The following is a 60948-nucleotide window of genomic DNA, read 5'->3' as shown; positions in this document are numbered from 1 at the left end:
ACAGCCAACATAACAGTAACAGAGGAACACTTACTAGGGCTCAAGTGACAGCTTCGTGCTCAACAAGCACAGCTAAATACAAAATCCACTTGTGGAAGAATAACCCAAGCAAATGTTCAAATATGCTAGATTAAATTTATCCTGCGATTGTACACAAACTTCAATTTAGGCAAGAACTCCTGTATCTTTCTTTTTAAACAGAAAAAGGAACCCCTTTGCTTCACAGCTAAAGCTGTAAGTCTTTAAGATTACTTACAATTCCCCTTCCCCCCCTTTTTTTTGTAAAATTTTAAGTATCATTAATCAGAGTGAAATATGAATACAAATTGGATGTCAAAAGACAATTATGACTGAAACTGTCACTGACACTATAAAACCTGGGGTTTTTTTGCCTTGGAGTGAGTGAACTCCCAAATATAATATCAGGGCTGGGAAAGGCTCTATTTTTATACTGATCTTCAGCACTAATTCCAAAGCTTTTTGCTCCTATTCACTCCACTAATCTTTTAAATGACAGTGAGATTCAACCTTTTAGCACATTGACAAAAATGAAAAATGTTGGTAATAAAAATCTAGGTAGCTCATTCTCTCATAGCTACAATAATCTGCCAGCTCACAAAAATAAGCATTTCAGAAGTGAAACATGCATTCCAGTGCTACCTGTTCAATGTGATTAAACCCCAGTGGCTGTATGAAATGTACACTCACTGTTTTAAGACATAAAAAGAGACAACACCCAATAGTATTGCAAAAACATTTAGGTTTAGTGAGGTAAAATGGGAGCAGCCAGGAATAATCTTTGGTATTTGTTTCAATTTAAAGAGTCCATGTTCAAAAATAATGTTGAGCTTAAAAAAGTTACCTGCAGTTTTAATTTCTGTTCTTAACATATAACTGTCATTTTGCTAAAGATTGAAAAATGGTTGCACCAAATTCATTCTTAGTTATTCTGTGTGTGTCAATAGCAATAATTTCTTGATTATCAATAAGCTTTAATTGGTTAAACCACACATCTATATATACAAAAGTTATTTCATGTCCACTAGAATACTTCTGTTCAGGAGTCCATGAACTGAAAAAGTGAGATCCATTAGCTTAAAGTGACAAAATAGATAATGTTTATAATTGTTCTGTTCACCTTGTTTGTTTGCAAAGCATGCAAAAACTCTTCTCTGCAGTAGGCCCTAAAAAACTCAAAGTAGCAGTAACTACCCCCCCAAAATCACAATGAAAATCTGAAGTGAAATTTACTGTAGCAGTATTTTATTTCCTCTATCACCCCAGTAAGTTACTATTTATATGACATCAAAACCTTCATGGAAAAGCATAACTTCACTCTTGTCTGAGTGCTCTCCACTCATTTAATAACACAGTCAACATAAATTTAAGCTAAAGCTTTCAAACTAGCCTAAATCTAGTAAGTATGATAACTCTGGTTTATCAAGTGTCTCAGAATCCACATGGACAGCTTTTACAGAGCTGTTGGCACAGTAACATGTTCAAAGCAAATGTTACAGATCTATATTCAAAAGAAATTAACTGTGTCCAGAAGGGCCAGCTTCTTCCCATTCAGATAAAAAAAGGATTTCTAAATGACATGCTAGGGTAGAGAGGTCACCTCAAGTCAAGTGAGATGACTCCTGCCCAGAGATACAAGTGCAACTTACCTAATCTTAAATCTTACTCAGGTTGTGTTTCATGTTCTTCTTATAGCTCCATACTTCTTGATTGCACCATATGTAATTTTACAATGTTTTTTTCTTCCCTCCCCATAAAAAAGGCATACGCTACCAAGTCAACAATACTTCCTCTGCAAGTTGTTAATATTTACATCTTAAAAAATACTTTAGGAATACCTTACCTATGGTTGAGAAAGCCAATTTTATTACGATGATTACCATCACAATAACTAGCTTTTAAATCTGCAGCTCAGCACTGATCCTTGCTACTTCATTGTTCAATATCCTTTAATAAATTCTTTGCTTGTATCTGAATTAGCCTTTGGCCTAATTTGGGCCCTTTTTAGTGTCACTACCCTCAGCTATCCCAACAGACTGTGGCTGATATTAGCCAGCATCAACAAAATTATACTGTTTTGAATAAAGATTAATGCCTTTAATTATAACGGACCTTCCACACAGTTAAACCAAATACATGATGCTCATTTGCCAGTTTTTAATTTTTTAGATATCAAAATATTTTTTGTAGCTAGGAAAATGAGGGATAATATGACTCAAGGTTATAACAGGAATAAACTGACATCTCCTTGTCCAGAATTCCAGAATTCTCTTTAGACTTCCTGTCTTCTCCATTCTATCCAAGAATGACATCTATACTTAAAAATAGGGCAAGTTAGATTATAAAAACCTCATTTACTTTAAATTTCCAACTGACAAACAGATTTACAAAAATATATACAAACAAATTAGAGCAACAATAAGATTAATACACATAAACTTTTACTTTATGGACTTCTCTGTCTTCACATTCTCTTTGCTTATTGTAATAATAGAAAGTATTGTCCCTTCTCTGCAGTTTCTTAACAAATCCAGTTTCTGGCCAACACTCTACCTATGAATAGAATAAAAAGGATATACATTTACCTGAACATGCTCACACTGAATTACATTTGTGCATTGTATTGTAACGAATATAGCATATACTTTCATGGAAAAACTTCATTTGCATCTGAACACTGCTTTATTAAAAGTTAATTAAATTAATAGTAGACATTACGAGCATGATGTCAAAAACAAGTTTACTTGTCTATTATAAAACATTATGATCAGAAAAGTCTAGAAATAAGGATCTAAGACTGTCTGATAGACTTGAGTCATTTAGAACTAGTCAAAACTTTTGAAATATTTTCATTGGAATAAAACATCAGTTATTCAGTAATTTGAGAAGTTCAAAGGTTCCACTTATAAAAGACTGACTGACACTTAAAGGTTTCTTCAGGAATCTCTCATCATGAAAATTGTGTACGTCACACATCATTAGCAACCTGAGAAAAATAAAGCAATGCTGGGAAGTCTGAACACAACTCAAGCTAATTTTTAACTGGAGTAAGTGATGTTGTTTAACTAGTAGCAGGGTTTGATTGATCATAGTTTATAGCCTGCCATAAATCTTAACCAGGCTGATTCTATCACTCTAATTACCAGATTTCCTTCCACTGTTAAAGAACTTAAGCCCAAGACAATAGAATTAACTACATCTTATTTTACACACATCTACTTTTTACTGCTTTAAGTTAATTAGATGAGGAGTGACTTTCTTGGGAACATTCGGCACCCATGTGCACAAGATACTAAGATCTTTTAAAGCTGGACTTGTGAGACAAAATGCTGCTTTGTGAAATGAACTACAGAGCAACTACAGAGCAGAACCAGCAAATGTTTCTGTTGTGGACATTTTCGATAGAAGCCAAATCCTGAGGGTGCATAAAGTCAAATTATGCTACCATGCAAATCAGATGATGCAGGACTGAGTCCCTGGACATTGAACCACCTTCTTATTAGGCCTGTTGGGAAACTTTACAGAGAACTACTTCCGATATATTCCTTTTCTCAACACTGATTTATTCTTTCAGATGGCAGCTACGTCTAGTCAAAGAAAAATATAATACTTCTAAATGCAGAGGTGGGGGGAGACAAGAAAATACAGGTGGCCTAGTGTTTGCATTTCATTTCTGTGAAATAAGTTGCTCTGTACAGTTAATAATAGCTAAAGAATTCAAGTCAAATTTGGGGAGAAAAATGTATCAGAAACCAATTTAAAAGAAAGGAAATAAGAGGTACTTCCATATTTATTTAATCATTCAGTACAAAACAAAGAAGTTTAAAGTAACAGCCCTTACAGAGTTCTAAATCTTACCGTATCAACTTGCTTTACTTGTTTATATTCAACTTCATCTCTGTATCCAGCTTGCTGGAATCTGTATAAGTTCTCTACCTCATCTGACCATTTTTTGGCATGACATATAGATTTTGGTTTGATGTCAGCTCTAGCCATGACTCCAGAAATTTCAGACTTTTTCCTAAAATTAAATTTTTTTGAAATGAAATAGAGAAGACTCAAGCATATCATTTTGTTTGGGTCAAATACAAATATGTAGATCAAAATTTAAAAATAAAGTAAGAAAAATGCAGATAGCAGAATAATATCTTCCCTCAAAGTCCGAGATAAAACCACAAAACACATTATAAACAGTCAGAATCAGATTAAATGCACTAGTTGATCTCAAATAAACCCAAACCACCTACACTTCTATTTGTAGGAACTTTTATCATATTTTTGCTGCTTTAAGTTAGTGGTGCCATTTATGCATTAAAAAAAATGGGTTTTTTTGTTTTTTTTGTTTTACTTCACAACTTCCTATTTTCTTTCTCTTCTCCTGCCTCTTTGGGGCAGGCAGCTCTCCAGGTTTCTTTTCCTTTCTACCAACGGGACACCAAATTGGGCTGCTACTGAAGAACAGCCAACCCTCAGGACAGGAAAGGAAAGGTGGAAATGTACTGCCAGGCACATGCCCACGGCAACAGCAGAGATGGCAAGGAAGAGCCCCTAAGAATTATGTTGGGTGGAGTTAAGGAGGAAAGGCACATAATCTACCAAAACTCATCCTAGTCTATCTTTGCCCATTCAAGAATCTGTACTGACTTCCTCTATACTCCTTCTCCCTCCACAAAACCCCATATGAACTTGTTCAAATATGCTAAAAATGGTAAATAGCTTAATCAACTACTAAACCTGAACCAGAGCAGAACTAGGACTAGTTCAGCCACAGATAAAACTCAAACTGCAAAAGAATAAAATACACAATTAAAAAAACTTTCTGAGAAGTCAGTGGAAATACACCAGGGATGGATCTGAACTTCGAAAAAACAAAAACAAAAAACACCCACAAAAAACAACAAAAAACATGAATCATTTGCGTTCTACCTCATATCTGAATTTCAGGACATTAGCTTTCTTGAGCATATCTTACTCTGTTACTAAAAGTCAAACTCTGAATTGCTTCAGCAAGGAAGATGTAAAAAATGCTGTAATATCTTGCAGATATAATCAGAAATGAGTCCTCTCCTAGTTATGTATTGTCATCAAGCTTCATTTCAGTAATCAGAAAGGGTATTTGCCAGAAAGGAGAAGGCGGGGGGGGGGGGGGGGAGGGCAGAAATTCTGGATTTTGTATTGAGAGGATGAACAATCTTCCTCCCCACACTTAGTAAGTTGGCTCCAAAACCTGTGCTCAAGGTCAAACTCCTTACTTAGCAATTTTCTACATCAACTGAGAGCCTTAAAAGTCAAATGCTGATGTATTATCAAATACATAAATGCTTTTAGTGTGTTACAAGGGCAGAAAATAAATTGCACTCTAGCAAACAATGCATTGGGAAAATAGTATCAGGAATTACTTTTATCATAACATGGAAACAGCAGAGGTCTGCATCTTTCATCTAACAGTATGAGGGCCATTAGCAAACAGAGAAAGAGCCCTTCCTCTCTTTCTGCATATGTTTTATTAGAGATCAATAAAAAATACACATGAACGCTCTCTTCTGGCAACACTAAACTGTTTCTTGCAGTTCAGTACTCCAAAACTTCTTTTACTAGGCTCTGCAGTCTTAGTGGCATTTTGTAATTGAAAGTAGACATTTGCTAAGAAAGGTCATTTTCCCATCCAGTTATGAGCTGCCATGTGCAACTAGCATACTCAGCATATATCTGCATTATAAGGAGCGCAGTCTTGAAGGGATCTGTCTCAACATTATTTTTTTCCTTCCCTTTCCTTCCCTTTTTGTAACTATTACAGAATTCTTCATATGCTGTAGACTTGTTTTACATGAAGACTGCTGTCAAACTGGGACTCAAGACAGACTGAAAAAGTACTAGTAAACTAATAATATTAGTAGTAATAATATTAGCTCTTAAATGCTAAACTACTCTGACTTTATAAGTATCTTATAGCAACTTACATGTTACTAGGGTTATGTACTTCTGAATAGGTTGTACTCAATTCATATGAATGTGCTTCTTCAGAACATCTAGATATGCCTGGCACTTCCTGACTGACCATTAATTCAGAGGGCCTGTACACAGGCATTCCTGCCCCAAATGTGTGTAAAATAAAGATCAGATATTTAAAATGACTGCTTAATGCATTCAAGTATTAAAATAGCCACCCTGATATTTTCATGCCACTATTTAGACCACATTATATATATAAACCTCCTACCTATATTCTCTACAAGGGTGTTCTCTATTCTGTGTGCATAGGTGTAGACAGGTGTAATTCACTAGCAAACTTCAGGCTAGACTAGCCCAGCGAGTAGGAAAAACCAGCATCTGGAATGACCCAAGGTCTGAAGTGGTGTATGGATAAGGGATCTGGGCATAGGTATTAGCCAGGCTTAGAGCCCATGCTAAAATTCAACAGATGCATAGATGTGAAGATCTTTGTGAATCAAGAGAGTGAGGGGGAACATTTCACTAGGGAACCTCAATCCTGATCAGCTGGAGACAGGTAAGAGACAAGCATAACACAAACAGTTGGCTCTGTGTTATGCACGTTTACGTGAGCACTGGTAAAGGCACTGTTTCCAGTCTGCTGGTCTGTGTGGCTGGTTGTGTGTGTGTGTGTGTGCTCAGTGAGTGTGTGTGTGCTCAGTGAGTGCCCAACAGGAGTGCATTGGGAGCCTGGCTACATACTGGAATGGGAAAAGCAGCAGCCTGTACCTATGGGACTGGGACAGAAGAACTCCCTGGGTCCTTAAGAGCTCTAGATTTAGCTTCCCTCAACAATTTTAAGCACCTCTAAGAGTTGAGTAAGTAGAAACAGCTCACTACTTACTTATTTCAAGTTCTTGAAATGGTGCAACATTCCTCTCTCACCAAACCATTTGTTCCACAATGCTGCTTCTTTCTATCTTCTTTCCCCACTCCTGTTCCCTTTGTTTCCTTAAAGTTCACAAAGAAACAAAACATGTCTACTAATAAGACTACTTAAGCACTCACCACTACCCTTAGCAGAGAGAAAAAAAATAAATTGCTCAGGATACAGTGTCTTGTGTTCACAGCCATCAGTTGCTTTCAAATAGAGACTAGCAGTGCCTATAGACCAAGAAGGGGCAGGGCTCCCACTATCCCAGTAATGACATTTTAGAGAGAGCAACCTCTGCCCTGAAGAGCCTGCAGTTTAAGGGCAGGCAAGTTTATTAGCCAGCCCAAACCCAACAAAGGCTCAGCCCCATAAAAAGGAGGGTTGTTTTAAAGATCAATGAATGAAATAATGTATAATGTGAATGTTTTCCTCTTTCTGTCTTCAGAATAGGAAGACAGGGAGAAGGTGACACCAGGGCCTTGGCACGACAAACAGAGGGTGAACGGAGGTAGAGCAAAGAGCAGCAGGAGTCTCCACGGCCCTACCAGCCACAGGCTGGAGCTGTGAGAGAAGGCACTTATCCCAGCGCAAATACTATCATGATCATGACCCCAAGCCACTACACCTCAGCTTTGATTACAATCATAATCCCCAGCCCCACCACAAGACCAACAGCCAGCCCACCAACGTGACTGTGACCATGAGCCCACCCTCCCCACTGTGACTGCCAGCCCCTGTACTACTTCAATAACCCCCAGCTTCAGTCCTACCACCACAATCACATCCCCAACCCCTATCTCAACGGCCCCTGCCCTACCCCATGGCAACTCCTAGCCCTGCTACCATCACAACTACGATCCCAACATCCAGACCACCATCATGACCATGACCCCCAGACCTTGCCTCAACCCCCAGGACCATCACCAGGACCTCAGGATCACCACGACAATCACTGCAATCCTACCACCAGGACCATGACCCACAGCCCCCGTCCCACTCCAGTGATGCCAACCCCGGCCTCACCAACGCAGCCGTGACCCCCTCAGCCCCCGCCCTGCCGAGGCGACGCCAACCCCGGCCTCACCAACGCAGCCGTGACCCCCTCAGCCCCCGCCCTGCCGAGGCGACGCCAACCCCGGCCTCACCAACGCAGCCGTGACCCCCTCAGCCCCCGCCCGGCCAAGGCGACGCCAACCCCGGCCTCACCAACGCAGCCGTGACCCCCTCAGCCCCCGCCCGGCCGAGGCGACGCCAACCCCGGCCTCACCAACGCAGCCGTGACCCCCAGCCCCAGCGTGGTGGCCCCAAACCCGGCCCCATCCACCACACGGCTCCCGGAGCAGGGGCGCCCCGCAGGGCCCCTCGCCACCCGAGCGGGGGCCAGCAGACCCCTGCCACCACCGCCGCTCACCAGCGGCTCCCGGCCCCGCAGAGAGCAGCGGCGCGGGGCCGCGGCCGGCGGGCAATGGCTCGCTGTGGCGGCCGCGGGGGCGCCTCGCAGGAGCCCGCGCTCCGCCTGAGGCCGCCGCGCGGGCCCGCCCCGGCGCGCAGCCGCCCGCGCCGCGCAGCGACCAACGGCCGCCGCCGCGGCCCGGCGTCGCCAAGCAACCGTCACCCCCCCCCCCCGCACACCCCGCGCGCTTGCCACCGCCGGCACCTTACGAAGCCCCGCCCTCCCCTGCCGGCGCCGCGACGCACGGGCGGGGCCGCCCCGCGATTGGCTGTGGGCGGAGGGGGCGGGGCCAGCGGGCGCGCGGCGGCGACGGCGGCGGCGGCGGCGGCGCCATGAGCCGGTTCGGCGGGCGGCTGCGCGAGTACCCGTGGGTGTCCATCGACCGCTTCGACCGGCACAACCTGCGCGCGCGCGCCTACTTCCTGTCGCACTGCCACAAAGGTGAGCCGCGCCCCGTCGCCCTGGCGACCGCGCCCCGTCGCCGTGGCGACCGCGCGGCCTGACGGCCGTGCCGCTTCCCTCCTAGATCACATGAAGGGGCTGCGGGCGCCCGCCCTGAAGAGGAGGCTGGAGTGCAGGTACCGGCGGCCCGGGCGCGGCGGGGCCGGGGGGGACTGCGCGCTCGCCGCGGCCCGGCCCGGCCCGGCAGGGCCCTGTCTGAGCGGGGCCGCGGGAGCAGGTGACCTCCTGGAGCCTTAAACGTTACCCGTCGTTAGGAGTATCCTCACGGCCGGAGGAAGCCGGGCAGCGGCCGCGTCCCTGCGGCTCCTGCCCGCTCTCTGCGCCGCCTCGGTGGGCGCCTGGGCCTCCCCGGGGCGGCCCCTCGCCTCCTCTGCCCGGGTTCTCCGCTTCGGGCACCTCTGGGCAAAGCTCGCGGAGCAGCGGCCGCAGGCAGGCCAGCGGCGGTGGTCACGGCGCGCACAGCCACGCAGGCGTCGGGCCCCTAACGTCCCCGCCGTCAGCCGGACGCGGGTGAGAAGCCGAGCGCAGCGCTGGACCGGGGATCCCGATTCCTCATAAATTCGGCGCAGCGGGCGCACAGCTCTCCTCTGGCCGGAGCTGGCTTGCTTTTCCTGTGGCCGAGCGGAGCGGCCCGTGTTCACAGGTGCAAACGTGAAGCCCTGTGGTGGAACAGCAACCATAGACCAACCATCTCGCCCAACTTCAAACATCCTGTTTCTTTTACTGCTTCAAAAAAGCCAAACCCTTTTAAGTTTTTTTTCTCAGATCCAGCTGAAAGCCCTCAGCATCTTCTGTCACTGAAAACAGTTTGACTCATGCTGAGGTTCATACCTAGAAAACTTGACACTGGAAACCATGAAGGACTACGTCACACGGGAGAGGCAGTAGGTGCTTGAGCAATGCTGATGGCAGTGTCCCATGTGCTTGCTAGCCCTGACTGCCCCGCTAGGATGAGGAGGTGTCCAGTGCTTTACTCGTTGCACAAGGGGGACTTAAACTCTCTTGGCCTTTAAGACAGGTGTCTGCGTGCTCATGTCTGTTGGGACTGGCCCATGGGATGATCCCATCCATGAAACGATGAGTTCTTGGGAAGGGCATCAGTTGGTATGGACCAAAAGTGCCTTGGGAATGGTGTACCAACTCAGCAGGGAGGAAAATTGAGTGCCTGGGTGTTTTTTTAGGCACTATTTAACTTACTAGAATAGATGTTTTATTTTCTCAACTGCAAGCAGGCAATATCTCTGCTCATCCAACTTCCTTGCGCACTGCAAAGGCTGGAGCTTCGTAGTTGGCCATCAGCAGAGCACCTCTTCTCCCAAACGCCTGCTCTGGGGAAAATGTGCACATCTGAAAGGCAAAAAAATGAGCAAAGATATATATGCACACGACAACCTATCGCATACTTTATTTCTGTACAAAAACATACATTCACGGGTACACATAGGTAAGTCTTTGGACTATGTGTTGAAGAAAATCCTGCAGATGGTGGAGTAACTCACCTTGACCTTCAAGGCTTTAGGTTGGGGGCAAAACAGTTCCTGTGGACTTTGTGTCTTGCAGGTTTCTTCCGATGAGAGAGGGGTCTGGAGTACCTGTACTGATTGCTCCCCACTACTGATTGCTCTGTGCCTCTACTCTAAAAAATACTCACCTATTTTCTTGTCTTCTCACAGCTTGAAAGTTAACTTATACTGCTCACCAGTAACCAAGGAATTGTTGTTGACTAGCTCAAAATACAAATTTTGGGAGAATCACATTGTAAGTATTAAGAGTTTTTTCTTTTTTTTTTTTTTTTTAATAAAATTTCCCAGGTCATAATTCTAGAGAGGAGGAAACTTTCTGCTCCTAGAAACATTTAAATGTTGTTGCTGGTATTGACATGGTGTTTCAGAGGTTAAATTGAGACATCAGTATGTCTTCCCTTGCTGTGTGCTATGTGAGATTGGTTTACTCATTTACCATCTAGTCTTACTTTTCCTTCTACAAAATTAATCCTCCTCTCAGCTTGAGCTTTAAATGTCTTATACCCATATAACTCTGCCCTGATTCATTTGTATTGCTCTTTCCTTACCTTGCTCATTTCTTGTGGTACTGTCTAAAATGTAGGCACATTTAACAGCACACTGAGCATGCAGAGTTAAGATCAGCCTCATGAGTTCATTCGGCTTCCAAAAAATAATTTGCGGATGATAAAACTAGTATTGACATTTAAAAAAAGAAAAAAGACATTTGCTCTTAGTTTGAATTCTTAGTATAAAATACTTTTTGACATGAGTATTGCATTTGGAGTGAGGAAGGAATTTGGTAGTTGTCTGACTGATGTTGTGGTTTCTGGCAGACATGCCAGATGTTACAGGCTTGTGTGTGTACAGGCTGAAAGAAATGCTTATTGCTGCCCAGAAATTTGAGACATGGTATCTTGTGAATTCATCTAATGCAGTAAAACCCCAAATGCTGAGCAGACTGCTCAGATGAGAAGCTAGAGGTTACAGGTAGACAGGTAATGACAGGAGTCTCCTTCAGTTTGGCTTTTTTGGCAGGAAAATTACATGTAAATAAAGAAAATAAATAAATAAAGGCCAGGAAGATGGGAGAGGAGCCTGCTGAGCAGCATTAACTTTGCAGAGGGCCACAGAGCATCTATGTTTGAGGTTCCTGGATTTTAGTAGAGGATGAAGCAAAACAGGGGGTTAATTACTGTCCATAGCTTTTCTACCAAAAAACAAAACAAAACAAAAAATCCCCCAGAAATTTCTGCTACATTTGACTTGTCATTAACAGAAGCAGAAGCCACAAGCTCGCAGCAGTAATTGGGAACAGTGAGGGTAAGTGGTGTAGCAGCAGAGACCTGTCTATCTTAGCAAATCCATTGGTGTGCCCTAGGATATCCTAGGATTTGCACTCTTCCAAAAGTAAAGTATGTGATCCAGCCAGAGAAAGCCAACCTGAGCTGTGTTAAGGTCCAATGCTTGCCTTTTTTAAGCATGCACACCTTAATCAGGATTTTTCCATTTCATTTTTAGACATCATTTTTTTTTCAATGAAAATGCATAACTTACTACAGGGAAATAGGCTTAATTTTACAGGCTTACATTAGCCACAGTGGGTGCTAAAGATGTCTATGTAGTGAATATATGTTTAGTACATCTTGTGATGCATTTATTCATTTTGTTACAGGTTACATTGGAAGTTGAAACTCCCACTCAGATTTCTTTAGTGGATGAAACATCTGGTGAGGTAATCAGTTACCAGCAATATTCATATTTTTAGTGGACAAGTAACAGTGTTTAAAAAGCCATGGGAAACTGAATTTATATATGTTTTCCCCCTTCTTTTCTTCAGTGTGTGTAGCCACAGGAATTTCTCATCTTCCTCACTCTTTCCTCACTCTGTTTTTTTTTTTTTATGATCACAGTCTTTTTTTTTTTTTGGTCATATTTTTCTGCTGTATTAGTTAGCTTCCACAAACCTATTTCTCTTGTGTATTCTCTTGTGTTTTTTTTCATCTGTGTATTTCCTGACTTATCTTAATAAGCTTTAAGTGCAGGAGTTTGCCTGGAGATGCTCTGCAGGACAAAATATATTCAAGATTTTTCTGTGATGCTTATTTACCCAGGAAGTGGGGAAATAAGACTGTCTTCTGGCTGAATGGCCACCATTTGTGAGCACCATACAATATTCAGTCAGCTTTTCTGGAATGATAGGATGGTCGCTGATCTTCAGCACTTGCTGGAATGTGAAGAGATCATCTCTTCCTTCCAGAAGCAGTGCCAAAGGTGGCAGGAGGCTGTGGGGGGAAATGCATTGCTCTGATTATATCAGTGAAGGTACCAGGAGTGCTCATTATAATGTGAAAATTATGCTAACCTGTCTCTTTCAGAAAGAAGATATAGAGGTGACACTTCTACCGGCTGGTCACTGCCCAGGATCAGTCATGTATGTCCCTTCGATGCTCCAAATGTCTCTGCTGGGAAATCCTTCCTGTAACAGTCTCAATAAGTATAGTTTTTTTCTAACTAGAAAAAGCTAGTGAATTTAAAGTTCTTAGAAATGTAGTAGTATCCTCCAGCTTTGGTTAGTATTGGAAAACCACTGTGCTGGCTGGAATCTGTCCAGACAGAAGATATTTGTTACCCTGGTGGGGCAGATTATCATTCCCCATGCCTTTGAGTAGCAACTTTCTTGACTGGAGCTGTACTTAAAAATGACCTGCAAACCTGTGGTTAAAATTAAACTCTTCCATTTTTAAATATGTTGTCCACTTTCATAGTACAGATGCCTGTTAAGCTCTCTTGGCTGCAATAGCTCGGCTGCCCTTGTAGAACCTGTGAGATTTTTCTGCGTAGGCTGGTCAGAGTTGAAGACTGGTCATGTCCCAGACATACTGTGTCTTAATCATTGCATTTATCTGAAATTACTCTAGGACAAAATCGAGCCTAGTATTTCTACTGTCATGTGCTTTCTCTGAAATCTGCTATTCAAATAGATTTCTCTAAGTAAAGTAATAACTGCCAGGTGTGAGTCTATGTTTTACATTGCTGAGTTTGACTTGAGCATTTCTGTTTGTAGGTTTTTGTTTCAAGGTGAAAATGGCACAGTGCTGTATACAGGGGATTTCAGACTTGCAAAAGGAGAAGCAGCCAGAATGGAGCTTTTGCATTCAGGGACCAGGTATCAGAAAAATGTTTACATTTTAATGCAGATTCTGGTGAGGCTTTGGCTGTAGATGGGATTTAGAAAGACTCAGATTAATTCAAAAAGATGAAGCAGGCATGGAGAATTTGGGTATGGTGTCTTCTTTTTCCTCATTTTTTTCATTGTGGACTAAATAAACTTGCAGTTAAGGTGATACTGCAGTTACAAGCCCCTTTGACTTGCTTGGTGTAGATAAAGAAGAAGAATTCTCTCCTTTTGAAGAGAGAAGGGGTATAACTTAGTGGTGTGATACACTGCTTGCTCTGATATTATTTTTCTCTCTTTCAGAGTAAAAGACATCCAGAGTGTGTATTTGGACACCACTTTTTGTGATCCCAAATTTTATCATATACCAAGCAGGGTAAGTCAAATCACCTGTGAGAGAGAAGCTCCTAAAGCCAACCTGCTGTTATGTAAATTTTGCATGTAAGGCCATTTTACATTACTGAATTCCAGCACTGTAGATGTATCTTCAGTGACAAATTCACAATGCTTTCTTATCCCTTTAGGAAGAGTGTTTAAATGGGATCTTAGAGTTAGTGCGAAACTGGACCACGCTGAGTCGCTATCATGTTGTGTGGTTGAATTGTAAAGCTGCCTACGGATATGAATATTTATTCACAAACCTCAGTGAGGAACTTGGAATCAAGGTAGCGTTTCCATAATTGTTGCTTTAAAGCAGACCTTGAATAATGATTGTGTCCATTCCAATCATTGAACTGGAAATGCCTGTTTAGAGGACTGTGGTATGTGAAAGGTGTGCACAGTTTCATTAATTATTCTTAAAAAGCTGCAGTTATGCTCAAGAATTAGTTAACTAGTTGGTTTTGGTCCCTGTCATCTGCTAGACTAGCTGGGTTCTACAGGCAGAAGTTAATTCTCATTTTTCAAGGTTGGTGTTTCTCTCTCTCCCTTACCTCCTGGGAGCCATGAGAAGAGTCTTCTAATTTACAAGTGACATTAATAGTTGGAAGATAACTTTTGACTATGTTTGATTCTTCATCTTCCTGTAGCATAGGAGGTATGTTCTACTCGTTAAAAATATCAAAGACACTGTTGGCTAACGTTTTTGTAATTGGGCATTAGTGGGTAGTAATTCTTTAAATGTTTGCCAATATTTTTTGAGGGTAAAACCACATCTTGATGGTTCAGTTTGGTGAACACATTAAGCTAATTAAGAATAAACATTGCCTTTTTCTAGGTGCATGTGAACAAACTTGACATGTTCAAAAATATGCCAGAAATCCTCTACCATATTACTACAGATCAAAACACTCAAATTCATGCCTGTCGACATCCTCGGGTGGGTATTGTTTTGCAAAGCCTCTGCTATGAGAGACTGGCTATAGATGCTAACATTCCAGTGCTGTTGTTCCTGAAGCCCCTCTGCCCAAGCAGACTTCGGCCAAATGGTGGCTTAATGCAAAAGAGAGTGGGCTAAAGTAAAAGAAAGCTACTTCCTAGAAATAATTCTATTGCAAAAAAAAAAAATTCAGGTTTCAAATGTGAAGTGAGATAATGAAAAGCAGATTAGATAGGTCAGATGTTTTCCATTTAAATGCATCTAACGCAGCCTGCATGATGCCTCCTGCAGCCATGCAGATAGTGTGCTGGTAGTTCATGGCCTTCCCTTCCTAGGATACTTAAAAAGCTGAACGCTTCAATCTGGAGGAACACAGGGAGAAAGTACCTGAAGGGAGGGTGTCAAGGGGACAGGGACAAACTCTTTTCAGTTGTCCCGTGTGACAGGACAAGAGGCAATGGGCAGAAATTGAAGCACAGGAAGTTCTGCCTGACCGTGAGGGGGAATTTCTTCCCTGTGAGAGTGACAGAGCACTGGCAGAGGTTGCCCAGAGAGGTTGTGGAGTCTCCTTCTCTAGAGATATTCAAAGCCTGCCTGGATGCAAGCCTGTCTACCATACTCTAGGTGACCCTGCTTGAGCGGGGAGGTTGAACTAGATGATCTCAGGAGGTCCCTTCCAACCTTACTGGTTCTATGATTCTATGAAAGGGAGGTGGCACACAGGGATGCAGCTCTTGATGACTGATTTGCTCTGTCAGCTACACTGTGGAAGCAAGAGGTATCAGCAAAGAGGTGGTGTTCCAAGACAGTTAGAAGATGGATGAAAAATTGGTCTGGATTGATATAGTGCTTAATTGCTGACATTTGCCCCCTCCCCTTCTCTCCCGCCCCCCCCCCCCCAAAAAAAAAAAGGGAAAGGAAAAAAGGTCAGAATTGCACTAGTTTTCCTTTTTCACTTGACAGGATGATGACTATTTTCGAGGGAACCGACTGCCATGTGGAATGACTTCCCAAAACGGAACTCCCTTGCACATAATTACCATCAAACCTTCCACTATGTGGTTTGGAGAAAGGAACAAAAAAACCAATGTAATAGTGAGGTGAGTATTTGGGCCACATGGAAACCTGTTACTTCAGGTGTGAATCTTGCCTCAGCTTTTTATTATTGAGACTCAAAATAGACTATTTAAGAGTAGTCCATGCTTGCCTATTAACTGAGCCTGAAAACAGACTACCTAATTTTGTGTATCCTCTCTTTTTAGGACTGGAGAGAGTTCATACAGAGCTTGTTTTTCTTTCCACTCATCATACAGTGAGGTTTGTAAGCCTGTATTATTGAGCAGACTGACAGACAAAAAATTTAAAGTAGTTCTGACCACTTTGGACTGAGTGACGTGACTTGTCACACAAACACAAAAAAAATCTTTTCACTAATGAGACATAAGGGAATAGGAAGTTCTGGATGCTGAAGACAGGAATGTTTCAAAACTGGCAGTGTTTTAGTATAGCTGCAAAAGAACATGTTAAGGTACAGCAGGATTACAAACCTATTATTTTGCTTGTTCTCTTTGCTGGAAGTATAGGTTACTGCTAGAATTGTTTGAATGACTATGTATAACAGTAGTAAACTTGAAAATTTGGGAGTTTGGGCTTTCATTACTTTATCTGCTGTGACTCAGTTTTGAGTTGGTTTGACCTCTTTCCTGTGCCCATGCATTCCAGTAAAAGTTTCTGCATCTTAGCAGGCACTTACTTCTCTTACTGCATTGAAGACTAAAATTAAATGGGTCATTGCAGTGCACTCTTCGGAATCACACTTCTTTAATCCAGTTCTTAAAGCACTTCTTTCTTGTCAGAAACTTAACCTGAAATGAAACTGGATCAGAGCTAACAGTCAGCCTGTCACAAACCATTGTACATATAAAATGGACACTATTCAGCGCCCTAGGAAGATGCTCTTGCTATTAAGAAACCCACTTAATGATTTTGGTTTCCTCTGCCTTGCCTTGCAGAATTTTAAATGGAAGTCCTAAGAAGTAGTATCTACCATATGGCAGCTGTGCTGGCAGAATATGGGGGCTATAGTATATCATATCATGAGTAAGAGAGTTATACCTCCTCATGCAAAAAACTGGTCAGGTCTTACTGGTGTGAATAGATAAGAAATACAGCCTGCAAACATGTAAGTATTTTCAACTTGCAGCACTCATAAAGCTTCATTTGGAGTGGAGTGACAAAAACTGGACACAGTTCTGCAATAAATTTGTGGTTTGGAGAGCATCCAAACGACAACAGTTAGAGTAAGGAAGGCTTGGACAAGTAATATGTGTTTTGTGATACGGCCTTTTATAGAGGACTGAAGGGAGACTTAAAAAAATAAAAAAAGTCTTTGAATAGGTCAGGCTAGAACAAAGAGGAAAGGAATATTCCAATCTGCCCAGCTAGTGACTAGTCCAGGAAGAAAAATGCAGATCTAATGTTAAGGAAGAGATCTATAGCAGCAAGGACTGGCTCATGTTCCCTAGGATCGTGGTGGAGTCACCATCATGGGTTTGTCTGAGCTTTTCTTTCAAAGGTATTGATGGTCTGTGTAGTTGATATTGTCACAGGGCAGTTAGTGAGACTGAGCATCCTTTTCTGACCTGTTCTTTTATTACAAAGCTGTTTGCTCTGAGAGTAGTGTTTGGCTCCCGGGTTGTATTGGTCTTTACATGAGACATCTGCAGTACTCATTCTGTGCTTTTAGCAGTGTAATTTGTTAAACTTGTTTCTCCTTCTCTTCAATATAGATTAAGGATTTCTTGAGCTATATCTGTCCTGTGAACGTGTATCCCAATGTATTGCCACTGGGTCTGACAGAAGACAAAGTTGTTGAAATGTAAGTGGCTGCTGGCTGGTGAATGGAGGTGATTGTCAAGACAACTTCTCTCCTGAGTTTCAGTCTCTCAAACAGGCCCATGCTTTTTGGTTTAACTTTCTTCTGCTGATTCATTCAGCTCTATTTTTTTTCTATATTCGGTCCTTCTGCAAACTTCAGCTTTCTTGAAGAGCATTTGTATGTTGTGCTAAGTCTGAGAATTTCTATTCCACACACATGTTTAGAGGCTTTTCTGATAATTATATCTAGGTAGCATCTGAACATGTATCATATTCTCTTTATCCTATGACCTGCTGCTGTGTCATTGTTACCTCTGGGAAGCTTCTCTTAAACAGTTTCTCTGGGGCTTGAACTCCTAGCCTCTGTACAAGCACCTTGGTATGATACCACAAAGCCTGTATTCTTGTCCTGCTACAGAAGTTGAGTGCTTAGAAATTGCCCTTACAGAGGGCAGATGAGTAGTACTCACACAGGGTCCAAACAAAATGAGGACTTGATTCTTTGCCTTTTTTTTTCCCTCTTAATAAGAAAAGAAATACCTCATTATTGTTGATTAAAAGCAAATATTTGGATCTCTGTCACCTTGTCTCCCCTAAGCAAGGGTCTAAGATAGTTTTGAAACAGTGCTTGCTTTAAGGTAAATGACAGATTACTGCCTTTAAACTGGCTAAACTCACCAAAGAATTAAGAGCTGTTCCCCAGCTCTTGCTTCATTTGCAGCAGAGCTGCAAATTTGCAGCTTGCTGTAGTGCTTGTGAAAGGTGTGAAGCAGAGAACCTGGATCAAGTTGAAAGTGTTACTTTTGCTCCTGAAAATGTATCTATTGAGCTCTAAATACTGACTTTCATACTCTCATCAGATTAAAGCCATTATGCCGATCATACAGAAGAAACACAGAACCCAAGTACAAGCCCTTAGGAACACTGAAGAGAGTCCACAAAACACACTTTTCTGACACAGGTAAAAGTTCTTTAAAAGCCAAGTTTTATGACTAAACCTTTCATAGACTTTCTGGTGCCCCTGTGCCTTAACTGAATGTCCTGAGACTAAGAGAGCAGGCAAACCACACATCAAAAATACATGCCAAAAGCAGGGGTGCTCACTAGTATGCCTGTGCACAAAGCAACAGACGAATTACAGTTAGAAAGGAGAAACAGAAATGAAATCAATGTACTTTTTCATAAGGACGACGGAAGACTAATTGTGTAAAAGTGAACTTTTAATTCACATAAAACCTGAAACAGTAGCAGACTTGCCCTGAAGTTGTTTGTGACTATTCTGAGGTGGCTGGGCCTGATGATGTGGTTTGCTTTAAAAACAATCCCAGTGATAACTCATACAGTTCACTTAGTAGTGAACGACAACTATGCTGTCGACTTGCAGTGAATGCAGTCTTTATTACTACTGCATAACTGCTACTATGGCAAGTGTAAGGTGGTACAAATTGTTCTGTGTGCACTTCCCTGCCCTCGAGGGCCTCTTTCATCATTATCACTATGGCTTCTGAGTGACTTTTGCTAGTACAGTAAGGAACGTAAGACGACCAATGTCTGTTGTGCACGTTGACCTTGGACTGCAGCCTAACAAGTTTGTAATCTTAAAATGTGCTTAAAGCTTGATATCCCTTTAAGTTTCTAGAGCAACTCCGTTCCACAGTCCTAAACCATCCCTAGCAAAGCTGTTCCTGATAACTAACTTCTATATCACATAACGCATGGTGGGGGGACAGAGTGGTATGCCAGTGGAATTGCTCTACTTCATTATCCCAAACAATTGACTTTTTAGCACTTTTTTTTTTCCCTCCATCTACAATGGTAAATAAACTCTATAGCCTCTGGAAAGCTACTTGTGAAACAGAAGGTAACTTTGGGCCTGCTGCATTCTCTGCAGCTGTTCCTAAAGCACCAAGTATGTGAGGCTGATGCAGTCCAGGCAAAACACGACAGGTCTGATTAACTTAAGCTACATCACCGTCTGCCAGGGCTACATCTGATCTGCACCATGCATATAAAGGCCAGAGGTAGGGATGCCTGCCTTGACTGCTTAAAACTGTTCCATCTGACTGCTTGCTTTGTTTGAGTCAACCTTTCTTCAAAACATTGAAAAAGCTCACCTAACTCTTTTCTGTAATAAGACCCCCCCCATGTTATTTGACACCTCCAGAGACTCCATTACTGCTTTGATTAAACTTAATACAAGTCCTAATACAAGTAACATTTGACGTTATGATGAGGGCCGCAGACAAGAGAAAAGAAACTGTTTATTTTGCTAACACGCAACCCACTTCCTTTAAACAGATCTGAAACTCATTTTTTAAATCTCTGTGTAGGGTATAATCCTACAAATAATTACTGAATAATCAAGATGGTTCTGAAGGTCATTATGTAGAAGGATGCTCTTTATCAGTCTGTCTGCTCCAGTAAAACGCTAAAACTTCAAAACTCCGTTATGCCTCTGATCAATGAAGAAGCTCTGACAGGTACTCAGACGACGTTCTCTGAGTAATGCAAAACAAAACAGTAGGATTGATTGCTGTGGCTTATATGGAAGTTGACAACTAGTAGTTTCCCTTGTAAGGCACTATCCTGGACAAATGAAGGTAAATGCTACTAAAAGTGATCTTTTGTATGGTAAACTGTAGTGTCCTGCTAAGCCTCAAACTGAATTAAAGAACTTTCTATTTTTTAATAAAAGTTCTCAAATCTGCGCTGTTAGTTGGAATAAGTGTTCTTAATGTGATTGATTCACTTGATTCTTCTCTTGACAGATGAAGATGATCTCTTTGATACAGAACTAACTTCGGTAAGGCCTAAGATTCCAAAGCAGCAGACAAAGAGCAGGCCATTTAAGACACTACCATGTGGAAATGCAGAAAGAACCAATGAAAACACAGAAAGTTACAAAGTAACCACAACATATACATCTCACAAAATAGACTTCATGGACTGTGAGGAATCGAACGATGATGATGATGAAGAAGAAGAAGAATCTGAACAAAATACAGTTGAAGTACTTTCCCATGATCCAGATGCCACATCAAATTCCAGTGGAAAAAAACACTCTGTCTTGAGCTCTGGAGTTGCTAGTGACCAAGAAGAGTCTAACGCACACTTACCCCGCTGGGATGCATTTTTTAAGTGTAATAGAATAGACGAAAGCTCTGAAAACGAGGACAACTTCCCATCTTCAGCAGAGGCTGGTGGGTCACAGTCACTCTTCAGTGATTCAGATGGAGTAAGTGACTCAACACACATCTCCTCCCAGAATTCTTCTCAGTCAACACACATATCAGAGCAGGGGAGCCAGGGCTGGGATAGCCAAATGGACACAGTTCTCATTACCTCCCAAGAGAGAAATGCCTTTGAGTTCAGCTGCTTCAACAAAGGTGGGAGCAGAACAGGAGTTTCTATATTGCACGAAACCACCAAAGATAATCAGGCTGAAAACAGTAGGTGGAAGGCAATGGGGCAAAACCAATCTTATGCATATGATGCTGTCCATGACTTGAAAAGCAAAGACACCGAGGAAGATACAGAAACTGACAACACGCAGATTCAAGATGTACTACTTGAAGTAAATGACAATTCCAGGACTCCTGATCTAGAACTGAAGAAAGACTCTCAGAGCTCTTCTGACTTTGAAATTCCATTGACTCCTGATGCTGAACTACCTCAGCCAGATAAACTGCACTTTTTATATAAGAAGTTGGCAGCAGGTGAAAACATACTGAATGAGAAAATCTCTCCTGAAAACAGCTTTAAGTGATTGCACTGTGAAAATAATACTGAAATTTATTTTTTAAACATCTCAAATATTCTTTAGTGCTAAGTATTTTCTTGCACACTAATCTATACAATTCTTGAGACATGTATTACTATCATAGATAGCTGCAGCCTAACTTTATTTTTCCTTCCATGAAATATGACATGAAAGTATTCTTAAAAGGGACTATAGAAGCCTTCTACCTCATACAGTTCAGTTCTCTAGGAGCCTAAGTGGACAGAAATTAGACTGGACAGAACTAAGACTGATTTTTCCTTTTTAAAATCATAAGCTCTAAAAGTTTGCCTTTGATACCAATGAATGTGATCTCAAGCTTTAATGCAATGTTTTTTTAACTGTGGGAAAGAATGTGCCCCTTTTCGTGAACAATCATGCAAATATAGTAGTTACACTTCAGCTGTATGAGATCTGAGTTTTTACTTTTTATAAAAAATAACTGTGGAATAGATTAAAGAATAACTGAGCAAAGGTTTGGGGGTTTATTTTTTAATCAATTTGTTCTTTTCAAGCAGTCTCTCTTAATTGGAGCAGGTGTTGTCACCCAGTTTAACACCTTAACAAGATTAAAAAAAAAAAGTCTAAGATTTTAAATCTGACTCATTATAAAGAACTAGTCATCACTTCCTTGGTGTTTTCATTTGTTCCAAATTGTCTTTTGAAACTATTTAAAAATAAAATCTCATGGGATTTTGGTTCAAAAGCTACCACAAGTAGCCTGTTAAGTCATAATAACAGAAATTAGCCTGTTATCCTGGACAGATTCTGTTATGTTACTTAAGGATCTCATACATTACCCAGTTTTGCCTCCTCTGCAGCATTCCGTTGACTTCATTGAACTAAGCCACATTCAGGTTTTCTTTTTTTTGAAATCAAGACAATAGATTTTCCATCCACATTTACCTTGATAACTAACTTTTTGGAAAGCCCCTAGCTTCTGAAGTGAAAATTTAACTTCAGATTTTTGTTAAGTTTCAGTAGCTGTGACAATAGCCAAACAACAGAAGTCATCTCTAAAAATTCATGTCATCTCCCACCATGAGGTTTTAAGTCCCAAAGAATTAAGACAATTTTTGGTTTTACAGCTCATCTCTGTGTACGTTTTAGTTTTTATACCATCTTTCTTGAAATATGAATGTTAAACCAGCCAAGATTCTGCAACTGGGAACAGTGTCAAAAAAACAACAAATAAATTGCAGTGATTTTTCATATATGTGCTGTTTTCAAGGATATTCAAGTCTACTTGTTTTTCCTTTGTCACCTGGCCCACTCTTTTCCCGGATTCTGGCAATTTTTTAAAAATCATAATTTGCATCTATCAACATTTTGGGGTATTTTAAGCAAGCTTAAGTGATTGTAATTGCTGTTGTAACTACTTCTGATGCATAAGGACGTGAAGAGCAGAGTATCTTTTGTTGGCTAGTTTCCTTAGCTTCATAATACATTTAAGTTTATGGCTGAGTTTACCGAGTGGTTAAATTTAACAGAAGCCAGTGTTTTAGACAAATCAATTTATACCAGTTCTCATCAGCATAAACTGAAAGGAAACACATGATTACTCAGGCCAGTTGCTAAACTACAGGCTTGACAGCGCTAGAGAACTTGGGTACAGGAACCTAGTACCAGGGTGCAGTTTTTCAAACAAGTTCTACTGCTTCAACTACAGTTAATTGACAGATTTTTAAGAATGACAACAACAGAAGAAAAACTATATTTAATTTATTTTATCAAAAACTATAGGAAGATAGCAATACTAGAGATCACACAATATGAAAAGAAAATGTTCCTGAGCTTACAAACTGCATATTCTAATGTACACAGTCCTAAAACATACATTAGAAATAACCAAAGGATTGACTTAACTTTGAGATTAAATAAATACATAATAGCTTTTCTTACAGATGATCTTGCAGCATTAGTTCTGCTATCTAAAAAAAAACAGCCAGAGGACAGATCACAGGTTCCCAATCACTAAAATGTGCATTTACACAGCTGAACTGGTGGCCACGATGAAGCTAACAGACCACAAAGCAAAACAAAGGCAGAAGCAAGGCTGGTTTAGGCTCCTTAAGAAATTTAAAATAGCTTTTTCTCCTTTTCCAATTTGGCAATTTCCCCCCTAAACTCATGAAAACAGCAAAAGGAGTTTTAAAAGTGACAAAGTCCCATTCAGCTAATTCACAGATGGCAAACTGAAATGTACTGTAAATATAAAATACTGCTTAAGGTTTTAACTTAGCAACTAGATCCATGGGTTTACTTCAAATAAATACAAAATACTGTTACCTCCCAAAGTCTAAGTTAAAGGTCCTTTATTTATCACACAAAGAGGTAACATACATATCCTTAAAGAATAGCAGTGTTATTTCAATGCTGGTGATAACATACTGCCTTGAGAAAAGGCAGATATTAAACTCAAGTACAATTAGTAAAACTGTCTTTAAAAAATGCTTTTTCTTGTGATTTTTAAGCCAAACTGGCTGTGGGCATAAACAAAAGAAGAGTCAAATCACCCCTATGTCATCTTGTCCAGGAGAGGCCAGAGAAACTGATCTGGCAAGGAATCTGCTTCTTGCCACAGCCACTCTTGCAATCCTAAACCAACAGGAAAGGCTGCAGATCTGCAACAGATTAAGGAGCTGGAGATCACAGATTCCATCCATGTGGAATGCATCACCGAATCGGGCTACATGCAAGAGAAAACCTAATGATTCCAAATGATACAAGTTCCTCTAGAGTTTGTTAACATTAAAGCTCCACGTTCCACTTTAGCTTTATAAAAGATTGTTAGAGACATGATATGATAAAAATTGTTTAGATTCAGCATTTATCCAAGTGTGGATACAGGCAAACCTGGTAATGTCAGATCTTTAAATCTAAGCAAGCTTTCTCCTACTCATTAAACAATCTAAAGTAGCTATTTCAAGGTGTATCTCTCTAGATTACAAAACTTACAAAGCACTTCTAAGGGCCCTCAATCTTCATCCCCACTACGAAACTGATTTTGTCTAGTAGCATATAAAATTTCGCTTTCTGCCAAAGAGCCAGATCTTCAGTGCAAATGCAACTGTGCTTCTTAATCAACAAACAACCTGTATGATTCTTTTAAACACTCTTGTTAGAGTGTTTAACATAGAATTTAAGGCATTTTCTAACAAATTAAGTAAATTGTTATATGCTGGGTACTCGACTTCATTCACCTGAGCCAACAGCTGTGTACCTTATAAAGGTAACTAGCTGACCTATGATACATAGCTAGCATCCATTTATGGAGCAACATTATTCTGCCTGACCCTATCAACATTTACATGATTTGTAAGCGGAATGCATGTTTTAAAAGCTTTTAATCTATGAGCGTAAAGCACTTAAATCATCCCTGGAGTATGGACCATGGCTGTAATTCTACTTGCAACCTAACTCAATTGCTCTTCAGAGTTTTTGAAGCCAAGCAAAACTTAGCATACGTTATCAATAAAACAACACAACTTTAAGATGATCAGAAAAAAAAGATTCAAGCAGCTGAAGCAAAGTGTATTTCTCAGCCTTTACATTCAAAAACATCTTACAAATGTCTACAACAAGTAGGTAAACTCACCCCTAGTCTAACTTCACTGAAGTTAACATTTTTGCAACAAGAAAAAAGGCCTAATATCTTAAAAATCTGTTATTAGATAAAAAAAAGTCACAGTATGTAAAAACTGAATCAAAACCAGTTGTGAATACAAATCATTTCCAAGAATATTTCTGTACCTAAACAGATAACCAAGTACATCTCCATAATGTATCAGCTTTGTTAAACAACGGGGTTGTTTTCCCTATTCCTTTGTTATCTATTTTCAAATTTTAACCAGTAATTTGTTTCAGCAATGACTGCCAAATTACTGCAATGAAAACAAACAGCATATGTTGCTACCAATAATCTGATATTTACAAATTCTCTGAAGAATTGCAGACCTATAGCATCCTAACTAAAAATTAGAACATAAACATTTAAAATTTCTATTTGTTAAACTTCTAAATAACATAACATCAACTAAAAATGTTTGTTTTGCAACTCTGATCTTACATCCAGAATCTGCTAATGCCGATGATTTTACTTGTGTGGAGTTCTATGGACATTTAAAAAACTTTATTCCTGTGAACCTTCATCTAGACAAAGTCTGATGGCTTTCCTTAATCCTCTACCATGGTGCCATAAATGTCATTGCTAATCTCTTGAAACTTTTCTTTTAAACAGCAAAAAAAGCAAGAGGACTGTTAGCTATGATTTAGGACTTAAATACAATGTCTTAGTTTTGTCTTTTCAAGGTACACGAAATATATAACCTCCTTTCATCCCACTGAAATCAGCTCCTAACAAGCCTAGTGCTGTAAGCTCACACTCAATATTCAAATCAGGGTACATCTTAGAGTTCTCTTAGCATGTATTTTACTGCTTCTTCAATAACTGTGCTAGAAAAAAAAAAAGAAAAGAAAACAACTTTTAATCCATGTTAATGGTTTCATATTTGCCTGTAACACTAGATCTCTTTCTTTGGCCAGTGCCATTTCAAATACGAATGTAATGCCTTTCTTCCATTGTACTTGTTTATATTAGATGTAAAAATACTCTAAAATATGCATGAGAGAACAGTCTTTTTAAAATCCATTTAAAAGAGAACAATGTATTTGTGACTTTGGATACCAGAACTCAGTTGAGATAGCCTCTGCAACACACAGCTCCACATTTACAGACAGTTCTGATCCTCTTTTTCGAGGGGCTAAGACCATCAGCAGAGTCTGAAGTCAGATCTATTGAACCTGTGACACAGACAAATACAAATAAGGAAGCTTAAAGAACAAATAAAAAACAAACAAAAACTGCAATGTATTCAAGAACTGAAAAGCCTTTCTATCTAGTTCTTCAAATAATTGTCTGTGAAGCTAAATACAAATTCTACTGATATTCATGTTATAACTACTTACTTATACAAAACCTAGCATATGTATCAGAATCAAAAGCTCAAAGAACTTGGGTCTTGTATCTTTAGGTCCATACCAATACTGATCAGCTTCAACCTGCCTTGAACATTAATGTCACAAATAAAACAAAAAAAAAGAGGAGTTTTAAGGAGAGATTTAAATATGATCAATTTGTCAGTATTTGCATGTAAACTAAATTGCTAGGCATGCAGTATATTGCATGCAGTCACTTAGCCACAACAGCAGAGTCTGACCCAAAGAAAATCAGTTAGCAAGACTTCAGAATTTCATTTTATACTAGGGGGGTGAAGGAAATCCTGAATGGAACATCAATTAGCAAAGGGCTAGCAACGTTTTACAAAGAAATGTATTTCCTGAAGTCTCTGCATAACAATCAATGCATTCAACTCAGCAGAACAATTGTAGACTTTGAACCTTCCCTCCTCCTTTCTGAACTTCTGCACCTTGGGACCTACATCCACAGCTGAGGCCCACAAACACTAAAACACAAACACAAACCTACGATACACTTTAGACCATGCTGCCGTTTTCTTTGTAATTGTCACCAGCAGTTGAATCTAAGAAGATTACTTAGAAAGTCTGATCTGCTGGACTTCAGAAAATCTCAAATGCCAGGTTAAACAAGGGAAAGTTTTTTCAAATGGTACCCAAAGTGTTTTTGCCCTAACTGTTCTTCTGAGCATCCTTGTGACAAATCTTCCAAAGAAGTTGCCATATGAGAGTTTCCAACCACAATCTCTTCCTCTGAGCTAGGAATGCTGAAGGACATAATATACTAGAAGCAGAGAAAACAAGAACTTCTGCTTGCTCTATCTGCAATACAAGCCAATAAGATAGTTCCTGTTCTAGAATCCACATAGCTGTATTAGTGAGATGCAGTGCCTGACCTAATATACTGCTATCTGGCTGCAATAAAACCAGCTAGTAAACCATGCCTCCCCCACGAAAAAGGTTTTAAAGATCTACAGACCCTTCATCTGATAATCAAAGGTTAGCTCTTCTCCAGCTTTGATGGTTCTTGTAGAAAACAGTGCTATCCGAGGAAGACGCAGATCAAGGTTATCAATAAACACATTGAAGACCTGAAGATTTGGATCACACTGTAAGGCAAAAATTTATGTAGTTTCTGTTAAAAAAAATAAACATTTCAGATATGCAGGAAAGCAGTGAAACTTTTTATGTAAATAAATCATGGTCACAGGAAAGGAAGCACTGGTTATTCAATCAGTAATAAAAGTTTGAAATCAAGTTATATCCTGAAATAAATGAATTACATTCTTGTAAACAGCATTAACAGAGCATTCATATCTTCAAGCAGACCTGTAAGAAGTAACCTTTACACAGTATGTAGGCTACCTTAATGTACAACAGCCAAATAAAAAAAACCCATTAAAATACAGAAAAACGATGACAAAATTTAAAGCAATTTAAGCTATACTCAGAGGTAAGTTTTACTAACAAAACTCACAAAAGAATTAAAGGTGAAAGAACAAGTAGATGACTTATTTTCATGACACACAGATTCACTATTTTGCATTCAAGTTTAAGCACTGCTTCCAGGCCAGAAATAATGTTTTGATGCTATGGGTAAAATTCTATTTTTAATTGCTAATCTGCTTGGCAGCTGAGCTATCTGCTATGGGCGGGGCAGAGGGGGTCAAGCAAGACTAAACATTGCTTTATCACTTCTAGATTAAGTGTCCAGAGTCACTGAGACAGTCTATAAAACTAAGCATTCTCTTTTTTGCTCTTTAAGAATGCAAAATACCCATTTTTGGAAAATCAGGCACAAAACTCGACTCTTAACTTTACATTCAGGCATAAGACCACTTTGGTCCAATTCTCAAAATTAAAGAACAATCAGGATTATCTAAAACTCTTTCCCAGCTTTCTCCCTAATAAGCCTATACAAAATACAATTAACTTCAGCAGCTCACAAATATGGGGAAAGTACATGAATTTACTGTATTTGTGGAACATCAATTGTATTCTTCACACACACTAAATCAGTAAGAAATGTATTATTCCTGAACTAAGAGTTACTATAATTTACTTTATAAACGCAGTTCAGCCTTCTGGTCTTAGGTATTTTAGTTGAACAGGAAATAAAACACTATAAAAATATCCTGTTTAAAAATTACTTCCAAGTTCTCCGCCAAGTTTAGATTTGATAGTGTGTGTGTATGGGAGGGAAAATAGTATCTAGTGGGGAGAAATACCAAAAAAAGGATAGAAAATTTTGTTTTCTTCTACTAATTTTTGAAGGATGACATTTAATAATCCCCGCTCCACCTAGCCACAAAGAATCCAATAGCTCTTATCATCTTTGTCTCTTTACTGGTTTTATTAAATATTTTTCATATATCAAGTCTTTTAGTCGCTTGAAAAAAAAGTCATTCTGGTTGTCTAGAACCAGAACCTGATGTGCTGGAAATTCAGCGACAATCCCAGTCCTACCATACGTCCAGTTCCGGCAGCCCGTCAATTGCAGATTTTTGTAATCAGTGCCCTTATTCTGAGTAAAGGGCAAGTATTCCAGTCTCCTTATTGTATCATATTATATTATTTAACTAACTGAACTGTGTTGGCATGAGACAAACTACTCCAGAAAGAACTGTGATTATGATATGGAAATATTTATAATAGGAGATGTTGTTTCTGGTGCAATTTGAATAATTCCTCAAGTTCTTAATATACAAAGAAGGTCTTACGCTGTGATTCACAAAGTGGGACACATTTCCATATCGAGCTGCATCTACTGTAAATTCATCTGAGTCATAGTCCAAATCAAATAAGTACGTATTTCCCTGGTTGTCATAGAGCTGGCCTCGTCTCTCTGCTTCCTCACTTGTGATCACCTAAAAAAGAAAAAAAAAAGAAAAAAAAATCTGTGTCATACTATTAGCTATTATTTAAAGCAAACAAAAAAAAATCACTATTAACTTAGAAAAATCTTTTACTTGGTAAAAAAAAAAAAAAAAAAACTCAGAAACATTCACTTTTTTTTTAAAAGATAGCATTCTGTCTACAATGAATAAAGAATGCACAAATACAGCTATTTAAACTAATTAGTTAGTGACTAAGGTGACTAAGACTTCTTTGGATGTAATTTGTCTATAGCTGATGCACAGCACTACCTGGTCTCAGGAAGAAAAAAAAAAAAAAAAAACACACCACTACCGTCTCTTAAGCGTTTGGTAATAACAGGTACAATCAACTATTTCTACTTGAAATTTCTATCCAGTTTTTCATTTAGACCCAAAAAACCTTATTACTTCAAAAAAGAAATTTCATCTCTCTCTTTCCCTTTGTACAGATAAAGATATAACACATATCAGTCTTTACACCTGAGTTGCATTTATCATCCTGTACTCACCTCTTCTCTTCCTAGAAGCATCTCTTCCTGCTATTTGTTACAGTAATGGAGGGCCTTAATGCCCCTGTGGAATTTCTGATTTCACAACTCGGACAGATACAATATACTATCACTGCACAAAGCTGGATCTATGCAATTAGACCAGCACATATTAGCAGAAGGGAGAAATCTCGAACCTCCCCAAAAGAGCGAAACAACTACAGTCACTTTTGACAGAAGTAACAGCTTAAGCAGCTTAATCTGCAGCCTGTTACTTCAAATGTGTTCTGCTGCGCAGACTCAGCAAGGAAATCCCAATTTGGTAGCAAAACAGACATGAAACATAGTAGAATTTCACAAAAAGAGAAATCTCTTAAATCCTTCAGATAAACTAGACTTGAGAACTTATTTGGCTGTAGGGAATCAGTACATTCAGGTGTGAGGGTAAATATACCTTCTTTGCTCTAAGCAATAAAATAACTTAACCACGTTTCTCCATTAAATTGTCAGTGGAGATATTCTGAATAACTGGTCCCTAGCATGTTTGCAAGATACTATAAAAAGGGTATGAACACGACAAGTCAGAAGGTTTGGGATAGGAAACATGCAGGAATTATAGTAAAGATGATAAATAAATACAGTAAGAAGGGACAAAAGAAATTATTTGGACTAGCCTTAGCAGCAAGGCAGATTATTTGGGCAGAAATACAATAGAAATACTTAGAGCCCTAAGGCACAGCAGAGTTGAATCAGAAACACAGTGCAGTCTAAAAATCAAGAATAATCTGTTTTCTCAATCTCACACAATTTCAAACCGAACTTTACTTCTAATGTCCATGTTGTAAGTCTTGTTCTTAATGTCTATCAAAATAAACAAACACGTTTGGAATTACTATTTTAAAAGTTCACACAAAACAAAACAAACAAACAAAAAAAAGGCCCAATAGACTGGGTGGGGGATTTGATAACAATTCTGCCTGTAAAGCATGTTCAGTATTAAAAGGGCGCTGTAAGCAAAAGCTACAATAATCAAAGTTGATATCAGGAAGGATAAAGATTATGACTGACAGAAAAGAAGGATTTGACTTTAGAAATACTGTCAGGGCCCATAGCTAAAACAATTCTTCAGCCACATTAGTCTCTTCATGTTCAATCTTTTCCAATTGCTCTGAAACAGATGAGGTCTTGAGCAACACAATTTAATTTTACTGCCAACTTGAATGTCTACTTAGTGATTCCTATACTCAAAAGTATACTTACCTGTTATATAGCAAAAGCCAAGAAGCATGAGAATGGGGAGAAAGCTTATTAAGTTATTTTCCTATTTCTTCCATTAAAATTTTTTATCCACATGAGATAAATACATACCTCTCCGACATACTCCATCACAAAACTGTTGGTTTTAATTTTCTGCAGGGTTTTTACACCCCAACCACGGCCATTGCTAGTTCTGAAGATGCAGAGAGAATATGGTGTACCTTTCTGTACTATCCTATTAGGGCAGTCAGGACCACACCTACAATATGAATTACATTCATAAATTGGCAAGCCAGGCTGGATTTTCAACTTCTTTCGTTTATTGTAAGCCAACAGAAATCCAGCCTCCTTTGGACAACATTTCTCAGCAGGGCAGTCAGAGCATTCACAGCCAGTTGTTATTCCATTTATTACATTTATTCCCGGAGCAGGTTTATACTCATTAATGTAGTAGAAGTCTAAAGGAGGGCCTTCAAGATCCACAGTGTTTTCTACAAGAATCATTCCTTTATGATTCTTTTTCCTGTTGAGTTCTTCTTTCCATCTCTGCAGAGCTATTCTTTGCTTAGCCTTCTTTACAATGTAATCTGCAACTGCAGGTTTCAAAGCTTTAACATGGTTTTTCACTTTCAGTGCTTTGCCTTCCTTTACTCGAGATAAATATTCATTCTTGTCACTGAGAAAGTTTTGAAGAAGCAATGGGCATTTCAGATTTTTCAAAGGTTCCCAAGTATTTGAAGATTCTGGCCATCCTTTCCATTTCACAAGATAGTATTCTGTGCCCTTGAAATATAGAAACAGACACAGATTTAGCCACATTTCAGACAGTTTACTGAAATCTAGCATCACAGAGTATACAGACGGATACAAAAGAGTCACTGGAGTTAAATAATGGCAGAAGAAAGTCTTGATGTCCCCATAACAGTTAAGATTGGGGAGAAAGATAAAAGAAAACCAAGTTTTCCATTGGCAAGTTAACTTATAGCACAACTTTGCATACTCTGCGTATCACCTCTAGAGACAAAGAAATACATAGTTGGAAAGAAGAACTCAAATCACTAATGCTACACCAGCAGGAGGCTAGTTTGTTAAAATAGTTAAGTAAGTCGTGTATCTTGTAGCAGAATACAGTGACATCGCACACACAAAAGAAAATCCAAACTTACTCAACAAATCTCAAAAAACCCCAACCCACTATTTGTTGTAACAACCACTATCCTAAAGGAGCAAGCTATTCAAAACACTTAATATAGTATTTACGATCAACAAGCATACATTTTTTACTTTTAAAAGACAACCAAATAACTGAAGTAACTGTAACAAGGCAAAATCCTGAAACCGAATTTCACTGGCAAGATCAAGCCGTACAAATCCAGTTTCAGAACATGGCCCTGACTCTTCAAAGAACAACAATATTCAGGAGAAAAATAGACTGTTACCTGCAAACAAAGGAGAAGCATCATAATACTTACCAAGCTACAACCTAAAGACATCAACATTTTCCTTCACCTCTGGATACACAAGGTGTAACATTTTTTATTCCAACATCTCCATTATTTCAGAAATGGACCTTCCTTCAATATAGTGAAAGTGGTAAATATACCACTTTCTGTTAATAGTGTTCAAAGTTTAAAAGATACTTTGTTTGAGGTCAGTGAAAGCTTTTTCCTCACAGCCTACCACTTTATATTATCAGCAAAACTACCTTCTGCTTGCTTCCAAACTTCAGCTGAAAGAGTGATCAAATTGGTCTGGATTTCTCTTACCTCGTCTACCTTGTAGTCACACAAATATTCCACCTCATAACTCTTTAGATTCCTGTTGGTGATTCCAATGGATTTACATCTGAGATTTTCCTTCCTACATAATTCTTGGAGGGTCTCAAGTGAAGCTAGACATGGCACATACCAAGCTACAATAAGAAAATTGGTAAAGAATCCTATTTAATGTCTCAGCTAAATTGAAATCGTTATGCACTTGATTGTTCGCCTTATCCCAAAGTCCCCAGATTATCATTTGTAATAGCAGTCCATGAGTCCTTTATGCGACTACAGTATTTCAGAAAGCCAAACTTAATCCTGCTGTAGTGCACAAAGTGAAACAGGTCAACGATTCCCTGTCTGAACTTTCATTCTATATAATAGTATGCATATTTATTAGTAATAACAAAACCTATTAGAGGGCAAACGCTGCAGCAGCAGCCTTCCACAAGCAAAAAAGACTATACTGAGAATTAAATAATTTTTCCTAATAAGAATCCCAGAACTGGAGTTACAAAGAAACCTTCATTCTTTCGCAAGACCGCCAGATACGTGCAGGTAGCCAAGGGGAATGAAGCATTTGCGATGCAACCATGGTGACTGGATGAGAAAGACAGACCCAAAGCGCTCTTCGAGAAGGATCGCCCAAGTCTCGCCGGCTGGGAAGGTTTGGAGGGACGCTGCACGCCACAGACCCGCTGGAGCGCCAACCCGTGCGAGAGCGCGGAAAGCGCGGCCAGGGGGCTCGGAGGAAGCCGAGAGCCGCACGCCGCGGCCGCGCCTCCGGGGCTGCCGGGGCGGGGGAGGGGGTGAAGCTCCCGCTGTCCCCGAGCCTCCGCGCGGCCCGGGCTTCCCGCGCCGCCAGGAGCCTGCGGAGCCGCCGGGGGGGGGGGGGGGCGGGGGGGGGGCGCCGCCGCCCAGCGCCTCTCCCGGCTCCCTCCTTCTTCCTCCTCCCCCCGCCCCGGGGCTCCCTCAGGCAGCGGCGCCCCCCCTGCCCCCGCGCCCGGCCTCCCGCGGCACCGGGCAGAGCCCGCCAAGGCGCCGCGCAAGGCCCCCACCCGCCGCCGCCGCCGCCGCCGGGCCCCGCCGAGCGGCCGCGGGAGCGGGGAACCAGCCTAACGGCGCCTCCGGGCGGGCCGGCGGCGGCTCCCCGGCCCCCGGGGCGGACGGGAGGCCTCCCCTCGCCCTCCCTCTCGGCCCGCCCAGCGCGAGGAGGAAGAGGAGGAGGAAGAGGAGGAGGGGAAGGCCCGGGAGAGGCGCTCCGAGCGGCCGCCGCGGCCCCAGCCCCGGCCCCCGCCGCCGCCACCTCACCTCCTCGCCAGCCCTCCATCTTGGGGGGGGGGGGCCGCGCGCACGCCGGAGGCGCGAGGCGCGGGTCGAGGGCCCGCGCGCGGCTCCGCCCCCGGCCGGAAAGGGGCGGCGCGGCGCCACCGCGCACGCGCGCGGCTCGCCCCGCCCCCTCCCGCCCGGCCCCGCGCGGCGCGCGGCGGGCTTTGGCGGTAACGGTCGGCGCGGCGCCGCCCCGCCTGACTGGAGGGGAAGGAGGCGGCGGCCCCAGCGGGAAGGAAGCGCGCCCCAACTCCCTGCTTTCGCGCCTTGCCCCGCAGCAGCAAGAAAGACAACGCGACTGACATGAAACCGACTCGTACTGTAATTTTTTTTAATAATATCTTTTCACAGGCTAACACCACTATGAGTATCCTACTAGATTTTTAATATTTACGCACCTAAAAGGCATGGAGACGCACGAGCGCTTTCAGCAGGTTGGCTCTTCTGTGGCTCACCAGGAGAAGAGCCCTGTGCTCTCCCCAGGCACAGCCCTTGCACGAGGAAAGGCCTCCTTGGGGGCAAAGGGAGGCTTCTCTTGGGCCATACAGCAGCGAGTCTCGTGGACCACACCAGGAGACTCAACTTCCAAGAAGTTAAATAGGAACAAAACTTACGCTCTCATCACCATACAGTTCTCAGAAGAGGCTCCTGTTAGTCATAGAGCTTTTGAATCAGTGCAAAGATCACTTAAAACACAGGAATTTGTACCATTAGGTTACATAGAGCAAAACATAAATCCCTTAAACAATTCTAAACGCTAGTTAGTGCTGAATGTTTCTTGACTTGGATTTATATTACAGTGATGAAAAATGCACCAATTTCTGGATAAGGGCTGCAGGATTTCACTGTCAGAATGCACAGGACAGGGGGGTTTTCAAGTCTCTACTTACAAGTTTCCACTCAGGACTTCCTGAACTGTTTACCTATTTTTAAGAGATTAAATAAGCAAGGCCAGGCAGGGCAGAACTTGGAAAGCACTTCAGATAGTTAAGGCAGCCATACAATTTCAATGTTTAGTCTGGTAAACCACATGATCTAGGCAGTTGTTTGGAATGCAGTAAGTTTTATTACTATACTATTACAGAATCCACTGCTTTGGGGAGGTAGAAAACATTAAAATACATTTTCTAAGATAAGTAACTGAGAAACGTAAGACCTAAACTTTTGAAGTCTGTAGAAAAACAGATAATTGAATCCATGTCTCCTGCATCCCAGGCAGTCATGCTCCTCTCTACTTCAGAATTAGAGGCGTAAGCAGAAGCTAACAGAATAAATATATTAAATATTTGGCAAGATAACATGTGGCCCTAAGAAAGGCTCATCTGATATCCTTGTTATCTACATACTAGGTTGAGACCTCCAAATCCTGTAAGTATGCTTGTCTGCTCCATCTCATTAATCCTACACCTAAAATGAGAAAAGCTATCAGTTTATATCCAAACTAACCAATATACATAATGACTTATAAATTAACAGAGTGCCACAATACAGAGCATACCAGCAACTGTATAAAAAAGTATTTTATTAATAACATAAATAAGCACATATAGTCCTTAAACACATTCTTCAAGTAGCATCACAAAACCATCTTACAATAGTTCCACAAAAAAATCCTACTCAAGAGCCCAGCTCAAATGGGCACCATCTCCAGGATTCTAGGCAATCTTTTCAAAACAATACAGGATTTTAGTACAATTCTGTACAATTGTTTGAGTGTGGATATTTACAAGACTAGGTTTTGCTGGTTCTAGTTTTATTGTTGAAACTGCACATATACTGATCAAATGGGTACAGGTCTTAGTCTTCAGAAAAAAATCTTTTTCAAATCAAATGACAAAGTATTACAGATTATATAATGTACATGTTTCTGAATCACAGACCTGATGATTTACCTTCTGGACTTTTTTTTTTTTTTTTTTTAAAAAGTGCTGCTGATAATTCGATGCTCTGTTGTTTGCATATCTAAATCAATATTCTGTATTTTCCACTCTAAATAGAATTGGAAGCAAATTAACGTTTTATCTAAAGATATCTTAGAAATAGTCACCCCTTTGGAGGACAAGCCAAAAAGAAACAAGAACATTTTGGAAAAAATGCTTCCTTTCAAATGGGACTATGATGCCACTTCAACAGTGATGATTTCACATTTTCCTGTATCTTGATCAGTGCAGGTAACATGCAAGGATCCATCCCTAGATCAAAGAGAAAGGCATGTTTAGAACTCTCAACACACAGCTTAATGTTACTGCATGTTCTAGAGAGGATTAACAATAATATTCTTCATGCAGATGAAAGCAAAGAGTAACATCAAATAACAGCAGATAAACATCAAGATAGATGAAACCGATTTATGAAATTAAGTTTAGTTTACTGTGTTGAATAGTTAGATATGCATTTATTGCTCTCCATTAAAGCTTGTATCTTCTCCAAATATAACAGAACAGACTCTGGAATATGCTTACATATGTTATTACTGTAATTAAGTGCCTTTAACAGGTGTTCTGTAAACAAATATGTAGTAACATCATTCAAAATATTTATCCGGGGAACACTGAGTAATGGTAACCAACATATATAAGCATGTCTTCTCAAAGCACAGGAGTTCTGCTTTAGGAAAGTAACAAGTATGTTTCAAAGAAGAAAACCTCATTTTTAAGCCAAAGAATTAAAGATAGTATCAGATACCACTTCAACTAGACATAACATGAAGTTATCATGCTTAAGATTTAGGGAAATAGATGATGTGTTCTGGTGAAATTTTCACTGAGTCTTTTACCCAAATACTATCAAATACTATCCTTTTAACACATTGGAAGTTGTCTGCAATATACAACTGCACATATAACTATGAGATGTTTTCCTTATCAATCTTAAATGCAAACCCTTTTATGACTAACAAGGCACTTCTGGTAATGTCTATAAATAGAGTATTAACACATCTGGTAGTTAACATAAGAAAAAAGGTATTTTGTACTCAAACACCAAATGTTTTCTTAATAACGCTTGGACAGCTTACTTATTTAGAAAAAGAATATGAACTTCATGGCAATCCTCAGAAGACAAGCATATATTTTAACTACTTTCTATTATCTTTAAAAATTACTTAAAGTGAAATTCTATTTCAAATGATTCAACCACTCCTATTAAGGCCTAAGCAAATTAGAGAAATACTTTCAAATAATTCTTGAATATTCAAGGTAAGAGATCTTCTCCACTTAATCTACTGTAAAAAGATAGATTTATTAAGCATGATTTCCTGAAGCATTGTTTCTCATGCTTAACAATACTGTTTCTAAAGGGATAAGACCACAGGTTTTCATCACAAATGAAACATATGTAAGAAGTCCTTCATGGATTCATTAGTAACTAATGAAGACAGATTCTACTTCATTCCCCCCCCCCCCCCGAGAGTGCAGACATGCTTAAAAACCTACCTGACCCTCTTTCACAGGGAATTTTAGATCCCGACTACTATCAAGCACAGTAAAACTGATCAGCTCTTCAAAAGTTACCCAAAGAATTCTTTAGACTGCATGGTTTTATTTCCCTATGAGTCAAACCAGAAAGCTGCATAACTCCAGAGAAAAAGTAAAACAAAAAGTGTAAAACTCGACCACATCTGCATGAATATGGTATTTGCGAATTGATGATACCACCAAAACAGTTAAGTTGCTGCATTAATGAAAGATGACAACAGTTGAACTTTCCGTGTGTGTGTGTGTGTGTGTGTGTGTGTGTGTGTGTGCGCGTGTCTCAAGGGGAACAACAACTCTCGCAGAAGCACCACATAGCAAGTTCAAAAGCAAAACAAGAATATTCTGGGTACCTCTTCATAGTGAGGACAGTTAATATATCATGTAGGCCATCCTCCTTTTTATCTAAATCCTGGAGAACAATCTATTAAAAAAAGTAAAAGATAAGCATAAGTTCTCTAGACCTTTGCAAAGGAGTTTAATAAAAAGACAACAGTGATACAAGTGATAAGGTGCACAATTCATGAAGTGCTCTAGTGCACTGAAGAGGAATTCCGTATGTATTTAGCTATTTGTCTGCCATTTTCATATTTCAGGGTCTATTACTGAGATGACTGGAAAACTTACAGCTTTCACAGACTAGAGTAAGACTTGAACATCCTCTTTTATCTAGGATCAGTTCTGGAATTACTATACAACATCCTATTCGCTCACAGACCTTTGGGCAAGACTAAGGTGGAATGAAACTTTCCTCAAGCATTATGTTCATTCCAGCCACATGTTCACTGCACTGCCTCCATAAGTCAGGGAACAGAAGCAAAACTACACGCATCATACTGTTTCAAGCAAACAGCATTCTCTTAAAGGGCTGACTCCCTCATGTCAGATGAGGATTTAATCATCTCATCTTACCACATTTGATTTCCACAGTGGTATTTAGTACTAATATTTTGTCCAATCTAGGAATATTAAAAAATATCATAACGATACACACAATTGCTGGAGGTAATGATGCAGCTGGTGTATTTTTAACTCCTTGGAGACCTGTATACTACCAAGACAATTGGTCATGATCTTTCATCCCAGACAGCTGCACTGACATAGCCCCACAGAAAAACCAAGCAGCCATTTAGAAATTTGAGAGAAAAAAGTTAAATTTTCTTAAGTGCTTAAATATTTTAGAGCATATATATGGAAGAATGTTTAGGGATAGCTTCCAAGATGACACAAGTGATTCTGAATTTGCCACCAGCAGTTTGGTAGGGGTCGGGTTGGTTTTGGTTTTAATTTTTTTTGCAGACCCACTTGATTTCCAAATAATTCACATTAAAGTGCATATGAATATGCATACACTCACCTGCGCAAATTTGCCTTCTTCACTCAAAGAACTTTTCCCTAATGACTCATATAGTTCAAGGCATACAGAAGAAGTGTTTCCAGGAGCATGCAAGGTGTGCTGCCTTCGAGCTGGCAGTGGTGTCCCTGATGGAAATAGCACTGTGAATTTGTCAGCCCCTGACTCATCTACTCCCTTAAAAGAGAGGAAAAAAAAAAGTTCATGCCTTTATACTTCAGCAAGCCGGAAGCTATAAAACACTGCACCATGCAAGAACAAAAGAAACTCAAGATTCATCCTTTCTGCTGTACTTACATCATAGCAACTCCAAAAATTGAAAATATTAAGTAAATAAATCCAGCTGTTGCAACATAGCAAGGACCAAATCTAACTCCCATTGAAGTCAACAGGAGTTTTTCCATCAGTTCTGAAAGATTTTGATCTGCACTTAGAGCTGACCTATAAACTATCTGTAAAGCCAATTTTAAAGCAATACTACATCTCCGACATCAGTAACACTATGCTGTAGTATGTATTCAACACAGCAGTAAAATGTTCAAAAGGTAAATAATTTTAGCCTTACCTTAAGTAGAATATCTTTGGCAGAACACTCAATTAAGAGTGCTTCATCTTCTAAAGAAGGATTCTCTTTCCCTAGTAGGATTCCTGCCTCTATGGCTGCACCAATGGGAATTACTTCATCTGGAGGAATAGAGTTCAGCAGCTCCACAGTTGGAAATATGTCTTTGATCAGCTGCTGTAGCTTTGGGATTCGAGCAGACCCACCACACAGAACTACCTAAAAAAATATGCCTCAATGACTTCAAATCCTTCTTAAGAATTATAAAAAAAGAAAGACAGGCTCCACCTTTCAATAGAGAAGCACAAACTGCTCTAGGATATTTTCTGTAACCATTACAAAAGTTATGTTGACTTGACTTCTGTTCTTTTTGCATTTGGAATTAAAGGAAATAGCTTGAAAGCTTGAAAAAGTATATTGAAGAAATATCTTTTACATAGAAAGCATCAGCTAGATGAAGTGACATTTTAAAGATTGAGGAATCCAAAATAAAATCCTGTTTGGTTGGAAGTGACCAACAGAGGACATCAAGTCCAACCTTCTGCTCAGAAAAGGTCCAGTTAGAAAGAAAAGAATTTTTACTGTAAGGGTGGTCAGATACTGAAATAGGGGCCCAAGAGAGGTTGTGGATTCTCTATCTTTAGAAAAGGCTGCTCAGGACCCTGTCTCTATCTAGAACATCCATGCTGCAACTTGCGTCTGTTGCAATGCACTCTTGCATCATGTACCTCTAAGAAGAGTCAGGTTTTATCTTGTCTACGCCTCATGTTAAATAGCTGTAGACAGAATAACGTCTCCCCTGAGCCTTCTCATCCTAAGGCTGAACAAATCCGGCTTCCTTAGTCTCTCCTTGTAAGTCATATGCTCCACAGCCCCAAGCCATCCTGGGAGCCCTACAACTGGACTCGCTCCAGTATGTCAATCATCTATGGGGAGCCTCAAACTGGACATATACAATGTCATCAACTGCCAAGTAGGAAACAATCACTTTCCTACACCTACAGGCTATAGTTTTACTATTACAGGCCAGCAGATAGTTGGCCTTCTTGCTGCAATAGCACTCTGCCAACTCCTGTACAGCTTGTTGACCAGGTACCACAAGTCTTTTTCTTCAAAGTTGCTTTCTAGCTATTCAACCCCCAACCTGTCCTGCTGTGTAGGTTTACTGCATCCCAAATGCAGGACTCTGCATTTGCCTTTGATTAATTTTGATTCTCTTCTTCTCATGCTTTTTGAGTTCCTCTGAATAGCAATCCAGCCCTCCAGTGTATCAGCTGCTCCCCTCAATTTGGTACAGTCTGCAATCCAGCTGAGAGCACACAGTTGGCCATCATTCAGGCTCTTAATAGAGATATAAACAATCTTGGCCCCAGCATCAAACCCTGAGGAATGTCACTGGTAACCAGCCACCATCTTTGCGCAGCTTAGTCATCCGGCTTAGCAAAAAAAAAAAAAAAAAAAAAAAAAAAAAAAAAACCACTTAAAAACCTTAAAACCTTTTATTTCTTCCAGTAACTTCCTTTAGGTCAGCGAGTTGTGGAAATGAAGCTAATTGCCACTTTAGTTGTCTATTTAAATAGTTGTCTATTTAAGAGGATTATTAAAGCCCAAGAGGACAGCACACTTGGCCACTTAAAAGTATTGCCACCAGAAAACACAAGATATTCTGTGAACAATGGCCTAAACTGCATTAGCCTGGAATTCAGAAATCACACAGTGAATAATAATTAGAGTCTGAAGTAGCATCCTGTTTTATTAGAAGCACTGGCTAACTTTTGCTGTAGAAAGCTGTATTGGTGTGCCAAGCCACCAGTTGCAAATGCAGTATTATTTGCCAGACACAGGTATACATGAGTTAAGATAAATTATACTCGTACCAGGCTAGAGGCATTTGAATGAGACTAAGTAATATTTGTTACCTTACTCACCATCTTTGGCCCTAAAACACTATAATTTGGCATCTAAGGTGTTTATAGGTTTTTAGGTTAACAAGGAAAATGAAAGGAGGATGAACATGGGCACCAAATGGACATTAAGTGATCTGTTCAACTCATAGGACAGGTGAAATTGATATCCAAGAGCGTCTTCACAAGTGTGAGCAAGCCCAATCCAAAGCTTAGCAAAGGTAGAGGAAAGAGTCTACTGACCAAACGTGAAGTACTCCTCAGCTCTGAAGAGTTACACACAGAATTCATCTGACTACTTTATCGCTTAGTGAATATGCGGCCACGAAACACACTTGACTCATTTCCACTTAATTTCAACTGAAATCAAGGGGAGAACAGGAGCTCTAAGAGTCTGAGCCTACATACTTTGTTGAATCTGATCCAAAAAGCTTAAACAAACACATCAGAAAATAAGATTATAACAGTCTGTAAGGAAAGCAGGTCTCCAAATGTATTTCCTGTAGAGTTAAAAGCATACTGGAGACAAAAACAATTTCCATTATTACCTTATTGATATCATCTGCTGTAAATCCAACTTGCTGTAAGAGTTTTTTAATTGCTTCTATACATTTACTAAAAAGTGGAAAACAAATAAGTTCAAACCTGGCCCTAAAAAAAAAAAAGAGAGAGAGAGAGAAGAAGAAATAAGAAACACCATCTATTCCATTAGAGGAGTGTACACTTGAAATGGAATAATAATGATTTTCAGAATATATTTCATTTCCCTAGCTAAACCCCACATTAAGTTTTTTTTTTTCAAACAGGCAAAAAGATTTTTTCCTCCTAATTATTAATACCAAAGAAGTGATTTTGCTGTGAAAATATCTCCACTACTGTTTCCATCACTAACACCTATTCAGACTTTAAGTGCAGTTTAGAAGAACACCCCTCCTCACTTAGTTTTCACATACAAGTGAAGTTAACTAAGAAACAAAAAATCCTAGAACCATTCTGTCAGCTTCAAGCTGAAAATATGCCACCTGAATTTTCAGAGGTAAATTGTCTCCTACATGCATGCAGGAGTAGGTACTTCAGACAAGCAAGGCATACAAAATCCATAATTTGTTTGTTTCAAGCTCTTTTGAGCCTAAAGAGCAAGCTTCATTCTGCATGAGCAAAAAATCAAATTCTGCAAAGTCCGTGTAGTCCACAGGACTAGAATCCCAATTAAAGCTGAGCCAAACAGATGTTGTACAGCAGAACTTTTTAGATCTACAGACATACTGTGCCTTATTTAACCAAATCCAACTGCTGCAACAATGGATGCACAGTTCTAAAATAAAAACAATAGTGAAAAACCTAGCTCATTTTGCCAAAGTTGCTAACTGGAAAAGTAACAAAAAAAAAAAAAAAAAAAAAAAAAAGAAAAAAAAAGAAAAATCAGCCAAATATTTCATTAACAGTTCATTAACAGACCATTGGAAGAGAGAAGTAGCTTGCAGGAAGACACAGCAGTATAAACAAACAAGAAAACCTGTAAGAGACAAAGTATCTTTCCACTCCCAGCTATCAAGAGAGGTAACATCAAAGTTTCCCCAATTCCTGTATTTCTGGAGCTCATTTAGATGAAAGAGACCAAAAGCCTTTTCTTTTTAAAAAAGTGCAATAATAGAATAAAAGCACCTTGATTGATACCAGCATCCATTCCCCTTTCAGTCAAACAGATTCCAAACATGGGGTCTCCCAGTACCTTTTTTCATTTTATTTTCAAACCATTACGGCAATATTGTGTATGCCAATGCCCAGCTACTGCAGATCTTAATAGAACCACTAACACAAAAGAAGCTGAAAGAAAGCAAGTTTCATCATCTTATTTATCTTTAAAAATCAATATCGCTAATAACAAATTTTATTGAATAAACTAAAAATGAAGCAGAAAAGTTTAAAACATAATGCAACATAAGAGAAGTAATTTCAAAACTTGTTTTACCTGGATACATTACAATCAAAATCCAAGCCATCATACAGTGAATCTACAAAACAATTTGCACTTCCCAGAGTTGATAACGAGTGCTTTGCAACATCAGCGCTGTTCATTAACTTCATCATGGCTCTGGGATTTCCTCTGATATCATGTTTACAAGACCTACGTTAAACAGAAATGTCTTATTTAGGAAGGTAGATATTTGAGTGATATGCTAACTTTCTGGAAGAAAAGTGTTAAAGCTATCGCACAATTCTCAGCCTACATTTTAGTATTGCCTACAATGCCACTATTAAAAGTTTACTAAGAATAAAAACAGCTATTTCGAATTCAACTAAAGACCATGTTCACAGGAGTGCTTCTACTCAAACATTAGCTTTTATCAGAGAGAGATTTCTTAAGTCTTCTACCAAGAAATTTCTTGCAGTTACTTACAAGATTTGTTTGAAGGAGAAATAGCAAGAAAATGCCTGCAAGTCTACCAATTTTAGCCGCAGAGACTACTATAAGTAATCAAACACTAAACATAAAACATGTTAACAAGGCAATGTTTCATCCAAAAAGTCTCATTATGTGGTTGTATTCAGTTGACCACCATATGATCACTAAAAAAACAGCTCTCAAAAGATTAGAATCTTCAGGACACAACAACACTGACATTTTCAGGCACATTCCTTTATGTCAATAATGAAACTTTTAGAAGAGCTGTCACAAAAAAAAAAAAAAAAAAAAAACACACTATCTTGTACTAATACATTGGATTTTTGTTCATCAGTGAGATACGACATACAGGCTTCAGCCTAATGACCCAGACCCCTCAACAAGTCTTTCAGGCCAACAAGTGCCTGCACACACAAAATACACAAACACAGTAGGAAGTTAAAAGGATACATGCAGTCAGTGGTTACAAGCATCATCCCAAGCAGAACAATTTGCAGCAGAGCACAAAATAAAGTCACCCCCTAGTTCAATACTGAATTCTGACAATGCTTACCCACAACCAAAATCCTCTTCGTCTCCCCCCCGCCCCCAGCTCACCCACCAGCAGCTGACTGTTCCTTTAATACTTCAGTCAGGGACAGTCTGTTAGATGTGCCAGAACAAAATTTCATATATATATATATAAATATAAATATAATATATTTTTTAAAGCATGTGTTAGACAATGAAATTCTTCTCCTAGCACCACCACACATACTTGGAATTCAAAACCCACCTCTGAAATTCTGATGCTAAGTGTTGTGCTAAGGCTTCCGTGAAGCAAACTCCACCTATGCTATCATCTGTGTTTGTAGCAAGAACACGGTAGATGCCACTGTTCACTTCTATGACTGTGATAGAGAGCGATGTTCCACCAAGTTTATAGACCAACACATTGCTGCCACAGTAAACAAAAATTGTATTAAGGTCATCCACGATTGTTTGCTTTGACACACTTTGAGACACACCCATCTTAATATATTTCAGATTTTGATCAGTTCCTTTTAAAGAGAATTCCATTTGGGATGATTGGATTTAACCCATCTGTGGTACCAGCAACTCCTTTACAATGTTGCTTGATACAAGATACAAATAGAGAAAGAGTAACGAATGCCAACGCAACTGAGAACTGAACATTAGATTTAACATCATAGAGCCAATTATAAGAGGGTAAAACAATACCAAGAAAAAACAAAATATCTGTTTGCCTTGTGGGCAGCCTTTGCTATTTTGAAAGCCTTGTCATTTATCTGAACACTTACAAGGGATACCAAACCCACCTACTGCATCCAGGAACTCAGCTTCAATCATTCTACTGCATGTAAAATGACAGTGACTCCCACAATTAAAAATCAGCTTCACATAAATGTGTGCAAGTAAAGGGATTCATTTTTCTTTAAGCCAGTCTGCTCATTAAAGAACAAGATAGAATCTGGAAAAGGATGCATCTTAAAGAAACAAAATAACAGAACTATAAAGTAGTTTAAAACATTATGGGCTATTGGCAGACAGCTTTATTGAGAAAGAGAAAACTAAGCTTCAAGTTATTAATGTTGTATTTACTGTTACAGCAACACAGCATTCCCTCTCCATTTAAGATTTCTCAGGATAGCACTTGACTTATTAAATCTCTATGGATTAACTATGGCAGCTTAAATTTAAGTAGTAAAATATTAAAATTCTACCTTTTCCCAGTGGGTGAATCTTGGCCAATTCCGTAAGCCAGGAGAGCTGCAGATGGCTCATGGACTAACCTCATAACATTAAATCCAGCAGCTGCAGCTGCTTCCCTGTGATAAGGCATAACAGCATTTCATAATAGCATTTAATGATTTCACTAGTTACACATGCTATTAAGACCTCATCAGAACTAGATACATCACCAATTCAGAGCTTCATTACAATGTGATATTAAAGTGAAGTGACTGGAAAAGAAAATTTGTGAAAAATTGCAGTTGCTACTGTGTTCTTCAGGTAGTTGGTTCTGTTCTGCTTATCAGCAAGGAAAACACTGATTTACCAGTCTTACACATACCATTAAAAAAAGCCAAGTCCCCCTCCCCACTTCAACAACAAGATCAAGAAAACCCAAGCAGTTGCGGTTAACTTATTCCCAAGTGTATGACATTAAAAATTTTTGGTATGCCATTTCACAATATGTAATGCTAGGAAAATATGCTTTTTACTTCAAAAATAAATAAATATTTTTTAAAAAGCTGCCACAGCTTAAACATTTTCTTGAAACTTTAGTGTCTCTGGAACTGTCCTACAATTTGTTTTATCCATCCTGAAGTTTTGAGATTTGTATGCTAGCATAATGATTCTTTCACTTCACTATACATATTAAAAATACCCAGCTCACTCACATTTTATGACTAGGTGTGCCCTGAATATTTCAAGGAGACTCTTAACAGCTTCTAAATATCAGAAACTAGTAAGAGGTGCTGCTGATTACGCACAGCTTACACTTTTGACTTACTGAAAAGTCTGCTCATCTTTTCACATGCAGAAATTTTTACAGCTGCACTTCCAAGCAGAACTTTATTTTACTTAAGTCACTTTTGCTGAAAAGGGAGTACAATTTTTGTTCCATGGAGCACACTAAGATCAGACAGAAGCGACAGTAGCACAAAGTATCCTACACTGCCTTGACAGGCAGTCTTAAACATGGCCAAGAAACCATATATCCAGTAACAGGATTTTTGGTTTTGTATGTATTCTGTATCAGCTCTGTGGCAAAGAGTCCTCAACAATATTATGTAATGCCACTTGGGTTGGTCAGTTTTGCCGTGTAAAGGGGTGAGAAATCATTGAGGAAGAATGAGACAAACTGTACATTTTTCTAAGAGCGCACTGAAGAACCCTAGAGATAGTACTTCTGAAATTAAATTCTATCATTGATGTTACCAAAACTTCCTCTTAAATTGATTCAGAATTTCACGGTTATGACAAAGTGAATTTCATAAAGAGTTACTACAGTTAGGAGCTTATTTCTTATTATTGCATTTTCACTATTCAGACTAGCATTCCAACTTCTCAACTGATGGCTAAGAGCTGGAGTCCAACAGGAGACTTTTCATTGCTGATCTGCCACACGGTCTGCTTTAGGTATGTTAAACAACAGAAAAATCTTAATCCTCTTACCCAAGGGCATTTTTCTGATTCTCTCCAAAATCAAATGGTACAGTGATAACAACGTCATTTACATCTGAACCCAATGCAGACTGAGCAGTTTCTGTTTATAAACATAGGCAGAACATGTTGATTAAAAGCAAAAGAGATCAACACACCACATCTCAAAAAATGAGGACAGCTTAAACTAAAATATCTTATGATTTTACTTATTATATACCTTTCATTTTACTGAAAATAAGTTTCGCAACATCTTCTGGATTAATAAGTTTATTAGCTATTTCATAGTAAAGTTTTCCATTCTTCTCAATTATCTGGGAGGAAAAAAAAAAACACATATTTGTAAGATGTATTTGGTTATTAAGGAAAAGTAGTGCTTAATTTAATTTTCATTTGAAGTCAAAAACATTAGACTTTGATAAACATTTTCTAAGTGTTTATTCCCTTACAGCAAAATACTAACGTATAGAGAGTATTTACAAAGACAGATCTCAAAGAAACCCAATATTATCCAATAAATAGGAGAATGACATTAATATGGACTTAAAGGCTCCAGACTTCCTTTTACAATTAAAAGGTTTTCCTTAGTACAAAGTAAATGTCAGAGCAAGAGTATTCACTTGCTTATATTCACTAATGGTTATCTACATAAGCCTACAAATATGAAGAATTAAAGACTAGTAAAAAAAAAAAAAAAAAAAAAAACCCTCATTCCTCCCTTAGGAATGAGTCAAAGCCTGGTTACAGCTTAAGTGGTACTCATGTACTTACAGACTGAAAAGAATGTGAGGTAAAGAGCAAGTTTTGTATGACTTAGGGTAATTTTTCCTCTTGCTTTGCCAGAGGGTATCCAGCAACAAACACAGTATTAGTCAAATAAATAATGTAATTAAATCAAGTATTTAAGCATTTACAATCACAAAATGCTCTACCCTGAGTGACTTCTACCAGCACTAAGGAACACTACAATGCTATTATTTGAATATATTAAAGAATCATCCCTTTTGAGAATGGCCCAGAGACATATTAATTTTTCTATTGGACTATATTGGCAGATTTCATGGTGAAGCCTCTACCTTGCAAGAGGAGAAACATGTTCTATATAGCATCACATAGACCTCATATAATGAGAGCTGATCACTAAAAACAACAAACAAGCAAACAAAAAAAATGCACAAGCACAGTGCAGCACAAACAATGCAATAAAGAATATTGGAAAATGATACAAGTTATTCTGAGAACACCACCACAAGTTACATTATACTTACTGAACACTTGCTTTCTGTAATATATTTCTCAGCTTGCGGGTCACCAGAGCTATCAAGACAAATTCAGAATAGCAGAATAAATAATATAGATAAATCTATATAAATAAATTTCAAAATTCATTGCATTGATGTCCTGAATAAGGTCTACAGTATATGAAACTATACTTCAGCCAGAATTCCTATTCTCCCTACAGATACATGTATATAGTAGGGAAAAAAATGGTTCTGACTGTTCATTATCTTTCAACCCTCCTTCCCCCAAACTAAGAAAGAAACAAATATCTGAAAGTTAGGATATATGGCTCGTAACATTAAGGGTGGGGGGGGGGAATTCTAACCTAACATTACTCTCAATAATCAGTTCTAAAAGATGTCAGTGTCACTTTTATTGCATTGACTGAAGCAACAGAGCAGCAATAAGCTAATCATCTTTAAACTTAGCTATTGACTACAGAAAGATATGGCTCTGAAAAAAATGCTATGGAAAACATCAGAACAGACAGCTTCTTGTCAACTCATTTCAGCTAAACAGCTGTAACTGAAAACTAGATTACAGCTGAAGTGTTTTGTGAGATCTCTGATGTCAAAGCAAGTTTAGTTTTAAAATCATTGTAGCTGTCACCGCAAATCATCACAAGTCTACTAACTAAAGAGGCATTTCACCAATGCATTTCATCATTGTCACAGCAAGTGATTTGAGTTTAAGATAAACTAAATCAGAGCTGATTTCAGCCCTAGCAATATCTCCAAATTAAAAAAAAATATATATATATATATACATATATATATATATATATATATATTTGTTAAAAAAGCTAAATACCAGTCAAAAGCAAGTGTTTTATGTATTATTAAATTCCTGTTAGAAGTCAGAAATGGAAATCAATTCAGGCACAAAATACTCTTATTTTTTTTAAAAAAACTTAACTTACCTTTCATTACAGGTATAATATGACAAACATAAGTTAACCTAGCTTTGACAGGTTATTGACTATAAATAACAAATGTAATTACTTAAGTATAGAATATCTTCGATAGAAAATACCTCTAGCATGTCAGCTTCAAAGCCGCAACTACACCTCGCTGAGCAGCTTCAGCAGGGAAGCTGAGCTCCCCGAGTTCACTGCGCTCCTCTTCTCTTACCTTCGTCCAAGGATCTGCTTCACTTTCACCACAGTGTTCGAAATGTTTCTGATTCTGCCTTGCTTCGCGGCTAGGCCAACCACCTGGCGGAGAAAGCGAGCGGGTCGTGAGCCGAGCCGAGCCGCGCCGAGCCGAGCCGCGCCGCGCCGCGCTCCCCTCTCCTCGGCGGGGCGGGGCGCGCAGGCCGCAGACGGCGCCTCACCTCCTCGCCTTCCGAGAACGCCACCACGGCGGGAGTCACCCGGTCCCCGGCGTCGTTGGCCACCACGTCCACGCGGCCATCCTGAGGAGAGAGGCACCGCTCGTGAGGCCGCGGCCGAGGCCCCGGCCTGGCCCCGCCGCGCCCCGACCCCTCACCTTGTAGACCGCGGCGCAGGCACAGGTAGCGCCCAGGTGGACGCCGATGGCCGCCATCAACGCCGCGCGCGTCGCCCCCACAATGCACTGCGCCTCCCGCAACCAATCCCGCTGCCGGCTCCGCCCCGCCCGCCAATCAGAGCACGCAAGCCTCCTCCCTCACAACCAATCGCAGAGAAGCGCAAGGTTTTCCCTCCTCCCTCCCCTTCTCCCCGCGCCGCTGCGCTCGGCGCCATTAGGAGTGTCGTCATCCGCGGAGCGGCCAATGAGAAAAATCGGGAGAAGCGTCATCGCGCATAGTAACGGGGTAGAGCCGCCGCGTGGTGGGGCGGCGGCCGTTATCGGCGGGTCGTCGAGGCTCTTTCGGACTGAGTGTGAGGAAGAAAAATGCGCAGGGAGTATCAGTGTCCGTGTTTCCTTCTGGAAAGAGCCCGCAGGCACCGTTGGGTGCGGGCCGGGGAGCCCCACACGGTAGGCGGCTCGCGGCCTGGCGCGGGGGTGCGGGCGCCGGGCCGCGCCCGAGATGGCGGCCGTGGTGGCCGCTGCCCCCTGTCACGGAAACCTGCCGCCGGTAACGGCCAAACCGAAACAGAACCGCAGCCCAAACTTCTGCCTGGCTAGGAGCTAGGGTAAGACCCTTTTCCAAACGCTTAACCCCAGCCGACCCAGTCAACAAGAAAATAGGGATGAAGGCAGAGGAAAGCGGACGAAGGTATTGCATGCACACACTGCGGGGCGGGTTTCTTTCACGGTTTAGATGAAGCACGGGGAGAAAGTGCAAGTATTTGCATCTAAGTATCGTAATTACTGCCAGTCAAGCTTGCATAGTCTAACTGTGCGTGACCAGTTTCTGAAAAGTGAAGCACTGCATCCTTATGCTACAGTGGCACTAGTGAGGTCCATCTCACCATTATTACAAAAAAAAAAAAAAAAAAAAAAAAAAAAAAAAAAAACTTGTAATCTATGTGCTTTTTAACTTAAGTCATGATTTGGAGGAATTTAACATCATACCAAGCTCACTTCTTCCTGACAAAATCCATTCCCATGCTGAAGGCTGCTGAGATTTCACAAGGCCTGATACTGAACACAGGTGTTTTGGAGCAGTCTTTTTGGTACTAGAAAACCTTGTACCTTTGTGTTTCTCAGGTGTGCTTCAAGCAACAACCTGCTTTAGGGACAATCAAGGAATGTTGGCTACCCCCCCACACCTCAACTTTAGGTATATTACAATTGACCTCATAACACAAGTTGCATTTAATAGCAAAAGGTTTTTGCTTTTGGCTTAGTGTGGTGTATTGAAATATATATTAGAATAATCAAGCATAGCTGATAAACAGGCTGAGAGGACTTGCAATGGAAAGGGAGAGGAGAATGAGTTTAGCAGCAATAGATCTTAAATCAGTTTGGGAAAAGAAAAGGGGAGAATATTTTTAGACTTATATTTGAACAAATCCACAGAGAAGACACATTGCAAACCAGTATCCAGCACAATTTTGGTGTCATGTACCCACAGATCCCCTTTGATGAACATTCAGGGAGCCTGTTTTGGACGCAGCCAATTTCTCCATGCACCTTAGAAGACAGCAGAGTCACCTAAAAATGCATCTTTGTGCCCTCCCATTATAAATTCTACAGTAGTTCTGTAATAAGTCAAGTTAAGGTGCTTATTTGGCTCTCATTTCCAAAAGGAGTCTAAATACAATATAATCCCATCTCACTGCCTCATTCGGAAGTAAAACATTGTCCTTATCCTTGCTTTATATATGATACACAGAAGGCTTAAAGGAGCATATGAAGATCATGTAAGGGTTAAAGAAGTTAACCAAGGTCAGAAATGAATTCTGTGTCAAAAAACTTATCCTGGGTTTCCTAAATATTTTAGTGAAAGGGTTGTCCCTCTTGGAACAACTGAGCTTGCTGAAGTCTGACCAAGGGGAAACCTGCCTGGAGCTCCAGTTACCAGGAATCCACGTGCATGAGATGATCACAGGGGTTGATAAAGGCAACACTTACACAACTGAAAACAATGCCTTTAGTATTTCCAAATTGTAGCTCCTTTCTACCTTGATTTGTAAACATAGGAATGGAAAGGGAAGAAGTACAGGAGAGACCTGTAGGGATTGGAGAAAGTATTATAAAAGGGTGTCTCAGGAGAAGAAGCAAGAGGAAGGTGTCTTTGGCAAAGGTGAAGATGGGAGGGAGTCTAAAAAGAGACATTGAAGTTAAGATGATAAGAAGCCCCTAGTGCAAGAACCCTCCAAGAATAACTTTCTCATGCTTTCCCTGAAATCCTAGTTCCAGTTGTGCCATTTTTTGCTGATAGATTTATATTGGGATAAGAATATAAAACTATATGTGTAATTTTTGTGTCAAAAAGTAATTGTGGCCCCACTGCCAAAGTCTCTGCTACACAAACGTGTTCTGTTTGTTCATGCCTCGGCTATGGACACTCATGGTTATTTTCCAGATATTGTGTTGCCATGGACACATCAGGATTGACACAAAGAAATCCTGGTTATTTTAACTAAAGCAGTTAATACTCCTTTCAGATTCAAGCAACCCTGCATGGAAGCAGACACCCTGGCGGAGAATTACGGTAGCTGATCTATGCAGCCAGTTGTTCAGGAGGGAGAAGAGCTTGTCTGCCCATGCCCTTCCTATCTTTTACAGTAGCATCCATAGCTAGTGGGAAGCTCTGGAGTTGCAGTGAGTCTAGGATAGCTGAGACATGATAAGCCACCCCCTTCTAAATAAAAATGTAAAAGGTTTCCCTGCTTGCACTGGCCATTCTGTAAGTCAGTGAAAGCCTTAATATTCTTGCTGTTCATTAAGGATGGGGTTGAGGAGCAGATTACTGAAGCCAGCAGCAGCATGAACTCAGGATGCAACTTGAAGTTTACATCTTTACACCTGCAGGAAGAGCCTTCTCTCTGAGCCAGGGGCAAGAAATAGATGCAGCGATGATTTGATTAAAGGCCTGTACATCTACAGGTACGTTCATCAAGGAGCAGGTCAGGTGTGCTTAGAGAGGGGTTTCTTAACTCCCTCTGCCAAAAGTCCACCTCCAGTCTAGCCAGGTATTCTGCTGAAACTTGTTAGTATTATTTCCCAACTGACAAGCTAGTGGCATAAGCCTTCACAGTGAGCTTAGGGCAGGATCTCTGAGCTCCCCAGTCTCTCCCAGTCCATGGTATAGCTCTCAGCCAATCCAAAAACCAGACTTGCCACAGTGAGACCAACTGTTAGCACAGTGTAAAATGAACCTTTGCAAAAGCTCAAGCTATTTTTGCACTGAGAGATCACAGTCAACTGAGAAGCTTGGATGCAGAAGTGGATCACAGTATCACAGAACAATTGAGGTTTGAAGGGATCTCTGGAGATCATCAAGTCCAACCCTCCTGCTCAAGCAGGATCACCTAGAGCATGTTAGACAGGATCACGTCCAGGTGGGTTTTGAATTTCTCCAGAGAAGGAGACTCCACGACCTCTCTGGGCAACCTGTGCCAGTGCTCTGTCACTCTCACAGTGAAGAAGTTCTTCCTCATATTCAGGTGGAGCTTCCTGTGTTTCAGTTTGTGCCCATTGCCTCTTGTCCTGTCTCTGGGCACCATTGGAAAGAGGCCGGTCCCATTCCCTTGACACCTCCCTTCAGATACTTGTACACATTGATAAGATCCCCCCCTCAGTCTTCTCTTCCCCAGACTGAAGAAGCCCAGCTCTCGCAGCCGTTCCTCAGAGGGCAGGTGCTCCAGCCCTCTGATCATCTTCGTAGCCCTACGCTGGACTCTCCCAAGTAGCTCCATGTCTCTCTTGTGGTGGGGAGCCCAGGACTGGACACAATACTCGAGATGAGGCCTCTCCAGGGCTGAGTAGAGGGGCAGGATCACCTCCCTCCACCTGCTGGCAACAAGTCTTCCTAATGCACCCCAGGAGACCATTGGCCTTCCCGGCCACAAGGGCGCACTGCTGCCTCATGGTCAACTTGTCATCCACCAGGACTCCGAGGTCCTTCTCTGCAGAGCTGCTCTCCAGCAGGTCAGTCCCCAGCTGGTACTGGTGCATAAGGCTATTCCTCCCTCGGTACAGAATCATGCACTTGCCTTTGTTAAGCTGCATGAGGTTCCTCTCCACCCAATTTTCCAGCATGTCCAGGTCTCTCTGAATGGCAGCACAGCCCTCAGGTGTATCAAACACTCCTCCAAGTTTGATATTGTCAGCAGGCTTGATGAGGAGGCACTCTGTCTTTCATCCATGTCATTGGTGAAGAAGTTGAACAAGACTGGACACAGTACTGACCCTCTTGGGGACACTGCTAGCCACAGGCCTACAGCTAGACTCTATGCCACTGATGATGACCCTCTGAGCTCTGCCATCCAGCCAGTTCTTCTCAATCCACCTCATGGTCCAAGGTGGACAATGTCAGGATTCCCCTGACACTGTGCATTGTCAGGTGACTGCCTTAAAATCATGGAGATTACAGCAAAAATGGAGTAACACCTGCTAAGTATTTTGAGTGGAAGCAACCGTCTCTATCGAACTTGCCAGGCTTTCATGGCTGGCAAGTAGTATATGCTCTAAAGTTCCCCTGGGTGAGGGAAGATGGATGAGAGAACTTCTTTTAATTATCTCGTGCATGTTCTGACTTAATTCTGAGGAAATTAAGCTCTAAGGAGGTTATGGAAAGCAACTGCAAGACCATGGCCTGTGATCTTCTCTGGCTTTTGGATGTAAACAGGGTCAGTGGAGTCAATACTCAGGAAGGCTCTAGGGAGAACTCAGCTGCCATGGGATCTGGAGAAGAGTCCACCAGGTGGCACTTTGCTCCTGGTTTTGAACACAGCTGGTTCCCTGAGACAGCGTGAGATTGTACAGTCCTATTGGAGGTGCTGACTTGCTGATACCAAATTTCTTCCTCCATCACTTGCACTCATAAAAGCTTCCATGGGATTTTTTTTACATAGAAAAAGACCTAAATCTCAAGCAGTAATTACATCATCATGATTTCTTGCATCACTTATTTTGAGCACAGGAATGCATTTCCCTGTCTCATGCTGTTGAGAGGTCTGTCTGTATATTGCCCCCAAAGGCACTGGATCTCAGTGGAAAATGAAAGCTGTCTCTTACTGTCATAATACTTGTCACACATTTCGAAGCACACTTGACAAAGTTGATTTCAGTATTCTCATTGCTTCGCTGTCACAGTAACTAAGTGACATGGAAAAGGCAAGTTTGTATTACTGGATCAGATTGATTAAATCTTTCTGTTAAGTTTTAATAAGTTGAACAGAATGCTTTTTATGTGTAGAGGGTCGGGGCTGACTGCTTTGGAGTCTTTTCCCACTACAGTCCAAAAAAGAAAAAGTACTTAGAAAACTTGGCAAGCAAATCTGTTGAAAAGTTGGTATTAATGCCTGTAGGTGGCATAAATGCAGCATGTAATTGCAGTGCCTTATAAATTTTCTGCAGTGTTGAGTCTTTTTGGCAGCTCAATAGGTTTACAATAAAGTTGAAGCCAGATTTCTTTTTTCTTACACCAGAGTGCTTATTAGGAATACCTCAAAATATTTTTGTATTCTCAATGACATAAAGCATATTAAAAATCTGCTTTTACTTGGAAGTCAAGAATGTTAGTTTCTTGCTCTCTTTTCTTGAAAAGTTTCAACTGTCTGCAAAGTAGCCCATCCTTTATTACACTCCATGTCACAAGCTGGAGTCACCAAGTAGCAAAAATTCTGTTGTTTTACAACATGAAACAACCAAAACTCCAACCCAAGACGGTAATCAGTGTTCCCTAGAGAGCCGCTGACCCACCCTGAAGTATCCCGAGGGAATTAGCCAGTGATTTCAGCTGACTCGATCTGAAAATAGCATTGACCTGAAGAAACCAACCTGTTCCAAATTACTCTGATACAGTTGTCTTCTGGCTCCATTCTGCCAACTGCAGATTATTCTTGATGGGGCTAGAGAGGCACTAATGGCTAATTAGACACAGCAGACATATTCATAGGTAGAGTTGCAAACTCACAGAAAACACCATTGAGAAGGCATTATAGCCCATTATGAAAGTCAGATAGGTAAGATTTTCTTGAGAGTAAGAATAAGCATGCATTGCAGATAATTATACATACATTTTAAGTGACTAAAATAAGAAATATGCATTACCCTCATTGCTGTTTTGGGAATTGCTGTAGACTGTGTTAGGCACTATCATCTCTATGCACATCTACGATGATCATGGATGGCTGAACAATTTTATTACTCATGTCAAGTCTGAGAACTTATAAACATACATTCAAGTGAGCTTTTTCCAAGGACAGTAACAGAAAAAGGGTCAAATAACATCCTTTCAAAATTTTGGCCTTTTTCCTTTCCATGTTCCAGTTTTTCCATCTCCTAAATGATGCCAAAATCACATTACATGGATGTTGAAAGGTTGTAATAATAGATGGGAAGTATTCTGAGATCTTTAGCTGGAAGATGCCTTGTAAATATAAATGTTTGTGTTAATGCAGACCTAAGTTCTGATGTTACTGAGGGTGCAGGGATGCACCCCCAGAGCCTTCCCAGCAGGTTCCAATGTGAAATATGCATGTAATTCACTTTTGCACTTGCAGTGGAAACCCCTCTGTTCATTGAGAATTTGAATGAATTTTGCACCCTGTGGCATGACTTCAATACAGAACTGAACAGTGCCTAAATTAGCAGTTTAAAATTTGAATGAGAGACCCAGAGCTGACTGCACTGAAATAGGTCATGATCAACATCAGGTCAGTTAGCAATCTACCTAAGATCTGATTTAGGGGTGAAGGTGCTAGCTTGAAACAAGAAGTTAATTTTGTGTTCTGTTAGAGATTCACTGTGTGGTCATGAGCAAGTTATTTAATTTTACTTTTTCTTGAGTTCTTCATCTGAAACAAACAACAGTTGTAGTTCCCTTCCTCCCAAAGGTGTTGTTAGGGTAGCTACAATAATTAGTTGCCTGCTTAGAGGTGATTTTAATTGGACAATATCGCTAGACCATAGCTCTTCTTTATCTCTGTTGACCAGTCTTGGTCAGTATCATGTCAAGTAAATTGATTTTTGGAAAAAGTGGTTAAACACAATTAAATGTCCATGTTAAAACCAACTCTTAAGATTAGCTTTATTGAACTGAAATCAAAGTGGTGATATATTCTGAGATCCTTTTATTAAAAAAGGTGTTAATGGGATCTATACAGAACTGATGGAATGAATTCCTTTCCCACAGACAGAGCCACTATTATCTATAAAGCTAAGAGATCAAATTAAACTTTTTTTTTTTAACTGCATAGCAGTCGTCTTTCTTTTTTTTTTTTTTTTTTTTTTATTGTTAATGATCTCTGTCTTTAGCAAACTTCTTAACATTCCTTTGGCAGCTTTACCAATTTCTGCTGTTCAGCTTAAGGATTTTATTTTCTTGCTGCAGTGTGTAAAGAATTTTTGGAGAGATTTTACAATTCACTAAAACGAGATTCAGGTTTTGCTGTGGACACTATACAGAAAGAGCTGGTCAGCAGCTGTGAGGATGCAGAAGGAAAAGGACAGCATCTGGAACCATTCTCTTTTGTTTTAAGTTCTAAGAAAGTCCTAGTTAAATGGTAGAATTTTTGTTTGATAAAAATATCTGTCCATCTGCACTCATGGGCATTAATTCAAATCCAGTAATGACAATAATAACTGATAATTACAAGTAACAGAGGACAGTCCTATGGCCTGTATGAAATGAATTTGGAGTTAATTTTCAGTGTATATGGATCCATGTTGTTAGACAGCCATTGAAATCAGTGGGACTGTTTCCAGCAGCTTTCCTGGTCATTGGCTCGGACCCTGAACGGCCTATTACAATAGGGAAAAATTAGCATAGTTGTTGGCAGTTCAGCAGCTGAGGACTGAATAGATATGCTGAAATCCACTTTTACCTTTCCAGATTGAATCTTGTAGAGGCAAAGAGTGCAGAGAAGGGAGGCTCCACTGCTTATAAACAGGCAGCTGCACTGTTTTCCCTTCATAGGAGAAACTTAGGGCTGAGGTATTTCAGGCACCCAGTATTTTTCACTGTGTGAAGATCTTCTAGTATTATCGATCTGTGAAAAGCTTAAGAACAAAAAATGCTGAGTTAAATGAGCTCAAATGTGGTAGGTCCAGGTTCTAAAGCAAATTGTTGGGCTTTGGAGTCTTCTTGTCTAGTCCCTGCTCACAGATGCTTTCCATTCTTTAGCCTTTCTAAACTTAAATAGAAAGAGAAATAAATAGTTCTGTACTCGCTCCCTCCCTGTTCTCATCTGCTTACAGATTAGGCCAGAAAAAGTAACAAGTTTGGGGCTTATATTTTCATCCTAGCCAGAGCGGTCTTTGTTGCAGGCCAGTCTGGATGACTCACACAGGCAGATGGGCACTTTCCCAGCTCTTCAGTGCAAGGAGGAGCAGTGCTGGATCCTTCAGAGAGAGGTTGCTTGTTCAAGTTAAGCAGCTGTTAACAAAGACTACAGAGTTTTAAATAACTTGAATAAATGAAATCTCTTCTCCCTCTTCAGTTAATCAGTCCTTGCTTTGTTTTTATGTCAAAAACATGCTTGCTCTCCTCTTACCCAGAGAGTTTTTCATGGCAGATAAAAACTGAATATGGGACATGAACAGACAGTCCCATGGAATGAATGAAACCTCATTTTGAATGGTTTTGAGTCTTGTTGTTGATCTGTTTCTCTTGTCCTAACCAAGTGCAAGGGCTGGCACAGGCTTTTCCCACGGCTAGGCACTTTTTGTGGTTTACTCTCTCGTGTGGTTTCTCTGGTGTCTCATAATACTCATTCTACAATCTTTTTCTTGGGGAGAAGAAAGCCTCAAAGATCCCCCACCGGGGGAAAGAAGTGACACAGAGGAGCTGGTGCTATCAGCTCTATAGGCTGCATAGGATAACAAAGTCCTGATCACTGGCTTTAAATAGTTTGAGCTGCAGATGAATCACTGTGAATGGCATGAGCCTGCAAGCCCATGTCAGTCAGGGTTAACTGCTGTCCCTGACACCACTACCCCCTAAATTACGGAAGTCCCACTGCAACATTTGCATGAACTAGGTGATTTTTTTCCCCTCTGGCAGCACGGAGGAGTTGAGGACAACATGAAAACTTACGTGCTGTCTAAGGCATGTCTCACATTCTTTCCCCTTGCAGAAAGGAAACTGGACTTAAAATCCATAGAACTCTCCAAGATGAGAGAGGCTGAGCTTTGGAAGTTACTCTCAGGCTGGGGAGAAGTGAGTAGAGCTTGCATAGAGAATACAGTGCTTGGGAACCCGATTAAGACACTGATGCCCAAGTATGCATGGAGAAATCTTAGACCAGAACATTAGCTGACCCTGGTGCAGAGTGCATACTGGTCACATATGCTATCTAAAAGGAGTGTTGAAGGTTTTACTAGAAATTACTTTTGTAACACCCTAGAAATGCAAGGCATTTTCTAAACACCTTCAGAAAAGGTTAGTAATGGATTTATGATCATTAATTATTTTCATTTTATTAGGTGAGCAGAAGCCTCAGCTCCAATATACCAAGACACGTGCACATTTACATACATACATGCACAGAAGATGGTTCTTAGCTTATTCTCTAATGACAGTGTGTGAAATAAAGACACGAAAGAAACCTATAAATAAGTAAAATCTAAGAGCTTTACCCTATTACCAGTGAAATTAAGGATCTCTCACTGATGATGCTGAGAGCAGAATTAGCAAAGGGATATTCCTGGAGCACATGGTATAACAGGATGGAGATAGGGAAATGTCAAAACAGGGTGTAGCTATACTGAGATATCTCATTTTCAGATGCATAGTTTAGGACAGATGGATCCTATCCTATGTTCTTTAATGTTTTAAATTTCCATTTCAGCACAGACATAGAAGAGAGAGGCAGAACAGATACAATATTACAGCTTTTTAGGCAGAGAATGCTAACCCAAACTAACCAGCCTAAAGCAAGTGTTGCTAGGAAACAATCTGCCTCTTACTATGCATTACCACCATTCCTGTGCATCCACTTTTCTCATTTTCTTCATAATCAGTACCTCATACCAAGTAAAATTTCTGCTGGAAACCTGGCACAGAATCTAGTTCTCTCCGTGTCCAGTGATTACAATTTAAACCCAACCCTGTAATTGCTTAGTGCAATTGACTCAGACATCAGACCACTGGCAAAAGTGGGTTAAGTTAGTATGTTTTACTTTGGCAAAAGCCTGGCAGGATTCACATGCCCAGTTATGCTCAAGCAGCAAGCAAACAGGGATCAGTTTAGCTGTTTTCCCATTGTTTTCTGGGATTTTCTTCCTTTCAGCAATGTCACTCTCTTAAATGTCTTAAACAACTAACTTAACAAATATCTTAAAGAACTGACAACTGCTGTAATTGTTCAACGATATCCACAGGAAACCTGGACAAAAAATTAATCCTGCTAAATTTTATTTTTTGTGAGGAGAGTCTACACTGATAGAAGTACTTTTAAGCAGAGTTCTGTGTCAGTGCTAGGGAGCTTTATCGATTTACTATATTTGAATTTAAATCAATGTAGTTAAATCAATACACAACTGGAGTGGAGATTAGGTTCCGCATTGATTTTAAGTGTGCCTGACACTGCTGGAGTTTGTAATTTACAAGCACAATGTGTATTGATGGGAGGCAATTTTAAATCACTCTGGCCACGCTGCACAAGCTGCATCCGAGCTGTGTTAAAATTATGGCTGGGAGCTGGAGGCCGGTTTCCAGTGATACATTCCCAGTCTGCTGATGGTTACTGATATGTGATGCCTCCTGAGAAAACACGTAACTGCTTCCTAATGCAGCTTTATCAGAAAACTTAAGTTTAACAAAAGTCATATTTGGGGAGGGTTATTTTTGGTTTTACATGCATTTATTTAAAACATGTTGTAATGTTACCAGGGCTAGGAAAGATCTGTGTGTGCAATGCTGTTAGCAGACTGGGAGATGATCTTTGGCCAGGCAGGGTAGGGAGAGCATTGACAAGCAGAAGGAAGGCTGGGCACTAGCTCTAAACCCTGATCGGTTGCAGCTGTGAAGTGCATCAGATTATAATCTCATACAGAGGTATGAGCTGCAACTTCCACAGGCAGCTCCTTGGCCACAAATCCAGCCTAGCTTTCCTGAA

General features: G+C 40.3%; 4 protein-coding genes across 6 annotated transcripts; 1 reads left to right on the top strand and 3 right to left on the bottom strand.

Annotated features, from left to right (window-relative positions):
• Positions 1–2140: 2140 nt before the first annotated feature.
• On the bottom strand, positions 2141–6079 carry MEIG1 (meiosis/spermiogenesis associated 1). The gene is made up of 3 exons (XM_062597161.1): positions 5979–6079; positions 3877–4039; positions 2141–2571 (listed from the first exon to the last, which is right to left on the bottom strand). The coding sequence occupies exons 1-3, from the start codon at positions 6077–6079 to the stop codon at positions 2443–2445; spliced, it is 393 nt and encodes a 130-aa protein (XP_062453145.1). The 3' UTR covers positions 2141–2442.
• A 2589-nt stretch (positions 6080–8668) lies between these two features.
• On the top strand, positions 8669–22688 carry DCLRE1C (DNA cross-link repair 1C). Of its 2 annotated transcripts, none has more exons than XM_062581221.1 (14): positions 8669–8777; positions 8863–8914; positions 10472–10556; positions 11976–12035; positions 12679–12734; positions 13368–13469; positions 13782–13854; positions 14003–14143; positions 14695–14796; positions 15760–15896; positions 16059–16113; positions 17586–17674; positions 18534–18634; positions 20442–22688. In XM_062581221.1, the coding sequence occupies exons 1-14, from the start codon at positions 8669–8671 to the stop codon at positions 21437–21439; spliced, it is 2160 nt and encodes a 719-aa protein (XP_062437205.1). In that variant the 3' UTR covers positions 21440–22688. The 2 variants fall into 2 exon arrangements, with proteins under 2 accessions (XP_062437205.1, XP_062437195.1); XM_062581211.1 differs by having other exon boundaries at positions 12679–12797.
• A 469-nt stretch (positions 22689–23157) lies between these two features.
• Positions 23158–34207, bottom strand: SUV39H2 (SUV39H2 histone lysine methyltransferase). 2 transcript variants are annotated; one of them, XM_062581234.1, is made up of 6 exons: positions 34121–34207; positions 32816–32961; positions 31161–31832; positions 29149–29295; positions 27408–27537; positions 23158–26254 (listed from the first exon to the last, which is right to left on the bottom strand). In XM_062581234.1, the coding sequence occupies exons 1-6, from the start codon at positions 34137–34139 to the stop codon at positions 26145–26147; spliced, it is 1224 nt and encodes a 407-aa protein (XP_062437218.1). In that variant the 5' UTR covers positions 34140–34207; the 3' UTR covers positions 23158–26144. The 2 variants fall into 2 exon arrangements, 1 of the variants encoding a protein (XP_062437218.1); XR_009959077.1 differs by having other exon boundaries at positions 26165–26254; positions 27408–27563.
• Positions 34208–35643: 1436 nt separating this feature from the next.
• HSPA14 (heat shock protein family A (Hsp70) member 14) lies at positions 35644–49849 on the bottom strand. Its single transcript, XM_062597036.1, has 14 exons — positions 49778–49849; positions 49623–49703; positions 49421–49503; positions 48278–48326; positions 47230–47323; positions 47022–47112; positions 45563–45667; positions 44614–44775; positions 43404–43559; positions 41980–42082; positions 39531–39746; positions 38969–39142; positions 37965–38035; positions 35644–36330 (listed from the first exon to the last, which is right to left on the bottom strand). Exons 1-14 carry the CDS (start codon positions 49832–49834, stop codon positions 36252–36254), a joined length of 1521 nt encoding a protein of 506 aa, XP_062453020.1. The 5' UTR covers positions 49835–49849; the 3' UTR covers positions 35644–36251.
• Between the last annotated feature and the right edge of the window lie 11099 nt (positions 49850–60948).

This window comes from Rhea pennata, chromosome 1 (genome assembly GCF_028389875.1).
Source record: "Rhea pennata isolate bPtePen1 chromosome 1, bPtePen1.pri, whole genome shotgun sequence".
Lineage (NCBI taxonomy): Eukaryota > Metazoa > Chordata > Aves > Rheiformes > Rheidae > Rhea > Rhea pennata.
Note: the sequence above shows the minus strand (reverse complement) of the source record. Positions and strands in the feature narration are given on the sequence as shown.

Excerpts from the sequence above, each read along its gene's own strand:
- DCLRE1C (XM_062581211.1), top strand. The coding sequence starts at position 8,669 with ATGAGCCGGTTCGGCGGGCGGCTGCGCGAGTACCCGTGGGTGTCCATC. Across the intron at positions 8,778-8,862 it reads CCTGTCGCACTGCCACAAAG|ATCACATGAAGGGGCTGCGG; the intron begins GTGAGCCGCGCC and ends CTTCCCTCCTAG. Across the intron at positions 14,144-14,694 it reads GTGAGGAACTTGGAATCAAG|GTGCATGTGAACAAACTTGA; the intron begins GTAGCGTTTCCA and ends GCCTTTTTCTAG.
- HSPA14 (XM_062597036.1), bottom strand. The coding sequence starts at position 49,834 with ATGGCGGCCATCGGCGTCCACCTGGGCGCTACCTGTGCCTGCGCCGCG. Across the intron at positions 47,324-48,277 it reads TTACAGAAAGCAAGTGTTCA|ATAATTGAGAAGAATGGAAA; the intron begins GTAAGTATAATG and ends TTTTCCTCCCAG. Across the intron at positions 42,083-43,403 it reads TTTGATTGTAATGTATCCAG|GGCCAGGTTTGAACTTATTT; the intron begins GTAAAACAAGTT and ends TTTTTTTTTTAG.
- MEIG1 (XM_062597161.1), bottom strand. The coding sequence starts at position 6,079 with ATGGTCAGTCAGGAAGTGCCAGGCATATCTAGATGTTCTGAAGAAGCA. Across the intron at positions 4,040-5,978 it reads GTACATAACCCTAGTAACAT|GAAAAAGTCTGAAATTTCTG; the intron begins GTAAGTTGCTAT and ends ATTTAATTTTAG. Across the intron at positions 2,572-3,876 it reads AAGTAAAGCAAGTTGATACG|GTAGAGTGTTGGCCAGAAAC; the intron begins GTAAGATTTAGA and ends TTCTATTCATAG.
- SUV39H2 (XM_062581234.1), bottom strand. Across the intron at positions 31,833-32,815 it reads GTGACTACAAGGTAGACGAG|GGCACAGAATACTATCTTGT; the intron begins GTAAGAGAAATC and ends CTATATTTCAAG. Across the intron at positions 29,296-31,160 it reads TGATGGAGTATGTCGGAGAG|GTGATCACAAGTGAGGAAGC; the intron begins GTATGTATTTAT and ends TTTCTTTTTTAG.